The sequence below is a fragment of the Melanostigma gelatinosum genome (genome assembly GCF_949748355.1).
Source record: "Melanostigma gelatinosum genome assembly, chromosome: 2".
NCBI classification, from domain to species: domain Eukaryota; kingdom Metazoa; phylum Chordata; class Actinopteri; order Perciformes; family Zoarcidae; genus Melanostigma; species Melanostigma gelatinosum.
In genome coordinates, this window is record NC_136635.1 from 21,555,622 (window position 1) to 21,626,681 (window position 71,060).

Here is a 71,060-nt window from a genome sequence, read left to right on the forward strand (position 1 = left end):
TACATAGGGCAAAATACGTATAAATACAATGATTATTATCGTATCCACAATTATCAACGCTGGTTCGCTGGTTGTGGAACCTTTGCGGCTCATGGCTGCCAGTCAGCTAACAATGCTAACAGCAGCACCGAAGGACACAAATTGATTAACAGTTTACCGAGACATTAACTGATTATTCTGGCAGAGTAAAAACATGCTGCAAATACAGATCCAGAAGATATAGAGCGACAGAATTATTCTGGAGAATTATCCGTCTCTTTGGCTGCAAACGCTCCACTTTGTTCCACTTGTCACAATTTCATTAATTTTCAAAAAGAGAGAGATAACCCAGATTTGTTTTTATTGTGATTGAAATATTTGTTTTGTGTTCTGTAAATTAGATATTTTTTTTACAATCGTGGACTTGGATGACTATGCACTTTGTGACTCTTGAGTATAAGAAATACAAAATACTAGAAAATAGAATTATTGTATTTAAGTTTAGAAAACTTACATAAACTTATTTTTAAAATATTATGAATAAATAAAAAAGTGAATTTGTATTTTTGAACTTTACATGTACTTAAATATGTTACCATTAATGAACCATTTTAGCTAATCAGTTGCATCAAAGGAGTACTGTGAACTGATTTAGTTTGACATTGGGGCAGTAATTATATAACTTCAGAACTGAATGCATCATACGAAATATTTTCGAAGCACGACTAAAAATCTACAGATGAATCCTCTGGTTGATTACGGTTGCACTCTCATTAGCAGCACTCATGGCAGTGACATAATTGAGCATGAATACATGTATACATGTATGGATGCAGTGGTGGTCTAAAGGTTAGATTTAACACTGAGGTGAGGCCTCTCAGCCCGTTACTGGAGCATGGCGATTTCATGGCGATGAAAGTGAAGCAGCAACACAAGCAGCGGCTTGTGTACAATGTATTATAATGCACAATATTATGATATACAACATTTTATCCCTGAAAATATGGTGACAATGGATTTTATTTTTTCAAAATGTCCTCTGTAAAAACCTTTGACTCTAATGTGTTAACAAAATGACACAATTATTTTTGAACCTGCTTAATCCAATGTTTAGGTTTCTATTCTGAAAATGTATGCAGATTAGCACCTTTGTGATAAGATAATGCCTCATTTGCATATTTAATACATTCTTTTCAGAACACTTTTATATGTAATGTACTGCAAGTAATCAAGTGGGGAAGCCCTGTGGCAACATCTAGTAGTTATTATTATTTATTTTCACCTTACTCACCTGCAGTTTCTCCCCTTAAGTTTTAACTAAAAAACAGCACGACATCACTTTGGTGTATCTTGAATTAATATTGCTTTCTTGCTTCTGGCTGTTTTGAAGCCGGCTAAAATTAGCGTCCTTTTATGGTTCTGGCTAATTTACTGTTTAGCCATCAGCCATTTCCAGGAAAAGTCTTAACGAGTGTTTAATTAAAGACATTGATTCATTTGGTGGAGGAAAATCTGCTTCATGGATCAGACGAGATCGGACAAAGCGATGTCTCTCACCATATCTCAGTCCTCGTCTCAGTTACTCCCTTTTGGGTTTCACACGTTACACTCTACACTTATTTAATGTCTTTTATTGTGTCACACTGCTTACAGATGGTCCCACATGGAAAGTCAACATTGCTCCTCAGTGCTGTTTGGTTCAATTAGCGAACCAACTGGCTGCGGTCGGCTCCACAATACAAACCTAATTGCTCATTCCGCGTTTTGTGTCTCTTTGTTAGACTGCCAAAACACCAGAATGTGTAATCAGGGGTGGGCACTCAATGAGGCAAGGCAAATAAGTCAGCATTGCAGACCATCATTACCGTGTGGGTGATTGTCTGGGGGTTTATTTCCTCCTGTCTGGTCTCTGAAGATGGAGGAGAGTGCAACTTTGAGCTGAGGGAGATATCCATCTGATCACTCTATCTCTGCTCTCCGTTAATTTGATTGGTGTGTGAGTTCAGTCCATATTTGTTCTGAGCCGAGTTGAATCTAGTCAAATAATTCTTTCCAGCCCATTTTTGACAACCAAGCTACACCACCGCCGCCCATGAGTGTGAACCACAACCAGCTCGGGAAGATTAATTGAGTCCTCCTGACGAGGTGGTAAAAAGCATCGTCTTCACAGTGAAGTCATGTCCTTAAACCACAGTGAACTACAGGCGATCAAAAGTCACAAGGCTGCTCTGCACGAGCCATTTATTTTCCCTTCAGCGAATAAATGGTGAGAAAATTTCAATGCTTGTGAGATTTAACAATGTTTGTGAAGTACCTCGAGGTAGATCATGATATGACACGCGGCGTGAATGGTGGGGATGGACGGAGATGTGAGACGGGTGGGCACTGAACCCGTGACGTCTTGAGTAATGGACAGTCTTTTTGGATTACTTGACCAAGCTGCTGTCTCTGCTGCGATGCCTATCTACTAATAGAAGAGACAAACACAATAATAGCCTATTGAACTCCAGAGGGCTGTCTTAATTGCCGCAACAGCCAGTCCGTCCGAGCAACAGTTTGCCGGTTTGTTGGCAGTAAGGAAACATTTTTGTCACAGGGATGAGGCTAAGCAGTGACTCATCATTTGTAAGATGCTCTTAATCGAACCTAACGAGAAGGGGTCTCTGTCTGACATACCCAATAATGATGCATTCTGTACCCACTGTGCAGTGCATTGAGAGGAGTTCCCGATTAACTGTTACGCCGGCGAACGGCATGCTGGGTGCGGCTGGCTCTCTGTCACGGCCGTGCCCCTGCAGATGTAGTGTTTCTTGTGTTTCCGGCCCCTCCTGTCTGCTCTCGGTTCTACGCACACCTGCCATCTATCGACTCGTCGTCTCTTCCAGTCTGCTCACCTGCCGCTCATCAGTTCATCAGCCTTGCAGTATTTCAACCCCAGCTCTTCACACATCCAGATCATTGACTCACTGACTCGCTTCAGGCCTCTGTAGTTTTGTGTTTTCGGGGGTGCGTTTCCTCATGTCGTGACATGAACTGTTCTCTTCCCCCTGCGCCTAAGGATCATCCGCCTGCCTGCTTCCACCTCACCCTCTTCCAGCCTGGTCTGCCATTCGCCAGTGCCCCTCTGCCCTGGGCAGTCCTTGTGCTAAGCTAAGCTAACCATGTCCTGGCTCCAGCTTCAAATTGAACTGACAGACACAAGAGTCGTATTAATCTGCTGGCCGAACTCTTCAAATACAAATGAACGAGCATACTGTCCAGAATGTCAAACTTAGTCTTTAAGAATAAGAGATGTCCGCAGAGCTTGTTTGTTGTGTGTATGTGCGTGTAGACTGAAGATGCACAGCCTCCTGCAGTTTTCTCATCAAGCAAAACCTCTGTTGACTTAAGGAAACCAAACATGACGCACACAACCTGAGACAGGAAATACTCCAGAAATAGTAAACTAGCCCACCAGGTTGACGTGAATCCTCATGAGGAACGACCGCTTGACAAAAACCCATTTTATATATAGAGTTTAATCCTGCATTGTAATGCATGGCCAGAATAAAGTAACCCTAATCGTGGAGAAACAGAGCGCATCCTCCCGATAATGAGGGCCAGACAGATGCATCATAAGAAACTCTGCAACTCACGCTCCTCGTGGTTCTTTTGTCTCCAGCGCTGATTTTAGTTTGTGAGCAGAATTGACAGTAATACAGTCCTGCCACTGCCTGAAGAGAGGTTGGAGGACATCTGACTGTCACTCCCACAACATGGCGGAGGAGTGACAGCCAGACGTCCTACCATCCTCTCCTCTAAGGAACGCTGCAAATAAATACGACATTTTCTTCGTTTTTTTGTAAGGTCGTAACTGTATATGCAGTCTGAGTAGTATGAAGGTAGAAGGAATAATCAGCTTAAAGGCACTGCTGAAGGAAAATTAGGACTTAGTGACCTCTGCTCAATACAAAATTCAGAGTACATCTGATTGAAGGATCCACACCTCTCTCAACATGTCGACGGTGCTAACAGTGCAAACACTGGCAACAGTGCTGACGGAGCTAACAGTGTTAACCCGAGGGGGAACTGGAGGTTGAGCGCTACACTTCCGCGATGACCCTGTCAGCCAGGACGGCGTTATCAGCGGTAACCGCTGAGCGCAGTGCGGCGCAGGCGGCCGTGAGCCAACCGTGAGCCAGCCGGTGGGGCACGCTCACATGCACTAACGTGCACTTAAAGGCACACGCACTGCAAGGCTAAATAAGCACAAAGCACAGAAAAGCTTGGATTACAACACACAGTGGAAGAGCGACTTCATTCTCCGCTCAGGTTGACATCACTCCACGATATCCTCACATCGCAAAATAGTTGTTTGCTGCTATGTCAATGCCCTGGATGTCGACTTTAAGCCCCTTTAAGTTTAGGATTTCGGGGTGTAAACCAGACAGTTAAAGCTTGACTGTGACTCTTCAGAATCTCACACGAATATGTTAAATGTATGTAATGGCCGGTACAATGAGAGAATACATTTAAAAAAAGTCACTCTACATCTGTTTTTGCCCAGTTACGGAACAATGTTCAGATCAGATATAAATAAAGGTAAACTGTGATGATTCCTGTGGAGAATTTGACAAAATGAAAATATGAATGCAGTAAAATGCAATAGAATTTACTGAAACATTTGTGCCATTTCCCCTCATTGCTTATTGGTACTTTCGTTGGATGTTTGAGCTGCGCTGCTGCTCAGAATGATGTGTGAGCAGAGTACAACACTTAAATTGGACTTTTCAGTGAAGTAGGAGACATCTTGTGTCGAGCAGTTAAAATCTTGAAATGAAAAATATATTTTCTTCTTCATTTCTCAAGTGTCTTTAAGTTAAAAATGTAAATATCTTGCAGCAAAGCATCAACCCCCCCACCCACCATTAAAGGTTGACAGATAACTGGATGCCTTCCTTTTCTCCGTCGTCTTCCCTTCTCCTTTCTTCTCACATTTTCATTTTTCCACCTCGTCATCACCCTTCCGTTTCTCTCCCTCTTCCGTCTCCCTCTCTTTCAAGCCTTTTGTCCCCTTCTACTTTTTCTTTTCTTCTGCCATAATCTCTGTTGCCGCTCTCTTTTTCTCCTCCTTCCTCTCGCCACTTACTTTTCTTCCCATCCCAACTTCTATGTGTCTCTCCTCTTCTCTCTCCCTCTTCTTTCTCCTCCCTCCTCCACCCCTCTGTACATCATCCCTCCCTCCCTTTCTCTCTGCGATGAAAGAGGGAGTTTTTGAAAGAGAGCAAGTAGGAGGTTGAAGGGGAGGGGTGAGTCCCTATAAGAGCAGCTGCCTCCAGCCTCCACGTAGCCAGAAAAACCACGCTGAGACCGAGGGAAGGAAACGTATACGCTGACGAACCTCAACCTGCACCCGAGGGACCCCTACAAGCACCCACAACCTCACCCCAACACAGGTAAGGGGACACTGTGGAGAAGGGGGGAGATGGAGAGGGAAAAGAATTGGCTTGACCTCTGACCTTTGACACAGAACCTTTTGCGCTTTGCTTGTTTGTCGTAAAAGCTAAGACGTTTTGTTAAATTGGTGAACAGATTGACAGACAGGATTTTTTTTTTACTGTACAAACAGCCTTGTTGGAGAAAGTGAAGATCGATTTTTTCTTACTAGTTCCTTTTTATGTTATGTTACGTTAATATGGCAGATTTAGAGAGCCCAATAAGTGGCTACAATCCAAACGTGAATTCTTAATTAAATCTAAATTCAACTGAGACAATTTGACTCAAGGAAAGACAATTGACACGTTTTTTTTCATCCAGTCAGACTTTATTTTTCCCAATCAGTCACTTTGTCTATCATCAACGCCTGCTGTAGAGTCCCAGGGAAATTGTCGCAGCCATTGTCGCGCTGCTGTGACCCCCTGACCGTTCCTTGAGGCTGAGCGCTTGTAATGATGCTGATCAAAGTATTCAGGGTCTTCCTATTGTTGACGGACAATAACGACCCTCCCTGATGATAAATACTACGTGTTTGAGCGGGTTAAAAGCATAAAGCAGCAGGGATGCGCACACACAGCAGGGAGCACGAGGTGCAGGCGCTCCATCTGAGGACTGCACATGCAGTTGGTCTCGTCAAGAGGGAAAGGTCATAAATAGTACGTCGTCATTAGTCATTCATCGTTAAGGCCTGATTTACTGCCGTGCTCGGCGGGCTTTCATGAATGAAAGGGGAGTCATATCAGAAAGCTGCTGCATGTTTGTTTTTATGCTGTGGCTTGAGACACAGAATAATGGTATAGTGCACGTTGATTAGTCAGGGTCAGATCTTCCCGAGCTCAATTCATTAGAAGGTTATTTTTAGGACTTCAAAGGCATTAGCCTGACCTGAGTTAATAGTTTGATATGCTTTGCTTTTTTAAAGGCATGAAATATAACTTATGGTTTAATTTATGCCCCCAAAAAACTGAAATAATTGAGAGCAATGGGTATAGATATGATTCCTCTTTTATTTAAAATTTTGATGTCGCAATGTGAAAAGGAACCTACTTGTAAATCTAAAGTTCCACTGACAATAACTATGGAAATTCTCAGGACCCTCTGTACATGGAGGGCGGTTAAAAGTTAAAGACAGTAAGGTAAATGGATTTTGTATTAATCCCATATAAAACATCTGGTTCACATCAGGCCCACAGTGCCACTGCAGACGCCCGTGATCCTATATGAGTCCAAATCCATCTCAGAAAAATATCTTTAATCACATTATTATAAAACAGTATAAATTGCCTCTTTGTAATGAATTGGTATTAAGATTATGGAATGATTTTATGATAAAAACTCATCATTACTTCATCATCATTAGAATTATTATTATTAGCGGTAATGGCAGCATTTCTATTTCTGTAATGGTACTAATATTATTTCTCTCATGCCTTCCGGCATTTATGTGTAAAACTCATTATCATTAAGTGTTTCTTCTTCAAACTATCAAGAGTCGATTATGAAGTTAATCAACTTTAAGATTGTGTGTCACCTTTTTTTTTAAACGTTTGATTAGCCTTGGGCTGACTTTTTCATTTGACCTTGACGGAAACTACATAAAGAAGGCGCTGTTCAAATTCGGTTTCTTTAAGGAGGGCTATTAAAATTAAGATGCTGTTTCAACAACCACTGATGATAACGGATATGAAAGTAACTGGTTCTAATTATCCGAGTAAGACAAGCTTGCTGCGCATCAGAACGAGGCTGATCTACAGATACTGTGGCTCTCTGGCTGGAACAACGCTGTTCCGAACTGATTTGGGAAAAACTACAGGCTGCGCTCTCAAACCTTAGGGCAGGTAATCAAAGCTGTGAAATGTATTTATTTTCTGATTGGCTTGGTATTATGTTCTGGCCTTTCTGCATTGGCTGGTTGGAATAGATCTGAATGAATTGATAAAGACCTGGTAGTCAGAAAGTGAGACACACGGCATGAGCAGAGAGAAAAACCACTTGAAAGCAAAAATAAAGACAAATCCAGAGAGCAGGCAGCGTAAATTAACTTTAAGCTTACCCAAAAAACCCACTGACTGCACAAATCATTAAAACACTTTACTGAATTGCAGCCCCATTTCCACAGCCACGTGCCTCACCTCCTCGGTGAATAGGCGGGTTTCTTCCACACTTAAATAAACCTCAGGACGTCATTCTCACCGGAAGGCTAGATGGGGAAAATGGAGGCGGTATGAAGGGGGCAGGATCACAGGTATGTGATCAGGTGTGTACAGCTCTGGTGGCTGCACTGAACTGGCTGTGTGAATGGGGAGTGTGGAGTTAATCCAAGGATACAATGTTCCTAACACGGCAGGGTCCATCCTTTTGTGCCGGGAGGTCTTCATCCTCGCTGCCCTCAGCGTGCTCCTCTTTCTCCCTGGCTGTTTTCATATCAACGGAAAACTGACCCTTGTCAGACGCAGTTGCACTCCTTTGAATTGTGGCGGCAGAGATATACATTTTCTGTTGTTGTTGTTGTTGAGGACAAATATTTTTTAATCTTTGTATTTTTGGAGTTAAAGCATATATTTCAAGGCCACACTGAACGTTGAGGTAAGTGTCAGGTGGCTCAAATGCACATACTTCCTCTTCACATTCGACGCAAGGTTATATTAAAGGAACAGTGTGCCGCATTCAGTGGGATCTGTTGGAAGAAATGAAATGTAATGTTAATAAATATGTTTTTTTTCATGTCAGTCTTTAGCATTTAACCTTAAGCGTTTAGGGTGTTTTCGTTAGCTTACAATCAGCTGCTTCTGTCTACATAGGAAGTAGGTCCTCTTCACAGAGTCCGCCATGTTTCTGAAGCCCAGAATGAGCAAACCAAACACTGGCTCTAGACAGTTGCCAAGATAATCCCAGTTCTAATTCTGAATCAGAGGTATTTTGCAAAAACCACAAACGTAGCTGATTTGAGCTTTATTTAAATTATTTGCGTACAGGGCTAGAAGGTATCCATCTTGAAATAACAGAAGTCCTCCTGTTTTCCCCATTCTGCCAAATAAGGTGAATGCAGAGGACAAACTAATAAATGTCAAATTTGCGCAGGTGGGATGGAAAAGCAAAATTACAATCACAGGGCATCACCCCACCTCAAAACATAAACAAGAAAAGTCAATATGAAATGTGTTTGAATGGGATTGTTTGAGTGTGTGTGAGCACACCTCCCAACTATCAATCAACCTTAATAAGTCTATTGAGCATGTCTATAAGTAATAATGTTCAGCAGGAAAGTTAAGTTGTACTGTTACTGCCTCGGCCGATTTTTAGGCTTTCTTACAATACATCTGATGAATATACTGATAATCTTGATTCAAAAATAAGGGAGATGTTTGTATCCAGAAACAGGTTAAATAATTGGTGTTAAACAGCCCTCATGTTTGTAACATGAATAGTGGAGAATAGTCAAACCCCTCATGAACTGTTATGCCACTGGCATTAGTAGTTTTTGTCGCTTTTTTTTACGTGTAGGGAAAGACGTGCATGACGGAGTGAGGGGGAAAGAAAGAGCATGAGTGGGCGAGAACGAGACTTATAGAGGCAGAAAGCAAAAAGTTAGAGCAAGAGGGAGGTATTGACAGATGAACCACAGGTAGAGAGTGTATGTAGGCCGTGACGGAACGATTAATATATAGATTAGATGTGTTTAATCAACTTGATTTGCAATATAGATCTACCGTCCTGAAATGTGTCACATCAATGACCACCCTGCCATTTTTCCAGATAGCTATTAATAGTAAAACAAAGAGCACAATGTATCTCGAGTGGGCCTGAGACAGGCTGTCAATCAAAGTGACTTTTCTGACAGTTAAAGTAGACAGGCAGAAGACGAAGTGACATTTAATTACCTGTCAAACTGACTCATCAACCAACAAAGCCAAATTCACGAATACGCTTTAATTGTTATCTCCCCCAGGATGATCATGCGATCGGCTGCGTGTGCGATTGTGTGTGCGTCCGTGAGTGTACGCCTCTGGTTCTGTCCACTGCTAATCTCACATTCTGCTACAGCCAACGGCATTATATTTTGGATGGCCAGTTATGGCTGCATGTACAAAGACCTCTCGTGGTTGTGCAGACTCACACTTCCTCCAAACACCTTTTATTGCCTGTTTTACACTGCCATTGACTGCCTGCTGACTCCTCACTCACTAGAGTGCATCTCCGACCGCCAGCAGCTCTGCGGCCACAGTGTTTTTCGGTCAGTGTGTTTGGCTAACAGCTAACAGCTGAACTACCAGTTCACACACTGCTGAGTACCTCTCGGACGCTGCTCTGCGGCTCATTTCTATTGTTTTGAACCATGTGTTTGGCTAACCGCTAACCGCTAACAGCTAAAGGCACTACCAGTGCACACACACACACTGTACTGTGCTTGTATTATTGTTGATGTCCATCAGGGTTTTGTGTGTCTTGCAGTAACCTGGCTGCAAACTCATTTCCGAAGTGGGCAGACAGCTTTGTGAGTTTAATTTTGTTTCTGCAAGATTCTATGAAGTGTATTATGCAACGACTTCTAGCCGATTGCCTGCATACGACGCCGCTTGTTTTCAAGTTTAAATTAAGTGGGTTTTACAATGCCTTATAGGTCATTGGTCTAGGCGGGGGGTTAGCCAATTGTGGTTTGTATTAATTCAATCACATAATACAGCAGTGGTCTCTGCAGACACACCTGACGAAGATCTGCACTCGAGTGAGTGCACCTACTCGTTTGTTTTCATTATGCTGGTTCTCTCTCCTTTACGGGTTGGAAGTTTAATCAGTTTAATCTAAAGCTTTTCAATTTAAAGCTGCAGTTTATAAGGCCAGTATGTAGTTGTGTACAATAACTTTAGTGTCTACTTATCTTATCTTTAAATCCCTAATTATATAAGTTATTATTTCATCGCCCTTTTTCAGAGGCATTCCGGCTTTTTATACATGAAAGGTCAATAAAAGAAAACCTAATTTGCATATTAATATAGACTGGGTTTTAACAATGAACTTTTAAATTAGATTCAACTTGAGTCTTAACAAGATCACACCTTATAGTCTCATGCAAACGCCATAGCACAGAATACAAATTAGGCAGAAGTGCATTAATACAAAGCCAATGTCTGTTTTTTTTGCTGTTTATAACTACAGTGTGTCCACATGACCAGACCAACATTATATAGAAAGCACCTACAAAATGCTCAGAAAAGAGACAGCCAAAGTACACGGTGTACTGATGTGAATATTGCGGTTATTACATTTAAGTTAAGTAAAAATTAGCTGTCCAGCTTTTGAAAATAAAGAAGAGCTGCAAGACAGCTTCACACTGCTCCTCCGCTCAACCACGCGTGCATAATCCGGCTTTAAGTCGCTCTTCAGGCTGAGAGTCATTTATTTTGTACTTCCTGTTCTTGATGAGAAAATGGCAATGATGGAGAAAAATAATGGTGGATATGCTGATAACACAGGCGGTTGTGAGCTGTCGGACGACAAGACCATGAATCAGACTTAAACATACATTTGAATGTTTCTGTAATTTTTACAGTACTCATTCATGGTTGAGGACACTTTTTAATCAACAATGTGAAGAGGTCTCACTGTGAGTACTTTTCCATTTAACCAGGCAATGCTCATGGAACTCACACACAGCCACAGATATGGAAACATTCCAAGGTGACATACGTGTGCTGTCGTGTCATTTCATTTATCTTTGTCTAAATACTAGCTAAGTTCTACAAAATACCATAGCTGCTCCTTTGGTAGCCTTGAAATGCAACTTGTGCGACATTTTTTTTCAGGTAGTAAAACAGCTCAAATGGCACAACATCAGCAAGTGACAGGTTGAGCCTGGATGGGAGATTCTACTGAGAGATATTCTATGGACGAGGGTTCCTTTCATCTGAATATATATTATGTCACCTACCGACTGCAAACCTCCATCACCGGTGCCTCAGAGCAGCACCAGACAGTAATGACTTAATTAACTGTTTTATTTAGCGGTTAATCAGTTAATTAAAAGCAGAGTAATTGGGTTTTTATGGCTCCAGAGAGAGGACCTGGCAGACGTCAGTAGCAGGATGAGAGAGAGGAAGAACGCCGCAGAGGTGCTCACCACAAGTGTAAAGGAATCAAGTTGCATAATCGTAGTCATGATGCAAAAAAAGAATGTAATGATTTGCCACTTCTTCTGGGTATTGAGGGACAGGGGATAGGACACAGGTGTGCTCAATGGGAGGCTCAATCAAATTTACACATTGTGAGAGGAGCACATAGCTACCTGATTCATCAGACATTGAAAAGTCAGAAAAACAGTGTGATTGTACAGTCATCAAATAGCACAGAGTACTTTACATACAAGAGGACAGAAAAACGGACAAGGACAACATTCGGGAGTGCGTACCTGCCTGCGTGTGCATCTGTAATATGTGAGTGAGTGCAGCCAGGCTGTATGCATTCTGTGTTGGTGTGTAGTTGTTAGGAAATCTGGAATTATTTGTTTTCAGTGGGAATGAAATTGGGTTGAGAACTGCCAGTACTGAACTTAGCCACAATGGTTAATGTTCACTGCAGTTTCCCTCAAGTTGAATTTAGACTTCTCTATGAACCTCCAACGACAGCTATCAAATCATATTCTGTGATTAAAGTTCATTCATGTTTCACAAAGTGAAGATTATTGTGGAAAAAACCTTGATCACAGGGGAAGACAATTGTCTGGCCTTTGCATGAACCCTTACAGGGAGCATATACCGGTAGACGTATATGTTTCACTTAGCGTTCGCTTTAAATCATATTGCTTTTTGTCCACCACTTTGGTCCGGACTGAATCATCTCAGTATTGGATAGATTACCATGACAGTGTGCCCAAAGTTATGGTTCCCACATGAAGAATCCTAGTAACTTTGGTGATCCCTTCAAGGTCCCACATTTAAAAAAGTAACATTTTCATATCTTTTTTAAATTCTAAACCATGTAAAAGTATCGAAAGGCTCAATCCATGGAGTAATAAACACAGCCAGTATTCAGAAACTGTGCCTCTAAACGAGACGCGAGGATTTCTTTACGGGTGTGATGTCACAACCTGTGTAACGTGGTAACATGTAACATTGACGATGATCATGGTGAACCTGTTAAATATGTCCAAGTACAGCCTTGCAGAGCTGCTAGCATGGCCGTAGACTCTTGTTCTTGTTGGACTACATGTGACGTTATGGTTTGATAGTATGAAGGTAAGCATGTATTCCACTTTTCTTGTCCTCACTCATTACCGCATTAAAGATACAGCATCCGTGTGTGTGTGCATCCTCGGTCCACACCTCAGTAGATAACAGAGATGAGAAGATGGGAAGTCTCCTCCATGCTTTATCCTTGATGATGGCATCTGACTTTTGGAAGCAAAGTCATCAACGAAGTCAGTGACAGGAGGTTGGAGAATGAGATGCATTTTGGACAAATGAACACGCCCAAGCTGTTTGTCTAAATCCACTGCCATCTGCCAATCTTGTCCCACCCTTAGCTCTCCTCCAATATTCCCGCCTAAAATCACTGCCCTGCTCTTTTGTCCTTCACTGACAAACCCATCCTCTTTCCTATCGGACTTAAGACTCGACACACGCTTTTATTGTTTGCACACTGGAACGCTGATTCATTTTGATTCATTTTGCAGAGCTGCCGTTTTATGGGTATAGCCAGAGATTGGAATGAACATAGTGGAAGTACGCTTTTATCAGTTTTTAATTGCTCTGAATAAATTCCAAATTTCTACAACATTATGAAGTAGCGATTGATTGAAGACAAATTAGTTTTAATGTCAGCCACCTTCAGTTTAATAGATAATGACAACCTAGTGTAGTGTGTGTGTGTGTGTGTGTGTGTCGGGGGGGGGGGGGCTACCAATGTACTGTATAGTGGGCATACACACATTAGGCACACACATCACTGTGAGAATTCATCACTGTGAGAATTCATGTGTTTGTGTGCTGCGTATGTTTGTGTGTCTTTATGTTTTGTGCAAGTAAGTTTGAGTGTCCATGTTTGTCAGCAAGAAACAATGACTCAGTTCATTGCCAGCAGCATTAATTGAGTCATCAATTAAAGGAGTTAATGAGTTTGTTTAATGAGATGAAAACTCTGGTTGTGTTTCTGACGTCAGACTCACCAGACGGGGCTGTTCCAACCAGAATAAAGTCAAACTATATTGCTTTTGCTCTTTTTCTTCTATTCTCCAAGTCTGCTGTGTTCTCTTTCTGTCCCTTAGTCTCACTTCCTTAGTGTTGAAAACCTCTAAATAGCAGTGCTCAGTGAAAGCTGAAACAACGCAGTCAGCGACACAAAGGAAACCGTACGAGCAGACTGTATGAAATTGTTGCCGTGCTGAACATATGCATTTGCTCTGTCCTGTGTTGTGCAGCAGACGGTGGGACCATGAAGACTGCGGTGGCTCTGCTGCTGCTCTGTCTGTGTGATCCTGGACAGAGTGACTGCCAGGCGGACTGCGTGTCCTGCAGCAACATGCTGCCTAAACAGCTCAGTTTCAACACCGTGGTGAGGAGTCTACACACACACACACACACACACACACAGCAGAATGCAAGACTGGAGCTGGCATCCCAAAACACAGGGGGGAAAGTCCATTGTGTCCGCTGGCATTATAAACTGAAATGAAGTGGAAAACAAACCACTGAACGATGAGTTATAGCAAACCCTCCATCCAGACAAAACTAGATTACACTCTCACAGTCAAAAACTCACTCAACTAAAATCCCTCCACTGGGCTCTTTTAAGGATCTTATGTCTTACAAAGCAATACATGTCCAATTCAAAAGGATCACTTGAGGTTATTTCAATATGACTGGGATCTAAGTGCCTAACAATGTGAACTCTAACAGTTCAAAGCTTTACGATCCAAGCCATGTGCCCTTTAATGTCTTCTCCCTGCCAAAACGTCTGAGACGCAGACATGTCGTTATCCAGAAAGAAACAACCACCAGGCAGAAGCGCTGAAGGGAGAAACACACATCTATCCCCAGGAATCAATTAGCGACAGCAAATTAAAAGTGAAATGGCAAAAGGGCAATGCGTTGAATCAGGACGGGAGGAATGTAGGAAGGTGGGGCGAGCGTGGGGAGTTTTCACTCATTTTATCACCAAATTAAAGAAAGACGTAACTTGCTACATGTCATCAAGTGACTTACTGCTCCCTTTTCAGAATCCCTGTCTTCTTCAGCTTCTTCTAATTTCTACTCTCCTTTATCTCCATCCCTCCCTCCTGGCTGAAAGGCAGGTAAATCAATAAGCGACCAGGGACCAGACCTCCATGATTAGTCGGCTTCATGGAAACAGTAGATGATGCTCAAAGCAATGTTATTTTCAAAGCAAAGGTATTTCATGCAGCATCAACCTTAATCTTAGTGGGACAGACACACACACACACACACACACACACACACACACACACACACACACACACACACACACACACACACACAAGCCTATTGAACCATTGAAGTGGAAGATAAAGATGATAAACGAGCTAGAAATCCAATCAATTTCCTTCTGCCATATTGAATTTTGCATTCTACTCAAACAACCCCAGTGAATCAGAAGCTTTAGGTAATAATACTGTAGCGTGTTTATTTGTATACTGTTTCATACATAACATTAAATCAAGTAAGTCCAACAGTCTATCCACGCTAACGACTGAGCTAAATGTCAACATCGGCACGCTAACGTGCTCACAATGAGATTGTTAACATGCTAATGTTCCCTATCCTAATAAGGCTTGTGAGCATGCTAACATTTGTTAATTAACATTAAATGCAAAGCCCGCCTGAGGCTGATTAAAACGGTCATGGGTTTTGCTGGTAGCTGGCCCTAAACCAAAGTATTGTTGGCGCTAAAGGAAAAGTTAAGGGATCATCAAAGTCATTGTTCATTCTGAGGGGAACATGAATGTGTATACAAAATGTCACAGCAATGTGATAGTACTGCGACCAATGCAGAGGACCGACCAGCTAGTCGCCCTACAGACCGACACTACCATCCCCAGAAAGGCTAAATGCTGTCCACCGTGAGGTCTGTCGAATTCATGATACGAATGAGCTGACCTCATACAGACAAATGAAGACCATCTCTTGTCTTTGTCTCTGCCAGGTGTGTCTCACTGAGTGCGAAGCCGACATCTCCCCGGCCTTCTCCTGGGACTTCTGTCGTAAAGTGATGTCATCTCCAATTTCGTCCCTCACTGGTACCATGCGCAAAAGATCTCAGGAGGAGGTGGAGGTCCTGTTTCCTGAGGACGAGCCGGTGGAGGGGGGTCTGTTGCTGCCCTTTGCACTGCAGGGGTACGATCACATGACCCAGGCCCTCGGGGTGGACGAGAGGGATCTGGGCGGCAGGGGCGGCCAGCCGAACACTGCCTACAATGCCCAGAACGCCCTGTCTCCTGAGGATGAGTATGAGGAGGAGGCGGGGCAGGAAGACGGGGCGGCTGACACGGCAGCAAGAGGACAGGGCGATGCAGGGCTGAGCGTTTTCAAGAGGTTCGGCGGCTTCGTCAAAGGGAGGCACGGCTACAGGAAGCTGATGTCTCCGGGGAGATCCTACCAGAAGAGGTACGGCGGCTTCATCGGCATTCGGAAGTCCGCCCGCAAGTGGAACAACCAAAAACGTTTCAGCAAGTTGCTGAAGCAGTATCTGGGGATGAACACCAAGGCCACTGAGTTCAACAGCGTGTCAGAGGACCTCACCCAACAGAATGAAGTTTAACACCTTTACGGCACTAACATGAAACAATTTGCTGATGTATTTCACCAACATGTCAAACTTTAACTGGCGTCACCAAAGTTGACCTATTCAAGTAAATTACCAAAAAGTGAAAACTAAGCCCGTAATCTAAGACTCCCATTGCAAGCCTCTTTGTCTCAAGACATAAGAATTGCCGCTTCTGTTTTCCATCCCTTTTAATTATGATGCAAACAAATGATCAGACCTTGTTTCATACATTCTCAAGTGGCTGAACGCTCCAGTAGTACAAACAGCTCCTTCTGAGCAGTGACACTCCTGTCCAGCTCTTGGCCCCCTGATTCATTCGGGCCTCCCATTTAGTGCCCCTTGTGGGATGTACCATGGTTGATCTGAGTACCTGCCCAAGCCTTGATCCTCAGAAGCTTTGAAGGAAGCTCTCACTTTGGGAGTTCTTGGTTGTCCTGCAGTGATATCCGATAAAATACAGGCTTTAATTGACTGTTTAATGTGAGCTGCTAGGTTATAACGTTGGCATAATTATTGCTTTTCCGATTCCCATTACATAGTTTACTTTCCCAATGAATTACTGTGCTGGGTCATGTGTTAAAGGTGTTTCATCTTCTTACAGCAAGGTCTCTAGCTTTTTTTTGGGGGGGGGGGGGGGGGGTCATCACTGTTGACAGCATGTCATAGGTAGGACCGCTCCCTTTATCATACTACCATCTTGTGGCAAAATGCATAACGCAGTCTTTTAAAGGACACCAGTGTTTTTTTCCACGCTTTGCCATAACGGTTGGGGTCATGTTAGCAGTAATGTGAAGTATATTGTATGTGATTTGTGGTAAATAAATGAATACATGCAAAAACACTGCTAAAAGTCATTGATTGATTGTGCCAAAACACCGCTGAGACAGGGCTACTGAGGCAGCTTTAAAAAAGATTTCTCCTTAAATGTGGTGCGATGGTGAAGTGAAAGACAACACAGCACTCAATATTCACACATATATGCTACGTATCTGTCTGCCAAACTGATTTGATGTACAAGTGATCATCATCTCAGATTTGCTTTTGTGTCCAGATGCCAGATGTCGATATGTACAAACGATATTTGGTCTTTTTTTCCCCCTTCAAACTGTAATGGTGTAAAATGTTGCCCACAATGAGAACTTGTAAATAGCTGAATTTAATGGTCAATAAAATAGTTTACTATTTCCGTCATATCTTGCAGCAACTGATTCTGTGTCTTGAGGTGTTTTGTTCTCAGCATTTGACATTTACAGTGTGACAAGTAATGGGGGGTGAGTTATCTTAATCTCCCTTATTTTATGTATATATATATCTATATATATCTATATATATCTATATCTATATATATATATCTATATATATATATATATATATATATTTCTAATTAAGAAACTCACTGTAAAATAATCCGGTGCCTCCTCGTGGTCAGTCCTGAATGTGCACAGCTGCAAATTCTACTACTTATGCATGGTAGAAAAATGCTATTTTGAAATGTTTACCACCTGTGAATTTTTCTTTGATAGTATTCTTCAGCAGTGGAAGAAGCAGACTACTCCGATCTGTTTAGTAAAAAATAGGAAAGTCACACTGCAGCAAAACAATTACTTTAAACGATTAAGTAAGTAAGCGTCTGTCTCGGTGTGTCAGCCTTGTGATTAGCTGGCGACCTGTAGGCTAATATGTCTGACAATTGGTGTCGGCTCCAGGGGATGGATGGATGGATGGTTAATCATTGATAGACTAATGTACGTATAGGCTGCCACTTTAATGCAGCAGGTGAAGTGGGACAAATTGCAATTGGTGGCTTAATATCTACTAATATATAATATTGTATTCGTTGATAATATTTTGTAAAATGTAGAATCTGCAAAGTATAGCAACTAGATTTGTTAAATAACTGCAGCCAAAAAAGTGGCCAACAATATTTCTCTTAAAGTAGTGGAGTAGTTAGTAGTGTCAAGGAAATAACAAATACTCAATTAACGTTACCTCAAATGTACAGCAGCATTACTTGAATAGCGTTACATATAGTTACATTTCACCACTGTACATAATACATTTTCAGCTTCCCCAATGACCTTAACTTATCGAAGGTAATCAGGTTAGTCAACGAAGGAGGCCCACTAATGTATTTTTACGAGTAAATTGATTATACGTCGAATACTGCATCCCGATTAAACAGGCGGAATGATTTTATTTTGAAGGTTTGGACCGGAAGTGCCAGTCGTGATTGAAGCTAGTTTGATATTGTTTGACTTCTGAACCCAAACAAGACTTTCTGTCATATCACTCAGTCTCTGGTATTCATATCTGTCCTCAGAACATCATAACGTGTGGACTTGGCTGACTCGGTGAGTTATAAACATTGAAGGAAGCGCACGGTTGACGTTTAGCTAACCTAGCTGACGTTACGGGGGCGAACAACCAACATCAGCTCTTCGATAATAGACTAAGCTATGTAACGTTACGCTAGCTACCAGTACCACTAAAGCTAACTTTAACCATCTCTTAAAACACTAAATGTCAAGAAACTTCTACGAAACTTTACGAATGTACAGGTCAGCTAAACCTATTTAACGTGACCGCTAAAATAAAGTTCAAAGATAATTCACAGAGATACTAACGTGCTGTAGCTAAAGCTAGCTATGCTGCTAGATGGATAACTAAGGTTAACGTTATTACGAACGTTAACGTTAATACTGACATTAGTCTGCAATATAATTGTGACAGCTGAAGGACTATTGTAAGGTAACCTTGCTGGCTTCCCGGGGTCACGTCGTCGTTGCGAAGTGTTGAATGTTACGTTACTGTAACGTTGCTAAATGTCAACCTGCGTTAGTTGAGCTAACGTTGAGTACAACAACTTGATAAATGGCATTCGCGAGGTCTCCTAAAACTACAACTGAATTAAAAACAGCACCGACGTACATTGTCATGTAAACATTTGCAGTGTCGTCACTACTTTATAACGTTACAGTAGTAACCTTAAACTCTTGAATACATGAGCCGTATGTGAGAGTGCGTTTTGTTTGTGACTGCAGAAAGCACAGCTATGTGCAGCTGTGTGCGGAGCTCCAGGGCTCTGTCCCCTGTTCTGCTCCCCAGGCTGCTGCTTCCTCCGACGGGGTACAGATTGGCCGGCAGGGGCCTCTCGACCTCTCCGCACTGCATGGCTGTCAGCGGAGACTCCCAGCCGCTCCCGCTGCCCCGCCAGGCCCGCGTGGTGATCTGTGGAGGAGGCATTGTGGGGTCATCAGTAGCCTTCCACCTCGCCAAGATGGGCTGGACCGATATAGTAATGCTGGAGCAGGGCAGGTGAGATAAATGTCTGTAATTTCATTAGTAGGTTTTAGTGGTTGGGGTTAACATTTTGATGTCAAGCTCAGGGAGGGATATAGACAGTTTTCTACACTAGTAGGCAATAGAGGATCAGTGGAAAGAGTTGTTGATTGGATATTGTTATGCTAATGCTGCATTGCCTGTCCCTGATGTCCTGTTGGCAGGCTTGGTGCAGGAACAACCAGGCTGTGTGCGGGTATTGTGAGCGTGGCCAAGCCTATTTCCATCGAGTGTCAAATGGCAAACTACTCCAATAGTCTTTATCAGCAGTTGGAGGAGGAGACCGGAGTCAAAACAGGTCAGCCACTTTGATATGTTTTGCTTTCAGTCATATTTAATTCATCCTGATGCTATTCGTGAAAACAGAGGTTTGCTGTAGGACTGATATTGATATCCTTACTGCTTCCCATAAATACTTTCCAGATGCATGTACCTACCTGTTCTTTATCTTCTTCAGCTATTTTGTTAATATTAAGAGCATTTGTAATTTTATCTCTCCAGGGGATATAGAGGTGTGTAGTGCATCTGGCTTTTTAGACAATGAAGCAAGTATTCGCTGCATACTCATAGCATTGTATGTATTTGCACTCATTCTTACAGTAATGCAGCTAAAACATTTGCATGAGGCATGCACTATTCTACATTTATTATGGAAGCCCGAGATCGTTTGTTGTGCCTTTCCATAACATTTATTCTATGTTTTGGCCTTTTTCTAAAGCTAGAATGATATACCCTTCAGTTTTGAGGTGTATTATCCTATTGGCTGTACTTTTTTTGTTTTTTTTTGTTGAGTAGAGCGTTTGAGTGAAGACCATGGGTAGCTTGATACCTGTCACATAATATGTGGTTTTGTGTGTTTCAGGTTACGTGAAGACAGGCTCTCTTTGTCTGGCCCAAAATCAAGATCGCTTCCTCTCTCTGAAGCGTCTTGCATCCCGACTAAAGTAAGACCCTAAAACCTCCGGTCAACGTTTAGTGGAGAACCCTTTGGCAACTTTAGTGTGGGGCAATTTTGAAATTGAAAACAATGTACAGGCCCCAAACGCTATTTCTTACAATATTTCATATGCTGATGATACACTGCCTATATCTCCGATTTGATGAGATATTTCAAATGATTCAGAGGTCTGGAACCAGGTTAGATATGCAGTGCCCTTTTAAATATAGATATTTGTGAGTATCAGTCCTTCATCTTTATCTCCTTCACTTTATTTGTAGGGTAATGGGGATCAGCTGTAACATCATTAAGCCTAAAGAGGTGGCCAAACTCCACCCGCTTGTTAACATTCATGACCTGGTGGGGGCGCTCCACCTCCCTGCAGACGCTGTGGTGTCCTCACCCGATGTTAACCACGCCCTGGCTGTGGGTGCTGCTGGACATGGTGAGAGACTCGAACTTTCAACTTGCCATTGATAGAGCATTAATGGACAATTATAACGCATATCTTACAAGCATTACTACCCTATACTGTTTCTCCGTCTGATTCTCCTCTTCATCTCCTTCCCTCCGTCCTCCACGCTCATGTCCTGTTTGCTTCCTCCTACATCTCCTTGTCTCCCTCATCCTATCCAGGGGTTCAAATCCTGGACAGAACCGCGGTTCAGCAGGTGCTGGTAGAGAAGGGTCAAGTGATGGCGGTGGAGACTGATCGTGGCTCCATCGAGTGTGAATATTTTGTCAACTGTGCTGGACAGGTAAACCTCGGAGTGGGATAGAAATGTAGGCGCATCAACAAGTCCCAATGCCAAATTAGATCAAGGAGTTAATGAGGGGAAATCTTTGTAACCGTTTAGGATATTATTCTCAATTTCAGCCTTAATTCTGCGTACATCTTGATCTGATTCTCGCCTACATTATGCTCATAGATAGGAACAGTATGACTCGACAGATTGCAGTGTCTCCAGTATTTGTCCTGTCTGTCTCTGCTCTAGTGGGCTTACGAGCTGGGCCAGGCAAGTGAGACGAAGGTGTCGATTCCTCTTCATGGCTGTGAACACTTTTACCTCCTCACCAAACCTCTCCAGGAGCCACTCTCACCCAGCACGCCAGGTCTCATACAAGAAAAATTCACTTTTTCTTTCAGCAGGCACAGTCGCTAATGGATTATTTATTATTGAATATATTATTATTCCTCAAAGATCTCGTTCAGAGTTAACACCCAATGACACGAGGGGAGTTCTGCTCTATGATCGTACGCCATTATACTTGGAAAAATAGTTTTACAGCCAACACCTCAATTTAACTACCGGTAGTCGTTTCAGAAGGAAAACGTGTTGAAATACACTTCAGAACGTAACTTCCCTTGATTTTTGTAACTGCAGGTTGAATAAGTGTGTTTGTGCGAGAGAGAGGATACAAGGCGTGCCTAATTTATTGGTCAATTTGATGAATTCGATGTCTTTCTTTACAGTGACATCATTTAGCCACTTGGCCCCTTGTTTTGATTGATAATTTACACGGTTACAGAGGATCTGATCTCACCGAGCGTGTGTCTCGTCTCCAGTTGTGATGGATATGGACGGCAGGATATATGCACGGCCATGGCAGGGCGGCGTTCTGTCGGGGGGCTTTGAGAAGAACCCCAAACCCATCTTCACCGAGGGCCGCAACCAGCTGGAGATCCAGAACATGCAGGAGGACTGGGACCACTTCGGTAATGAAGGGAGCAATGGGAGGGAGGAACAAGAGACATTGTTAAGTTTTGCGACGCGATGGGGCGTCTCATTTGTACTTTACTGATCTGAGTAAAGTCATTTATTTAAACATTTGCATTTGTATCCCAATAAGATCAAATAACGTTGTAGGTGAGGAGTACTTTTTAAATCTTTGAAGTATCAAATGCTGGTTTTACAGACTCAGCATCTCTATTTCGGGAAACATGTTTTTCGGCCCCGTGTGGCCCCACATCATTCCTGTACTGATGAACCCAGATTTCCTTTCAATGCATTTTGGACATTTTTCGGTGAGGTTAAAGTCATGGTGTTCAGTTTATTGTTATTTAATGTCTCCTTCATTGATTGAAAAACAATTGTCCGAGTCAGTTCAGTTTTTGAAATTTAACTGAAAGCAATGTCAGTTCCAAGTACACTTCACACACACGCACACGCACTTGTCTTTTGGCCTTATGCTAGTAATCTGAGATTCCTCATGCAGCTTGACGGGTTGTCGTAAAGACGGCCGTATATCACCAGTCAGCCCTGAAGTGGAGCAAGGCAGAGGGTCAAACCAATCCGTCTCAGGGGGTTCTTACATTGCCGAACATTTGCATTTTGTACTTTAAATAAATATACATTACGTGGATTGAACACCAGCTTGCCTCCTATCAACAATTGTTGTTATGAATGGAAGCTTACGTAATGACTGGAAAAAACAAGAAATCAACATTAAGATCTTATGTGTTGCATTGTCGTATCAAATGATTACAACAAGAGTGCGTCACATCATTTAGTTTCTACTGGCAATGCATTTTTTACATTGTGCTGCCACATGTGACCCGCCGGGTCAGCTTTCATGGATTGTTTACAGCCCAACGTGAGGAGAAGGTTGCAGTCTTTGCAATAGTGGATGGTTTGGGTGGGGTGGTGGTTGGGCAAAGGCAACTTAGAGCCAACTCGTATGTTTTGTCTGTTTTTGTTATTTGTAATTTGAAAAGCCTCACAGAGGGCCAGGTAGACAAGTAGCAGCTTCACTTTCGGGGCAGGAAGCAGTTTGATTTTGGGAAAATGTGTCTTTAAATGCTGAGAAATACTGAGACTGACAGTACAGCTGGCGTAGCTTTAGGCCAACCGTTTTCGTGATCATGATGTAGTTTGTGTAAGTGTAATATGTTTATTAATAATGCAATGTATTGATTTCCTTTTTAGAGATTGTATAGAAACCGTATTGTCTTCTGCTTCCAGAGCCGATGCTCAGTGCCTTGCTGAGGAGAATGCCGGGTCTTGAATCAGCTGAGATCCATCAGCTGGTCAACTGTCCGGAGTCCTTCACCCCTGATATGCGCTGCCTCATGGGGGAGATGCCCAGTGTCTCTGGCTACTACGTGCTGGCAGGGATGAACTCCTCTGGCCTGGCCTTTGCTGGAGGAGCTGGCAAGTAAGCATGGGCTTAAGTGTATTTGCTAGGGGACAGCCTACAGTGTCCTTTTAAGTCTAACATTACCAAGTGAAGACATTACTGCTCTTTATTCTACACCCGAAGACATTATTTAAGAGGCTGATAGAAATATCTTTTACTCAGAAAAGAATTCTGCCTCGGTTTTATCAGTTTCAGTGATGAGCTTTGCGATCTGGTCACAAACGGCATTGTTTGTGTGTTTTGGTATCCAGGTACCTGGCCGAGTGGATGACCTACGGCTACCCCACCGCCAATGTCTGGCCACTGGACATCAAACGCTTCGGCAACCTGCAGAGCAGCCGAACCTTCCTGCGACACAGAGTAATGGAGGTCATGCGTGAGTAGCGAACTCTTGTTGCCGTGTCGATGTTTGGCGAGTCTCAAAACAACCGTTGCGTGGTAACGAAGAGATCCATTCCGAGCAAGATGAAGTGATGAAAGACAAGATCCAAGGAACGATCACATCAACCGATAGCTATTTTAATGTCCATGTAGTCTGAGATTAAAGAGATCTTTTAACCAAAGAAACCACAGAAAACTACTGCCTACGTTTCTATTGCGACTGGTTAACAGCAGCATACGTTGAGGGTGATACAAATAAAGTACCACATTGTATGACGTCTCCCAACGTGTGCGTGTTTTGTTTCCAGCCCTGCTCTACGAACTAAAGGTTCCGCGCTGGGACTTTCAGACCGGGCGTCAGCTGCGGACCAGCCCTCTGTATGACCGCCTGGACACCCAGGGAGCTCGCTGGTTGGAGAAACATGGTTTTGAAAGGCCCAAATACTTTGTTCCTCATGGAAAAGGTACAGAATACTCACCCGCAACACACTACGTTCTCTTTACCCTGACGTCCTCAGTAAAAAAACAACCTGTGTGTGTAGATTTGCTGTCTCTGGACCAGAGTAAGACTTTCTACAAGCCCGACTGGTTTGACATTGTCGGAGCAGAAGTGAAATGCTGCAAAGAGGCCGTCTGTGTCATCGACATGTCTTCCTTCACCAAGTTTGAGCTGACTGTAAGTCACGTTGCGCTGGTATGGACCACTCGTCGTGGTCCACCAGCAGGGACAGAAAAATTGCTGCTGCACTTTCCATCTTCGTGGGTTCAGACTTCTAACCGTACATGTTTTTTTTTTTAAATGGCAGATTATTCCATTCTATTCTATATCGATGAGTAATGCAGCCGCTTTTGTGCAGTACTTTAAGTAGAACCTTGTGGTCTGTCCTGATGTCCTAGTCACAGAACAGCGAGGCCTTGGACCTGCTGCAACATCTGTGTGCCAACGACCTGGATGTCCCCGTTGGACATATCGTCCACACCGGCATGCTGAATGAGAGGGGGGGCTATGAGAACGACTGCAGCGTTGTCCGCATCAGCAAGAACAAGTTTGTAACACCTCGGCAATAGTACCTCAGACATGCGGTTGGATATGAACCATTTAAAACGACTTGCAAATCATTTTTGTCCCATCTGCAGCTTCTTCATCATCTCTCCGACAGACCAGCAGGTCCACTGTTGGTCCTGGATAAAGAAACACATGCCCACTGACCCACACCTCCACTTAGAGGATGTCAGCTGGAAGTACACTGGTAAGCGCACGCGACATTGTTGATTTCCTTGCAGTGACGTCGCCATCTAGTGTCCACACAATATTAAAGGGTGGAAGCAATGCGCTAGTATCGCACTGGGCCTACATTCTTCTTTTTTTATTGGCAAGATGAAGACACAAATTGAAGCTCTATCCCAAATCTTACCCGTGGCCTTGTACAGTATGTCCCCACACTAACGATCCAAATATTCATTGATGATGATGATGATGATATTAATTTCCTACAAAGTTACAGAATTAGCTCAGATTCTGTAAAAAGAATGAAAGAACACGCATGACACACTATCTTCTCTGTATTTTCAGACTCCTAAACAATTCTTTGCCATTTTCAAAGAGGGATAGCTTATACAAATAATAATAATAATAATAATAATAATAATAATAATAATAATAATTGTTGTTTGTATTATTACTAAGAGTTATTGAGGCAGTACTCGGGCTGAACTTTGTAGGACAGGAAGTCTAAAGTGCTTATTACTCTAATTCTTTGCCCACAGCTTTGAATCTGATTGGCCCTCGTGCAATGGATGTTCTGGCTGAGCTGTCATATGTTGCCATGACACCTGACCATTTCCCCTCCATGTTCTGTAAGGTAGGACACAAAAATCTAGTTTCAATAACCTCAATAGAGTAATTATCATCCTAGTGGTGAGAGCAGTAGGAATAGTTGCAGCTGCAGCACTTTAGACTGCACCTGTAGTGCTATGAGTGTTGCCAACAGTCCGATTGTTTATACTCCGTTATTAGCCCCACATTGAACAGTATTTAACCGTGTTTGCATGCGTGTTCACAGGAGATGAGCGTTGGCTATGCCAATGGGATCAGAGTGATGAGTATGACTCACACGGGAGAGCCGGGGTTCATGCTCTACATACCTATAGAGGTGCGTTACTCACTCACTCACTCACTCAGACAGAAAAAAATATGAATCCGGTCACCATTCCACAGCGTCAGGTTTAAGGAAGTGCTTCGTGCCGTACGGTACATCATAATTGCCTCTGCTCTCCACAGTATGCTCTGCACGTGTACAACGAGGTGATGTCGGTGGGTCAGAAGTACGGGATCCGCAATGCGGGCTACTACGCGCTGCGCAGCCTGCGCATCGAGAAGTTCTTTGCCTTCTGGGGTCAGGACCTCGACGCCTTCACCACCCCGCTGCAGTGTGGACGAGAGTTCAGGGTTAAATTTGACAAGGTCTGTTGCCAGCTCAGCGAACTGTATGTCATCTGCCGGTGTGGACTCTGTCTTCTGCTTTCCCGTTTTGGGGTTACAAGAAACCTTTTATTGAGCATTATGGCGTTTCGGTCAACAGCAACTCCTCGCTCTGCATATCACACTATTACACTATGACTTTGCCAACCACATTTACCATTGAAGCTTGAATTTTACACTACTTTTCATGCGTCTGTGCAGGATGAACTGATTTGATTTCGGTAGTGAAAGGTCCCGTCCCGTCCTGTCCCATGGGTTACCTCAGGACCGCCTGGAAGGGATTTCTTCAAATTTGGCTCAAATTAACTGTTTAGATTTTGGTGGTCAAAGGTCCCTGTGACATCAAAACATTATTTTGGCCTCAAGAATCCATATGCTAATTATGACAATTTCACACACAACAGGATTTGGACAGCCGTGGTTATAAACTGCAGCCGGTTGGCAGAGGCACACAACAGCTAGGCTGTAATTTAAGTGTTGACTTCAAAGCGGTTGGGAAAATGAGAGAATGATTGCAGAATAACAAAAGGCACTGTGGCATCTGCTTTGCTTAAACATCTGTTCAAATTGTCACCCAGCTGCACCTGCAGGCACAGCAGGTGGCACATTTTGGAAGCAGTGGAACATCAGGTGTGCTGCTGTCTGCTGCACGCAGCAATAATTGCAGAACAGTATTAATGGCCGGACCTCGCCGTGTAAAATTGCTTTCACAGATTGCTTTCACAGATGTGTAGTCGTCAGTAGTATTGATGTCTTTAAAGTGTATTTTAAAAATGTATAAAATATAAAAAGTAGTTTTATGTAGCTCCCAACAGGACTGTGCAGTGTTTGTATACTGTTGGTGTCCCAGAAGACTTCATTATCTTCATTCTCGCCTGTTCTCTCTCTCCGCCTCACACCAGGACACGGATTTCCTCGGTCGCGAGGCCTTGCTGCAGCAGCGTCAGGACGGCGTGTCCCGGCGATTCGTCATGCTGGTTCTGGAGGACCACGACACCGAGCTGGACCTGTGGCCGTGGTGGGGCGAGCCCATCTACCGCAACGGCCTGCTGGCCGGCACGACCACCAGCAGCGCCTACAGCTACACCCTGGAGCGCCACGTCTGCCTCGGCTTCGTGTCTCCGCAGCCGGGCCCGGAGGGGCTCCCCACGCCCATAACCCCGGACTTCATCAACCGCGGGGACTACGAGGTGGACATCGCCGGCCAGCGCTACGCAGCCAAAGCCAAACTCTACCCCTTCAGCTCGCTCTTCACCCAACAAAAACGCCGCAAGGAGGACATGGAGTTCAGCAACCTCCAGGGGAAGTGATGGCGGCCTCGCTTTATCGTCAGCAGTCCTTCAATCCACTCCCACACATAGCTGGCAGTGCCAACTGATTTCTTCATGTCTCGTAATCCGAGGGCTGTATGCACAAGCACTCCTTCTCTCTCTAGTATCTAACTTCCACACTGCATCTCCCGTCTTTTCTTTTTTTTTTTCAAAAGTGCAATATTTACCAAATATATACCAAATGCTCAAGCTGTTGGAACTACAGCAATGCAACAGCACTCGTGTGTCGTCAAATTGTTGTTTTTTCCAGCCCTTGCCCTGCCTCACACTCAAAAACACGGTCCACGGTTTACCGGGGCGGTCTGCGCCGGTCTAGTGGCTTTTGTCAAGGCAGCATCAACACTTTGTTCACCTAAAACCCATCGAGCTGGAGTTTAGACAGACAAACGTATCCGGCGGTGTTCCAGTCACTGTAACGCTTCGACAGTCTGGAAGAGTCTGAAAGAAATGTCGCTCGATGTCGATGCAGTTGTTGACTCTTTTGTCAGTTTACAAATTGTAAATCTGCTGCTGTAAAGAATACGAGTGATTTGATGTAGAGTGCGATGGGGCCCAGTTCAGATGCTTAATACTGTCCACCACCACCACTACATTGTCCAAGAATCAGGCAGCCTGATAAAACCATTAGCTCACCAATATTTACTCCTCTTGAACACTCCTAGAAGCCCCAAAGCAAAGTGAGCCCCCCCCCCCCTTTGTCAACTTCCAGCTGTTCTGCTGTGTGTCGAGCTTGTGGAAACGGTATTCACGGTAATATAATCCGCAGTTATTTATGTTTTGTGGTCGCGTCGATGCACATTCGCTCTTTTGATGCTCAAGTGTTGTCTTGTTGTTTTGCTGAATGTGTGGCTGACGTTAGTTGACCCACAGATGAGGGGAAGCTGCGACTGGAGCTGTTGGTTTGAGTCCACAACATCTTACATTAGATATTGATGTTTGGTTTTGCTTGATCCAGAGTTACGATGTTTGTATAAAGGAAGGACTTCAGGGCGATTTGACAGTTTAAAAAAAAAATGTATTTTTGTATAGCTAGTATGTATAAAATCTCTATTTTCAGTACCGCATCGTTTAATTGTTTTCCCCCCTTCAAGATGAGCTTTAAGTCACATCAGCAGTGTGAATCATCAGGACCACGTCGTTGTTTCGTTCTTGGCGTTGAGTTTTGTTTCAAATGCTTTCCAGAATGATCCTGTACTTAGAAACATCATTCGTCAGCCACAGCTACAGATCAGCTCTCCTGCAGCTGCGAGGTATTTCATCCAGCCAATAGTCGACACTTGAGTCTTTGATCAGTGTGTGAGGACTGCAGGTTTCTTTTGTCAAAAAGGAAAGTTTCCCTCGCTGGGACTCTGAGAGCTAGCCTGACTGGCGATAGTGGTTGAAAATGAAGTCTCTTTTAGTGTGAATATTGCTGAAGATAAGGTGCTGAGTTGACAAAAACATTACAATGGAAATGCCTCACCAAACGGTCATACTTTGTTTTAGTACTTTGCTAACTCAGGGTTTTCACTACAAACGGCGTACTACACAAGCTCCACTGATGTATAATATAAGTTTCTGGTATATAACGTATGAACTCCGAATGCGGGGAGTCAGATATCACATTTGTAAAGGGCTAATTTCTCTTTATGTCTGTTATGTTTGTAAAGAAGGCGTTACTATTAAATGAAGCGTCTTACATGCGAGAGTGCAGAGAACCACATCAGTCTTTGTGTCGGTAGTCTGGATTCACGTCGGGCGCTTCAGTAGCAACATTTCTCTACATCAGTAGAACTCTGCTTTGGCTTCATGTGACAAACTTTTGGGTCTTACTTGATTTTACTTTTCTCAACAGTTTTCTCATCTCAGTGTCTAAATAAGACCCCAAGCGTTCATATCAATCCCAGTTTAACTGCAGCAGCTTGTGCTTTAATGGAGTTTCCTTTTAGTGTAAGAGCTCAGCAGGTCGCCGGTTTCTATCGTCACTGACGGCTTCATGTTGAGTCCAGCAGCTGTGAGGAGTTCTGCATTCAGGGTGAAGGTGTCTGAAACGCATTACTGCAAAAATCACTTAAGATATCAGTTTTTTTTTTTTTTTTTACTCTCCTGAATGTATGATTGAAGGGAAAAGGCCCCAAGCATTGCACTAAACGAGAGCAGGGTGCTGTACGTCGTCACAGGATCTCTATGGTATTCTAAGTGTCCTGAGTTTTCTTGTATTTCAAAGGTAAATTTAAAAAAAACTAACTACACTATAGCTGAATATAAAGTATGCCATCCAAAAAGTTTAGGGGGAAAAAAGTTATAAATTGAATGTCAGTGGAGGTCTGGAAAAGTGTGTTTAAAAAGTCTGTTGTAATGATCGCTGTGAAGTGGTTGTGTTGAAACACTCCACTTTATGAGTTTGGTGCATGTTTGTCTCGCTCAGTGTTTCCATTTCTACTTGTACTGGACTGATCTGCCAGCGTTTTCTTCAGAGCTTTACGATATTGTATTTATATCATGTGTCTGGCTGTACTTTGAGTGAAACATAAAGAGAACTTTTGTTTGAATTTGCTTCGTGTGTTCACTTCAGATGCGTGTGGTCTGGTAACGGCTTGAACGCGGCCGGGTTCAAGGGTCCGGTTCGAAAGGTTCACTCGCGTGTCCACAGTCGCAGCAGAGGACTGAGACACCTGCGCTCTGCTCATTAATAACACCATCTGCAATCATCTCCGCTGATGAAATTATGTGAAGGTTCAAGTTCGGAGCCAGCCAGGTTACACAACAAAAAAAACAACCTTTATTAGCATTTTACGACACAACCGCGTCCTCCCGGTGCAGTGCATTCTGGTTGATGGAGATCACGTCCTCCTGGCTTTGCGCGGGCGACATCCGTTGTGCGGCACGGGGGTGTTGTCGGTGATCGATATCACCTCCAGGCCTCCCATCGTCAGGCCTTTGATCGCGGACTGAGCAACGGAGGAAAAATACATTCATTCATTAACGTAGCTAATGGGGACAAATCGAGATGTCTGTGGCTCCTGAAACAGCCTTAAAATGACCTCATGACACCGACTGAAATGAATGAGGTCTTCTTTCTTCATGCAGCGATTGGTTTATTTGAGTTGCACTGCCACTGTTAGACCAACACACATGATCTTATTGTGCCTCTTTATACTTTCATGTATCCTGTAACTTTGAAATATGAGGCCAGCTTTGCTGATGAAATAAGCATCCATGAAGCAATTAACTGAGGATTTACTGCTTTAATAAACTTTTGGGGACTTTTGTCAAGACAGATGTGCCCTTCGAGCACTTTTTTCTGATAATTGATAGACTAACTTAAATAATCAAGTATTATGTAACAACATTCAAGATTTCTAATGGTTGAATGAGACGTTTTGGGGGCCAAAAGATGCACAATAGAAACGAGTATCTACTCACCAGACGTCCAGGACCGAGACCTTTGACCACAACTCGGACAAACGTCACTCCCTTCGCTGTGGCTTTCTGTTGGGAGGAGACACAGAGGATCGATGTCATCCATCACCCTGACTCGGCTATTCACAAATCCTAGAAAATTAACTTGACTCCATTGTCTTAATGCTAAGAAAACATCTTTAAACATGACAAAAATAAATAAATACCATCAACATTTTGTCACGGTACATGGTTGATTAGAGCTGAAACGATCGGGCCATTAATGCCAAACAAACAAAAACGCGTTCTGATTCTTCATTGGCATTTTATCAATATTTTCTGACTGGTCAACCTTTAATCTCGTTGGAGATTTTGGTAATTTCCCATCTGGGCTTTCAGTCACCAACAAAAACAAGAGATAAAGCTCCTATTAAAATGTAGTCACCATTTTTCCATTTTCTGCTCGAGAACATCTTAAAAACAGCAGCTCAGAATAATCTGCCCATGCGGTAAAAGCTACGGTAGCATCACGATAATACGCTGCGTTTACTGCGAACCAGTGTGACCGTAACCCTGTCAGCCAGCAGCCTTCATAAATCAGCTTAATAGAAAGTCTAAATGAGTGCTTAACACACCCCTCAGTGAGGCCAGCATACCTGCAACAAACGTTTAATTTTCATCATAAATCAGTGATAATGATGCTCTAAACCAGGGGTATTCAACTAAAATTCCAAAAGGTCCAGATCGAGAAAATCTCCTCGGAAAAAAACATTACAATAATATCTAGCTCGCGCTATTTACTGCCATATATATATATCAATATATTCAAGAAGCCTAGTAGTAGTAACAACGTCTCTGTGTAGTCAACAACTGTCAAATCAAATAAAGTACACCAATTATATTTTAACAAATTATTATTCTCAGTTTTCTAACGAGATGGATTATAAATAATACATAAATAACTGTTCTTCTCATTTAAAGTGAAATAAGGTCTGGATTAAAGGATATGAATGTGTTTGACTCTAAGTGTGTGTCGATGTGTGAATGAATGGCTTCATGCATAGATGCATGCATGTACAGCACTGCAAACTTCAACGTCAATAATAAACAGAATCATAATAATAAATAATAAACACATAGTTGAATCAACACCTCTGTGAAAGTTTTTTACAAAAACTAAACTGAGCTGTTGTAGTGGATTGTATTAGATTATATATTACCTAACAAAGTGACCAAGGAGTTTAAACGAACAGTAAAATGACTGAGTTGCTTATTTTACTGGTGGACATCTGGAATACATGTAAAACATAATGTGCACCATTCAGTGAAATGGCTTCTGTCAAAAGCAAAATGACACTGTTTACAGTGTGGATTATATGCAAAACATAGCACCATTTTTAATGTTTTTGCCACTTTGGTGAAACACCACTGTCAGATTGATGTAGGCTATAGGCTGTAGGTAAAATGCAAAAAGAAAACTAAGTTACAGCAATAAATACTGCATAACTTTATGCTTGTATGACAGGGGTCTTAAACTACAATTCTAAAAGGTCCAGATTGAGAAAATCTCCTCGGGCAAAGGTCCGAAACATTACAATAATATTTAACCCGCGCTATTTAGTGCCATATATATATATTTTAACAAATTATTCTTCTCAGTTTTAAAATTTAACTGGATGGATTATAAATAATACAAAAATAAAAGTTCTTCTCATTTCAAGTAAAATAATGGCTGGATTAAAGAATAACTGACAAAACAGAAAGCTTTTGAAGAATGTGCATCTTAAAATGAAGTAATTCATTTTAGAAAAATGTATTTCACTGAGTTGTCCTGCAGCTTTAAATTCAGTTCATTCATGTGTGAAGTGATGTCAATCAAAAAGCCACAATATTATATTTTTGTCATCTAAAAACATAAATCAGTGAGCATGATATTTATCTGTGGTTATTAACACTTGTTTCAGCTCTATCCTCTCTGTAACATCATTGTTGGTCAGTGAACTCATGCGTTAGGATTCTGATCATTTTGGGCTCTTAGGTTTATTTTCTGTGTCTTCATTTAGATGTGAGTGGGTACGTTTGTTCAAAGGAGTTGTGCTTTGCCTCGTAGTGCGCTTCAATAGTTATCAATAGTTATCAACAGTTACGGTTTCTGAACATATGACACACTGCCTGTGGGAAGAATTAACATAGAAGAGTCTGTTCATTCATGCTTATGAATTATATTCTCTCTGAACACGTTTCTCTTTTTGGAGAACGTCATGTGAGATAACTTCTCTGATTAGCACAATTTTCCTGCTCTTGTTTCTATTTCCTCATTTCTATTTTCCTCATTTCTTCATTTACTTGCATAGTGAGTTTGATATTTTCACTTCATATTTTATCTTAATTCATGGAATAATTATTTTTCCTTAACTAAAAATGAAAATAATTAGCTCAAGATCCACCCTCAGGCTCCACCAGCATGGAGCCATTTTGCATCAATTGTGTTTCATTTAGTACACGTTTGTGTGCATTGTGATCATATAGGCTTGTTGTCAAACTCGGCTAAAGCTACTCCTGTTAGCTGTATATGAGCTTTGGGGTGTTGATGTTTATAATCACATTTGCTTACCCGTCGTTCTTTGAACTCTTTAAAAAGTTGGGGGTGTCTGTCTGAAAGGTGCTTTGCCGTGTTAGACGTGTTGCCTCACTTTGTCTGTGTGGCTTTGAAACACGTTTCGCAGACGGGTCTCTGTAGGTCAGTGGGCTTTCCTTCACTGTCTGCAATATAGCCAAAGTACTTCCAGATGATACTTCTGGCATCTTGTTTTCCAACAACCCGAGGACAGTCTGTAAAAGCTCGTGCATTTCTCCCCTGTGATCACTCTGTGAGTGCGCGCGCTGCCTGTTGCTGTGAGCGCGCTGGGCAGCCCCGCCCCCTTGCATGTCTGTAGGCATCATGACAGGGAGCGGAGCAGCCAGTGCGCTCTGATCGCGCGCTATTTTAATAAAGTATATCGATACAAAACAATTTGCAAAATCGTATCGTTTTTAACGTACAGGTACCGCGGTACCTTTTTAGTATCGATACACCGTGCAACCCTACCGGTTAAAGTACAAACTCGCTGCCTAATATATGTGTGATTCCGAAATATCGATTTTAGGTCCTGGGTCCGGATGCAACTGCGTCTGGGTCCGGATCCGGACCGCGGTCCCCCAGTTAGAGACCCCTGCTCTAAACGCCACAACTCACTTTATTGTAAAGCATCTTGAAAAACCCCTTCAGCTTGTGTGCTGTAGATAGACGAATGATTGTGGAGTTTAGCTCAGTCGTTAAAACTCCCTCAGATCCTGTTGAAACTAGCTCAAACAGGTGGAGGAGGTGAACCCCTACAGTATACGATCAGATGGTGTCGTGCGTTTCTCATAGGAAGACAACAGCAGGTGAAAGATAACTCGAGCTCCTATAGGCTGCGGAAGCTCTCCCCTTCTTTTCACATTATATAGCAATGATTGTAGAGACCAAAATATATTGTGTGTGTGTGTGTGTGCCATTTATGCTAAGGGAGACAAGAAAGGATAATCCAATCTAAATGATTATGTTACACAAAATAACATTTTGAAGAGCAAAAATTTGGTCTTAACTAATATTACAGTCATTTTAAACGAATAGGAGTCCCGCTTCCATAATGGGGGGGTGGGCTAACAAATCCTCACATGTTGTTGAGAAACACACTGAACCCGATCCCTCACGGCGAGTTCCGGGGCGTCATAGTACCACATGGGAAACGTACCGCAGCAGCAGAGATGCCCGCAGACTGAGCAGCGATGGGCGTCGACTTCTTGATATTCTTGAAGCCCTCTGTTCCGCAGGACGTCCGGACCATCGACTGGCCCGTGCTCTCCGTCAACTGGATGTGTGTGCTGGTGCAGGATAGGACAGGACAGTTTACTTCGCTGGCATTTGACTCGATTTATATTCGCATTTAAAAAAATTAATAAACCATACATTGTCTAATTAGGGCGAAGGACCTTTTCTGTGGCATGAAGCTACAAATGTGTTAACTCAGTCCACCAGGAAGAACTAATAAAGCTGAACTTCTGGTTTGCAGAAATTTGAAGATGGTAAAATAAAAGGCTAGTTTAGAGATTAACATTTAGAGATTGTTTCTTTAAGAAAAGGTGGAACTAATAACGCCAATGATTCAGCACATCTGCTGTAAAAAGGATCTACCCAGTTTTATGTTCATATTTCTTCCCACTAGTACAATTCGGGATCCAGCAACCTTAGCTATCCTAACTGATTTGAGGATGAAAATGATCTCAGTGAATCACTGTTTTGTTGTCACTTTTGCAGATTCCACTTACTTGTTGTATGTGGCTTTAATGTGAGCGATTGGTAACTCCTCAAACTTCTTTCCTCCCCATCTCAGTGAACTCTCCTGGCCAATCATTGGAGGAAAATGGCTGGAGGATTCAAATTGAGGTCAATATCACATCAACATGCAGTAAACAAACACATACATTAATAGGGGAAAATACAATAATTAATCCAGAATTATTCTCCCAGTAGCGTTGTCTGACCTGAACTCTCTGGAGGTTTTCCCAGAGTCTGTGATGGGTGCTGCGGTCTCCTGAAGTCTGACTGCACTGGTACACAGTGCTCGCTGCAAGCCAATGCTTCCACAACTGTAAACACAACATCGCATGAGCGCCATCGTCCTAAACCAGTGTGGCTTGTCAATCAGCTCAAAACTATTGACTGCTACGATCAAAACAAGTGCCACCCGGACATTAAGTACAATGTTGTACAAAAACCCATTGCTACATAACATTCAGCATGCAGCAGACTGACTTCATCAGAACTAACTGTTAGCCGTTAGCTAACAAGGATGCTAGTAAAACATACCCATGGAACACTTTCAGAGACCTTCCACTTGCATTTAGGGAGGCAGACAGCTGTTGGCACACGTTACTTAAATAACTAACTAATGTACAATTTAATTTATACATGTTTAATACTTTAAGATACAATTACGCTTTCAGAAACTGAGCTACTTCACACACAACAAATGTGACATTGAATGCCTGACCAGACCTGGGCTATCAATGTTTTTTGAGGGGGGGCAAGGTCATTATTACACTATATACGTTATTATTACACGATAAATACATGTACCATTTGTAAAGTTAATTGTAAAACATGTTTCTTATAAATATTAAAATATATCTCCGTAATACATAGAATGAGATGTTTGTTTTTAAAAAGTATATCAATATCAGTCTCCCCCCCTCGCTTTTATCGGAATAGACCGTTCGTCTTGCTGCATGGAATTGTGGGTAGACGTAGAAATATGGTGCCTTCACTGCCTCATAAACCGTCGTAAATATAAAATTACTCTTGTGAACACCTACTTGATCCCTTCAAGTTACAATCATTCTGACTTAAGCTTTAGAGAACCGAAAGGAGAATACTTACAATTGGGAATTGGTGGTAATGTTTACCACCGCAGGTAACAACGTGGTTGAAAATCCCTCCTTCCGACATCTATAACCCCAGGCTTGTTTTCCTAAACAGTACCCAGGATTAGGATTATTTTAGATCGACCTTAAAGTAGCTAAAAAAAGATGGCTGCGCCCTGTAGAAGGATGGCCAGTCGGTCTCTCTTACAGTTTCTGTCTTGCTTTAGCAGGACAGCGGTCGGGAACGTGGGCTTTCGTCAGTTTTCCAGCACTTCTGTTTGTCGGGCGACTTTAATGACCCAAAGTGTGACGGAAAGAGCTCGTTCTCCGTGGACTTTGATGGCAGCCGTGTGTCTGCAAAGGTTTCCGGTCATTTCAGCGGACTGCACCCCGATAGAGCAGCAGTTCAGACAGATGATGCGCCAGGTGCGTTTGTTCAGCACGAGACACAAGTGTAGACCGTGAAATGATGATGAGTTATCTATGCCGTACAGCACGTGACCAAATGCTTAAATTCAGGCTTAGAATCTTTCTTTCTTTATTTAATTCCGTTTATTAGGATCATACCCTGAAAAAAAACATTGTAATATTTCTGTTGCCTGAATGAATCAAATTGGGATCTGAAGCAAATTAATGGTTGATTTAAAAAACACTATTTAGGATTATTGTGATTAACTTATTGTGACATCAGCAGTAGAGTAACGTTTAGCTGCAGAAGGAAATGAGGTAGATGACGGTCCCATTGCTTGATCCCTTCATCAGATGACACCCAGCAAAGATTTCCTAATCGGCCCAGTAAAATAGAGGCATGCGAAGGGTCCTTGAATTTGAGATGGAGACCTGCTCCGACTTGATTTTCAGATGGAGCTGGAGAAAAGCTTGCTGTCGGACCACGAGCTGCGGCTGCTGGAGGACGCTGAGAGGATGAGTCGCAAGCAGGCGGACGACTACGACTCGGATCAGGACGGCGACCTCGGGGACCAGGAGATCGTGTTGGCTCAGGACCTGGAAGACTCCTGGGAGCAGAAGCTGAAGAGCTTCCAGCCAACGCCGAGGGTCACAGGTCAGCATGGGGAAAAATGGGACGAACTGTTTGTCTAGTGGGGTGAACAAGTATACGGGAATGTACGTGGTATGAAAATCTACTTAAAGGGACAGTGTGCAAGATTTGGGGGCATCTAGTGGAGTGGTTGTAGATTGCAACCAACTGAATACCAAGCGTTTAAGAGAACTACGGTGAGCCAGTGTTTGGTTTGTCCCTTCTGGGCTACTGTAGAAACATGGCGGACTTCGTGGAAGAGGACCTGCTCCTTACGTAGATATAAATGGCTTTTTCTAAGCGAACAAAAACGCAACAATTAGTAGTTTCAGGTGATTATTCACGAATGAAAACATAGATACGAGTATGATATTCCATCTCTGCTCATACATCTCCAGAAATGCAACGCACTGGCACTTAAAGTATTACAAATGGTGAAGTATCTGATAGTATTCAGTCTTTTGCCTCGCTCCAATCATTAATCAAGTGAAACAGAATGGAAAAGAAATTGAAATAATCTGAAGGTGTCGCACACATGTGGGTTTTAAGGAAATTACCAGGGAGGAAAGAGACTTGTTTTACTTTCAGTGCAATATTCAACTTTTTTTTTTTTTTTTTTTGACATTCAGGAAATCTATTCGCTCCAGCACTCCCAATTTGCATTCTATTCCCAGTTGACATTTCCAAAGTTTGTGTCAAAGTTTGCCGTACAGTAGCAAGAGAGTCGATGCCGTTGAGTGGCGGCTGACGTTCCCGTCTCTTGTTTAGCTGATGCAGATGAGGACTTGACCTCGTTGGAGCGCTGCCTGGCCGACTCGCTGTTCCTCCTGGCCGAGCAGCAGGTCGGCGGCGGGAAGCTGTGGCTGCTGCCTCAGACCCGGTGGCAGGACGGAGAAACGCTGCGGCAGACGGCAGAGAGAGCCCTGCCAGGTAACGTGGCTTTTTAAGGACGCTGATGCAACCGCTGTTTGAAAGAAGCTGCTGATATTCAGTCTGCTGTTTTTAAACCATGAAAATGAGTATTTAGCAAAGTATTCAAGTCTTTTTTCAGATTAAAATTTGCTGAATCATGGGCCACTGAAACCACTTTTCTTTCAGTTCCATTATTATACAGCTCATGGAGACTGACCAGTAACTAATGAAATATATTAAATTTGTTTTAAAATGACTATATAAAATAATAGACAACAATGGTTTGAATCATAAATGTAAAGTTCCATGTGCAGATATGTGCATAGATCTGTTCTCCCTAGAAATATAATTATTTTCATATTGTCAATTAATGACCACAGCGGTCCATGTAAACTGTAACTTTATGAATGCTATTCACTTTATTTATATACATTCATGTCAAGCCGTATCAATGCCCTAACGCTACTTAAAATCACTGTTGCACCCATTGCACTGCTAGAAACCTGATACTTTATTCTCTGTACTTTATTATTTTACTTTTATTCTCATCTTAAACCACAAATGCGCTGAGCTTTACTGCCTTACCTTTTAATTTACGGTCAATATAGCATATTTTTTAGGAAAATATTAACTGTCAATAAAAGGATTCTGCAGTGTGAGAAGGAGGTGTGGAAATTGGTCACAATGTATTTCGATTAGCCTCAAAGTCGTCGCTTGCGGCTGCATATAAGGTTCCATCCATATCCTAAACATCAGCTTTTATAGGTTGTTTTATTGTCAACACGCTCCATTTGCTGCGTTATCACCGTATCTACATCCAAATCTCTTTAAGCTGTCGTGACCCATTTTCATCCTCCGGATCATTAAAGTTTGATGCGATCTTATCCAGAATAGCAGCATGTTGTCACGTCCGCACTTAGACCTCCACAGATGAGGCTGCAGCTCACGGATCAGCGGCAGTCAGCAGACGGCAGGACGGACGTTTGGGGTCACAGCTGGCCAACACGTGGACCAGCAATGATCTATCCCACCAGATGTTGAACATTCGTCTTCTTTTGTCTCGCTCTCTCTCTCGCTCTCTCTCCTGACGGAAACCGAGCCTTTTAAGCTCCTAAGCATTTAAACAAAACGCCAGTGACAGAGCATGTTAAACTGTTCCACAACACCACTCATGAAGGATTAATGTGCCAACTCCATCAATCACTCCCCATTCCGACTTTCCACTTGACATTAACGCGTGCCATTTGGCGGAGGGTTTTTATTTAAAGTGCCTCGCTGTGGCAGGGGTCGATCCATTTTTAATACAGCCAGACGGATCTCTTAACTCGGCCGCGTCGGCGCCTTCCTCCACACGTTTAGGCCAGCTGGGAGCACGTGATTCAGAGGACGTGAGGTTTGATTCAAACTTCATTGAGAAAAGTCACAGCGGAGGATGGGAAACAACAGTATCGGGGTAACACCGCACTTAATACGGCAAAAACGTAACGGGTGCAGCTTCTGCGTTAAACTTGGGAACATCTGCACTTCAGCTCACCTTTAGTCTCCAGCCGAACGAGCTCACACCCTGTCTTGTCTTCCCGCAGCAGCTGGTCTCAAGGCGACGTTCCTCGGCAACGCCCCCTGCGGAGTGTACAAGTACAAACTGCCCAAAGCCGCTCGGACGGAGAGCACGGTCGGAACAAAGGTGTTCTTCTTCAAAGCCGTCCTGTCGGACAGCGGGCCCCCCGCGGCCCCAGACGCTCCACTTCTGTGGGCGAAGAAAAGCGAGCTGCAGCGCTACCTGAAACCAGCGTACATGATGACGGTCGACCGCTTCATCCTCAGCCTGTGACACCCAAACACAGAGCGTTACCCTTGCAGTTTATCTGTCGTCTTGTATCATAAAGTGTTCTTTCATCCGATAAATGTGTTGTATTACATAAATAAAGTGTTTTGATTCTAAGGTTGGCAAAACCCTCAGATTTCACCTCTGCCTCACACGACCAAGTAATATCTAGGCTGTCATGGATACAACTTTTAAGAAATTATCTTGAAAATGAGTCCTGAATGTCGACTTATGAATAAAAAAGATCAGTAACAGTAGGCCTTTTTCAACAGAAGCCCAATGTTGTGTCAAGCCCAACTACCCACAGTCCATCAAATACCCACAAGGCCCTCCCTCAAGCACCCAAACGCCCAATAGCGAGCCTCAGAAGATGAGAAGCAGCGTCACGATTAAGACTCATCCATTGTGTCGCATACTTCAATGTGCTGCAACATGCGAGAGGGAAGCTCTCATTCGATATTTCCCCTGCAGTTGTGTCAACTCGTGCTGTTTGAAAATATCGCTCGTAAAAGTCGTAATGAGTCAAAGAAGGATATAGTAAGATTTAGTGTGAGAACCATCTGTGGAGGTCAATCAAATTTGTTTCTGATAACTTCAAACTTTTCCATAAATTCTTTTTTTTTTTTTCTGATTTCTAGGTTTTGCTGAACTCAGTACAGATAATACTTCTGTGACTGCCATACTAACCTGGAGTATAGCAGTTGTCTTAACGGAAGTGTTTTGTTTTTTTACACCTGCAGCAGTTAATGAGCACACCGAAAGCCCAAATGTTGCCAAATGTTGTTGCTGCCGTTTGGAGTGCACGCTTACTCATGAGCTGCGTCGGCCCGGCAGGCCTGCTGGAGGAGATCTGTTGGGCTCCGGCAGATTCCCGTTGTCCGACAGTAGATGGCAGTGTTGGCACACCGGCGCCGGGAGGAGCTCTGTGAGGAACCGTGTAATTACGCCTGTGTGGCGGTGACCCCAGAGGGAGGACTGCAGAGAGAGCTTTTCTGATCAACTTGGCTTCCTCTTACTCATTCTGAAAATATCCATCGTAGCAGGCAAATGTTCCTCTGGAATGGCTACGATAATTCGTCTTAGGTAAGAGCATTCTGATGTTCCCGACCCAGCCTCTCGGATCAGCCTGTTCTTTCTATTTGTGTCTGCCGGGACAAGGAGTTATTAATGTTGTAGACATTGGCATTAGATTTTCCTATTTTTCAGGGCTCGTTGAAAGCCCGCGTGCGAGATTGGCTGAGTGCAACGCAGCCCCGCTCCGTCTGTGGAGATGTGAAGGTCAGGGCGAGGTAGTAAAGGCCATTTCTAACTGCTAAGACACTTTGATCTGCACACAGAACCGGAGCTTCCTCTTCTGCCGGCTGACAGAGGCCTCCTCCGTCCGGGTTATGGTCCCTGATGTCAAATCGAGGTGTAACCGCAGGTATGAAAAATGAGCACAAACAGTCGCTGCTTTCATCTCCAGGGGGAGTCTGATGAAAGCGTCTTTTCCCAGGTTGTAATGAAAGGGACTAAGAAGTTGGAGAAATTGGCTTGGGATCAGAAGGTTGTCAGTCTGAATCCTCAAACCATCAGGGAGTTGAAAGGGACCGAATGTTTCTATACCTCCCCTTTGGAAAACCAGTAAAGGTGCCCATGAGCAAGGCACTTAGCCCACAGTTACTCTTGGTGAATTGCTCGGAAGAGAGAACTTGTTGGGGCGGCTCGTGGTGTAAAATAACTCAAAAAATGCTAAAGTAGCATTCTACCAATATCTACATGTCAAAGTCAAATTAATAGTCAAGTAACATCCTCCATGTCTCTGGAGCAGCTTCGTCAGGTCTCAGAAGATGATCCCGATAACAGTCAGGGTCTAACTAAATATGCTATCGAGATGCATTATGGGAAGTGTTGACCAAAATGTTGACCATTTTCTTTTAAGATTTGTCTCTGGTGAGTCCCCCCAACTTTATTGAACTATAAAGGACTATAAAGTGACGCATTAAAAAAAGTGGTCAAAAACGTAGCGGTGGAGGCCGAGATTTCTAGTCCCGACTGTGTTTCAAGCTCCAATATCAGGATCCTACATTCCCCATAATGCAACTCGGTAGCATCTTGCGTTAGACTTCCCCTGTCTGGTAAATGCGCACATCTTTTGATGTTCATGGCCCAGTTTGTATTGCAGGCTTTTTGTCATAAACTTTTAGTCTCCACGCCCAAGCTGAGATAACCCTGATGACATCACTTTGACATCACCAGGGTTACTTTAAAAAGATCCTGGACGTTATGCAACTGTTTTCACAGGCTCAGTAGTATTTCTTCATGGGAGTCGACTGACATTTGTGTCACACCGGTGGAGTTTTTCCTCATTTTCTAGAACAATTGATTAATTTCCCACCGTCTCCAAGCAGAAATGAGCAAACCAAATATGTACAATATCTACTGTTCTCTAAGCCATTTCATAATAGAATGCCTAAAATCTGTACATCATTTGGGAAAAACCTGACAGTTGCCAAGGGGAAAGAAATCCTCCTGTCGAGCCCCCTGAGTCTGCCTCTTCATACAATTAGAAAGCACATGATAGCACCGGGATGACAAATGTCAAAAGAAAAGGTCTTGCTGTTTTTCGCCACTGGAAAAGCGTAAAACAGAGACGGTAAATGCAGAGAATGAGGCGCAGGCGGCTGGCGGCTGCTGTTCAAGCCCCCCACCCCCGCTGCTTGTAAGGGTTGCACACGTATGTGAGGATGTCACATGTCACATTCACACTGGCCTCGTTCTCTCTGGGGATTTCAGACAGATTTTGAAGCAGCCCAGTGACATATTTTGAACCTTATTCTTGATGATCCTTTGAAGTTCAATGCAATGAGTGAGGCCCTGCCAGGCTGAGCGGCTCAGCTTCATGAGGATGTCCTGCGCTAATAATAGCACACTCACTCTTATGGCACTGTCGGGCCCAGTCGTGGGTACAAGGACAACACCAAATGGCAAACGATATCTCCTCTTCAGTGTTCATATGTTGCACAACAATTCTTATATAAAAGCGATGAAAATCCAATCCAAACCGTTTTTACACACTGCAATTGTAAGCAGATGTAAGCAGGCCGGTCGTCCACGGCAGCTTACTAAACAATTTGATAAAGAAGCTTATCAAGACTCTTTATGTAACACGTAGAAACATGCAGGTAGAGAGGAGTGCGGCTCAGTGCAAGGCTTCTGGATCCTGACCGAGCCAGACCACCTTAAGCTCCTTAACCACCGCCCTCCTTAGTTCCACTCTCCTAGCAGCACTGCGCTATATTTCTTACCCTTAATCATTCAGTGACAGTCAGCTTAGCATGCACACGTTTCAAGCCCCGTCCTGCTTCGCCTTTACCCGCAGTGAAGAGTTTTGCCTTTTTTAATTTTTTTGTTAGTCAGCATTCAATGTTTAGTCACTGGCATTCCTACTACCTAACCATAGATTCGATCCAACTGCATTGCGCATAGTAAGTACCGCTACAAACATCTTACCAGGGAGTGGTAGTAACGGAGTAGTAGGTGATTTTAAGGGGGGGGGGGGGGAGAGAGGACTCCATACCAGGGCCAGAGGTTGTTTAATTCATGTCTTGACTGACTCCTTTATCTGACTGAGGTTTGTGCAAGTTAGAATCTATGGCTCCGACCATGGCTGAGAAACATCAGTAGCTTAACTGTGCTGTGGATTGATAAATCCATGGTGCTGTCCGTAGTGCTGAAGAAGTAGAGAGATTTGTAATTGCGACTTTCTTTCTCTGAGTGCCGCTCCTCAGTCAGGTTTTGTGTTGGTTCTGTAATTTTCTTTAAACTCTGCACTATACTGTATATCAAGATATATGTAAATATAAACTGTAATACTACCCCAGCGCAGCCAGCCAGCAACCACACTGCCCACAATTCCTTTCTACCAACAAGCACAACATTCTGCTATCTGCAACAATATGCCAGTATCAAACAAAACCATCGACCAGGGTGGAAAGAAAAAAACAATGTCTTGACAAGACAGCCCTTAAAAATATATATATATATTTTTAGGCTTCAACTTATTTACCGAAATAAATAAGCAACAACTCTGAGAAAGCAACCCCAAACTAAATTATTAAGAGTTTAAAGCTAGGGTTGGTAATCTTATTTGGCCTTGGAGGAAGGCCTGAAGAGACGGGCTGTCGGTGTTGCTGACTTGGCGACTTTTTCGCTAGACTTAGCGACTTTTGGAGTTAGTGCTGCTAGCTACTTTTATCGATGCCAAGACTGGGCTGGGTTTTTTGGTTGGATAATTCTTTAAATCTACCGTACTCTTGTAAGTCTTTCAAGGTTACCAACCCTAGCTTCACCGGGACTGTAGGTGTGGTTTGATCAGATTTGATTGAAGGTTGCCTGGCAAAAAAAGCAGACAACCCCTCAACTGACCTCTACTGGAAAGGAGCTTTACCAGGAAGATATTGTAACTTCCTTGAATTACCGTATTTTCAGTGCAATTAAAACAAAACCCCCAGAACTGTCTACCTCTAGCCCAGTAGCCATTTTACAACCTCAGAACACAGTTTTACTACCACAAGAGCAGACTCTTTAACGGTGGCAGTGTTAAGAGACAACAACAAACACACTACCAGCTGCGTTGCTGAGGACTTTGTAACAGCTCGGGAGGCAGACTGCAGGAGGAGGACCTGTATTTCGCAGCGACACGTTGCCCTCGCTAATGTCTGTCCCATCGCAGAGATGTGATTTCTGTCTCTCCCCCGGCTGGATAGACATCTTCACCTCCAATCATAAGCAGACGGTCAGAGTAGAGTACATTTTCCTGAATGTAAACGCTGTGGTGTCATTTGGGGGCTAATATCAGTGATGAATGGTGCCTTTTAACTGTTACACTGCCAAACGGTATGGAGAAGCAAAGTCCCGCCCCTTTCCGGTTGACCACCATTGGACCTTATTTCGGGAAAAAATACGTATATACGATAGTCAACGGCGAGAGATAAAAAATGTTTTGATCCCGTTTGAATTGTGCCATGAAATAACCTACACATACGATGTTTGTCAATTCAAAAGAGGATTTTGCCTGCCAATAAAGGGGCAGTTTGTCGTAAAACTGTTGAAATATAACAATGTGAAAATGCATAATTAGAACGAGTAGATACCGAAAAGTCGCGTAAGTGACGTCTCTCGCTGAAGCTACGATGCCTGTATGTTTCCTACCAGGATGTACTCGCACGAACAACAGATCGTCCTCGTTCTTTCGCTCCCCGGCTGAGTAAAACAGTCGCTGGTCAAAACACATCAGACAAGATAACGCGACATTTGTGCGTCGACCATAGCTAAGTTACCTTTGCTAGCTAGCTAACGGTCGTGCTGGTGACACACATTGCGTGAGACAAGATATGTATTTCACTGAGCGGTTTCACACAAAACGAAATGATACTACGACAAACTGCGACTTGCCATATCTTCAGTTGAAGCCATCCATTAAATCATTTGTACAAATCATTTGTACAAATTAGTGTATCCTTGCCATAGTGATACAATGGATAGTTGAGTATGTGTAAGACACAATTTTCTGTTTTTGTTCCCTTCCCTTTATTTCTTGCTTCTCTTATTCCTTCTCACCCCCTCCAACACACACACACACACACACACACACACACACACACACACACACACACACACACACACACACACACACACAGAGATCCGTTCATACTGTGTCTGGCAGGCAGACCTCCGGCCTGCAGGGTGAGTCCTCCTTCCCTCCTCTGACTGTCTGGATCTGCCACCTCCTTCCTATCCTTCCCCCTCATTTTCCCAGGGAGCTGTCAATCCAAAACAGACTGTTGAGTGGGTAGCGTTAGAGGGGGTGTGGGGAGGGGAAGGATGGACGGATGACAAATGTGGTGTTAGGGTTGAAAGTGGGGTGAGGAAAAAGGGAGTGTGAATGGACAGCAGGGGGGTTAAGGTCACATCCTACTGTGCGGTAAGATGGCATCGCGTCAGGACATACGACCCCTCCGCTGCCCTCCACTTCCTCCATAACTGTCACCCCCTCATAGCACCCCTCCTCCTCCTCCTCCTCCTCTCCTTCTAGCCATAAAGGCCATTCGATTGGCTGGTTAGCGGTTCACTGAGCATCGTCACACCTCCAGGTCACTGGTAGCATATGGAAGGAAGGCTGGAACAAGTTCACTGGTTCAACACTGTGAATTAATGTGGAAAGAGAGGAGGCAGAGGTGTTTGATTTTGAATGCGGTCAAAGAGCTGCAAATGAAGGACAACTGCCAACACAAAGTCAAATGAAGCTGAATCAGATGAGTGGCCTTTAGATACTTCTAAACATTTAAAAAAAAAGGGGAACCTTCACACGCAGCGGTTCATTGATTGGTGTGGGTCATTTGTTGGCAGCAGCCTGTGAAGGGGCGAGTTCCAAAGACCTTTCTGATGACGATCAATGGTCCCTGAGGGACTCCTGAATGGCCTCGGCTTTGGCATCCGCTCCCGTCCGACAACCCCCGGGAATTCAGGGGGGGTGGGGGGGCAACAGCTGCTGCAGCAGCCAAACATCTGGCAGACAAGGTAGGAAAGTCAAAGTCTCGTCTGGAAGGTTGTCGGTGGAGACGCTGGCACCGAGGATCGTGTAAGACGGCGGCGTCATCGCTAACTGAGACCGCAAACAGCGCGGCACACATCTCCCCAGAGAGAGGAGTCGTCTGGATCTTCAAAGTGCTGCTGAACATTCCCGCAATGATGAAAGACACAGAGGTTTTGATAGGAAGTCCTGATGGACTCTTAGCCTGCGTTGCATACTGCATGCATGGTGGCAGTTGGTGTAAAGACCCTTTTTTTTACTGCCTGCCTGCCTACTGCTGCACTCCAACTTCTTCCTTGTAAGGAATCATTCAAGAACACTTCATTTCCATTTGTGTGTTTTAGTCTCTGTGGGTTGTTTACACCTTCAGGGTCACATCTGAGTCAATAAGGTCAAGTGAGGTGTGATTTATTGTGAATCGAACCTGTGATGGCATGAAATAGGACGCACCTGCTAGTGGAGAGAATATAATAACAGTAAATCCATCCATTGATGATTTTGTAATCGCATATTCGACCTGTCCTTGCCACATTTGCTTGGATCTTGCCATTTTTTTCCAAAATCTTTGGAGCAATTGTTCCGTGAAAAAACATTGGCAAACATATGGTGACTGAGAGAGCAGAATGCAATATTTGTGTGTTTTTTAATACAAGCAAATGAAGAAAAGATCTTCACCAATAAAAACACGTGCTCAGCATAAACACCCTAACCACATTTGAAAAATACAGAGAATACGAGCGATACGCTGCAAGAGGTACACAACGTCAGAATGAAGTAAAAACACAATAGAAATCCCTATTTTCATGTGGAGCAATGTGATGTCATGCAATGTCTCGTTTTGTCCGGCCAACACTCCAAAACCAAAAAGTATTGAATTTAATATTGCGTTAAACTGGGTAAAAGTGTTTTTCATTTTTTGCAACATTCAAAAATAATGAATTTGCAGACGTGTCGCCGCAGTGGTGAAGATGCTTTCTCCCTTTGCTCACGTTCTGCTCGACTTCTGTCTCTCGAGTTGCACTGTGTCGAGCTCTCTCAGCTTCTGTGCCAGTGAAGACGAATGCGTGCCAATTTGACCAATCACTGCGGTTCGATGCATGAAAAGAATCCAAAACAAAAGCACTTTCAAATGCCAGAGTCAAAGGCGCATGCGCACTCTGTCTTAAGCGCCTTTTCGTTTCACTTTTCTAGGGTCCGTGCACGTTTAACTGCTGGACATAATACTTCTGTTACAAACAAATGTTATTGCTTGAATTGAGCTAAACGCCTTGATCTCAGTCTGTTCACTCGAGTTACATCCTCAACACGTGCGAAGACAGCCCGTCTACAAAAAAAAAGATATATACTCTCGGCGTTTACTCCGCCTTTGATAATCATTTCAAACACCGTTTCTGGCGATGTCAGTAGCTTTCATCCCATCATGCACTATGCATTATCATAGCTAGTCAATGTTCTTCCATCCATTTTTATTTCATTTGCCCTTGTCAGTACTTACCCCCACTTCAGTCTGATGGAGAAGTTTCCACAGGAGGTTGCTGAGCATACATTCTTAACAGAATCCCTTTTCAAATTAAATTGAAATGACCCCCTCAGCTCATAAGCAGAGGCTCTCCTGACAACTTAATTCATAATTCAGTGCTGAGCCAGGGCCTTGAGGGCCATAATGACGGCCTAAATGGAGGAGAGACGCTACTAAATGGGCTGTTTGTTTGCACCTAAACCTCTTTACAGGCCACAAGTCCACAGCTCAGCACTGTGGTGGAGCGGTGGCGGCCCGAGACCGTTTGCTGACCGTGTTGCTTTCGCTGTCTCGGGTGCCGCTTGACTGCAGTGAGATTTAGGCAGATTTTGTGTTTTAAAGAGCACCTCCGCGCGTAGGTTACGCTTGAGTTAATGGCCGCCGTTTGTTGGTGTGTGTTCGTTGAGGAGACAGAAGCGCACTCGTGAGATATTTATGTCAAGGAGTGGACTGTGTGAATGGAGTAGCAGCAAAGCCACTAAACTGAGGCCGACACTGACAGGAATCAACTAATGGGAGGGAACATCGCAGTCTGTCATGCAGCCTCCAATCTGTGATAGGGATGGTGGGGGGTGAAAAGTAGAACACTGTAGAAGAGGAGAGCGTGGTGTAAAAAGATGTGGAGGAGAATGCTAAAAGAGAGATAATAGAGGTGGAAAAAAACTCCAGGAGGGAGAGAGAATATTGGGTACCACTTCTGCTGTTTGTTTGTGAAATTGAAGCTGCAAAAAAAGAACATTTGGTATGACCACGGAAAATACTCCTTTCTGATTGCCCGTCAGCTATTCAAATTGTTTTGATCCATGCCTATATTAAACTACTGTTAACCATGGTAACAACACTTGCTTGATGCTGCGTTGTAATACGTCTACTGAATCGGACCAAACCTTCAATTGAAAGGTCTGTGAATAAACTTCCATAAATTGACAGTGGGCTTCTGCGGACTAAACTGTGTCTAAATAAAGAAATGAATGATCGCAAACAGACCGACAAAAACAGCAACCCACAATTATCATTACTCCAAAAATATAGCAAACACCTCAAAAGTGAAAAGAAGAGAAAGGGGATTAGCATCCCATTTGAAATCGTAATTTCGTGTGACTGTTTTGTTTGCCTGTTAGTGTGCCGTAATTGATAAATGTTCCTTGGGGCGGGTAAAGTGTGCTGCAGAAACGAGTCCTAAAACCCGGAAATGAGTTACAATCTTGGAACTTCCAGTTCCCTCGTGTTAACACACGCTTATGAGATGTGAAGTATATTTATACGATATAAAATACATCAGTCAAAAAAAAAAACCTCTTCCCCACCATCGCTCATCTGTGGTCAACCATACATGAGCCTCACCATCCACGACTCGTTGGAATGAAAGGGCACTTTACAACTCGACCCCACTGCAGCGCTACGGACAGGCTAACCGTGGTAATGGTAATGCAACTTGAAAGAATACATGAGTGCACAATGTGTTTACATTTCATAGAAAGGCCCACGTCAAGAGATGATGCTGAAGCAACACAAGTCAACACGCGGTCATTTCACTTTTGACAAGAAGACCCCGCACTTGATGTGCTAGAGATGAGGGATGCCTTGAAAGCACTGCTTGAGTTCACTGAATCACTCTCTGGTGACTCGTAGCTAAATGTGTCCTACCTCGAGCCATCTCCATCTCTTTACGTCACAGATTTAAAAAAAAAAAAAACCTCAAAAACAACACAAAATAAGTCCGAAAAAAAAGAAGCCGACCCGACAAAGGACGACCCTGTTGGTGTTGCAACATTGAGTGATCTACAATTTAACAATTTACTGAATCAGCCCGGACAAGACTGAGGCCACCAAAATAAGAGCGGCCCCTGAAAGTAGAGAGACATTTTCACCTCACAGTGTTCAATCAGAGAGGAGGAGTCAGCAGAACATCGAGCTGCTGCAGCTTTACCGACGTAGACGAAGAAGATGAAGTCACTTTAAAGCGTGCCTCAGGACTTGATTACACACAGACAACAGCTTGAGAAGTAGTCACAGACATTGAAACTCTCCAACTAGAAGTGTTTTATGTTTTCGTTTTTTTGGCTCTGTTTGCTCTGTCTGTTTAACAATTGACAACGAAAAATAAGTGCAAAAAGGCAGCTGATGTGTGCTGACAAAATTTGAGATTTAACTTTCTGGTATATTTTAATTGATACATTGTATGCTGTAGGGCAAATATCAGATATGTTAACTTTCTTTTTTCATAAATTTGTTTTGCTTGAAGGCTGCAATTGTACAGACAGAGTAAATCACATTTACTGTTGTTATCGTAACAATGTCATTTTTTGTACTTTTTTGAGTATTTTTAAAAATCTGTTACTTTACTTTTCCTTAAGTACTGTTTTCCTTTACTATTCAGTTTTACACTCTACACGCTACATATACAGGGGTGGGGATATGTCTCGAACCCCAACCACATGAGTCAGGGCACCACAGGGCAGTCTTTGACAACCACCACACCTTTAAAGGAAGCCTGTAAGAAAAAGTAGTGGTGAGCATCACACCACCTTCTCGTTTGCTATCGCTGCAGGAAATTGAGCGGCAAGTGAAACAACGCTGGGGTTTTAGTGGTCAGTGTCCCAGTATGGATGTGTGGATGTTGTGGCGTAGCCTATGGGGTGTAATGAGACAGGTGTTTACTTGAGTAAATAAAGGTCAAAACTGTGATCATTTTAAATTCATATTTCTCCACATTAAGCTAAGTGTAAATACACATGTGTGCACTGTGCAGGAATAGCCAATCAGAATGATCTGCAAGATCATTGTATATATTTACATATATATATATATATATATATATATATATATATATTCTTTAAAACTGTTGTACTCTTAGCCTAACTCAGTCAATTCAATTAGGGCGTCCCAAAGGCCCCTATAACAGAAACCAGGATTTGTCAGTATTAGTCCTCAGGCAGGTTGTTCTAAAGTGGAGTCCAGCTGAGTTAGGACCCAGTAAAATGGGAGCCCAACACACATCTACAGAGAGGCTGCTGTTTCCTAAGAGGGCTGTTGCTTTTATGGAAGCCAGACCACCCATGTCCTGCTGTGCCAATACCTACTTTAACGGCGGCGATTCGTCGGCGACTCTCACTGGCACTCTGTGATGTAGGTTTGGAAGTGAGCTCCATTAAAAAGTCATTAAAGCTGAGAGAAAGCACGGTGGGTTCAAGCCTCTTGGCGAAAGGCGCCTCTGGAAATTACTCCATCCATCATAATTACACCAACCGGACACTGCCTCACGGAGGCCAAGGGACGCAGATCCCTTCATGACCTCACTGAACTAGACGTATAGAGAGGAGGGGAGGGAAGGAAGGAAGGAAGGGAGGGAGGATGTGGAGAAAGTGAACTAGAAGGAAAGAAAGAGGGGAGCAGACCTGGAGTGAAGCATTAGGAGGATACAGGAAGTGAAAGGAGCAGGAAAGGTTTCAGGGAGTGATGAAATAAAAAAGGAAGGAAGGAGGAAAGTAAGAACACATAACCCTGTTTGAGCGCAGCTTAACGGCGAAGAAAAGCCGCTGTCATGAAACAGATGATTAAAAAAAGGAACAAATGTCCTCAGTATTTCATTGTGGGCTCTGTTTCTGCAAATCAGTGGCACAGGATGTGAGTGCACAGGGTGCGGCAACTGAGTTTTTGGTAATTTCGAGGCTGGAGGCAAACCGCGAAGCTGGAAATTAGGTTGGATTTAGAGAAATGCATTATCCGTGTGTCTGGCTTCAGTCATGACCAATCAGATAAGCACTCTCCTTCCTTTTAAAGTTAGAAAAGGCTGTGATGTAATAGTCCAGAGCATCGCAAGAGCTTCTCTTGAAAGGAAACTAATGTCATAGTGTGAGAGGTGCAGAATTGCCACAAGTGAATATATAGCTTAAATAAACTACTTAGGGCTGTTGCTTGTGTCTGTTGCCGTGGCCGTAGGGGAACAGTTGCCCTGCGCAGGAAATTATATTCGCCAAAGAGACAATCAAAGGTTGGCAGCAAGTCGCAGTGTTAGCCCACACTATTGACTCCAGACTGTCCCAGTGCACATTGTTGAGAGAAAATAGAAACAACCTCGATGACCCGTCAGTCCATTATAGGGCCAACGCAGATAAACACACATACATATTCATATCCAGGGGAGAATTACCGGTGCGCTCCGGAGTTGGAGGTTGATTTTATCGGATCCGAATCCTACATCCCACATCCAATCCCTTGTTGAGTCCAATTAATTCACAATTTCCAAAGTTTAAATAACTAAAACTAATTCATCTGTAATCAGCTTTTGTTGGCTGAGATTTGCAGGAGGTGTTAACTTTAATAAGAGACAGCTGATATATCTATTTTTCACACAAGATGTCACCTTTTCTGAAACAAAGAGACCATTCTCAGTATAAAGGGGCTTTCTCACCGCTGTTCATTAACTCGCCCCCTCCAGTCAATTCGGACTTCTGGCGATAACTGCCAGGCTTTGGCCAATCGAAGGAATCCAATGAAGGAAGCGAGCATCGCCAAAATAGAAGGAGGCGGGAGAAGAAAGAAAAGCAATGTAGGAGTGATTGTACAATACGGCGCTAGCTGCTACCAATCAAAAGCCTATTTTCTTGGGGGATTATTTACACACGTCGCCAAACTACCTTGCTCTTTTGCCAAAAGGCCTTTATGAGGTTCACTGCAGCACCTGAAAGCCCTGGACCAGCCCGTTCTCACTCCCAACGGGTCAAATACAGCAGCTTTGTTAAACTATGGTGCTCCCATGGCTGGATGGATGCGTCCAAAAACACATGACTTTCACGCAGGAGACTTGTGTTCATGTCCCATGTGAAACCAAATGTTGACGATGACTTGTTTTAAGTCACTTACCGTTACCAAGTCGCTTTCATAACATAGCATACTAGACTACGTAATAAACGTACTTATTTTAACCCGAACCACAATTTTCTCTGAAACCCAACAGAATTGTTTCCTGTGCAAATGGAAGTTTATTTTGAAGAGACAGTATTTGTATTCAACGAGCAGAACATTTTACAGGTACGTAGTTTGACACATCGGGCGACTGACCAATCTGCTGTATTTGTGTGAGAATTTGGAATATTTGGAGTAAAAACGTTTTTTCCAGGAATCATGACCCAATTAACCAAGACTGCTGGAGAATGTGTATATATACCGGTATATATATATACATGTATATATATTGTGCAATATAACTTCTAAATAAACCAATGAATCTGGTTTATTCGTAGCAGACTATTTTAACTCACATAATGAATTCAACAACCTTTTATATGACAACAATATATTTCATTGTTACATCCTTAGACACAGTCTCTAATTCATTGTGTACTTTCTGTGAGACCATTAGTATTCTGGGAGCTCACTTTGCTATTTGCGTTGCTGTGTGCAGATTGCTGTCTGGATTTTGGTACCTGTGTGTCTGGCCCGATCTAACTCCCCCATCTCTCTCCGTGCACCGGAGGCTCTGAGCCTGGCAGTGCTGCCAACGGGCTGGAGGAAACATCAGGAACAGGAACACGCAGCGAGAGGCACCGGGGTTATTAATGGTGACCGCTGGAGCCCGGTAGAATGACAAAACAGGGGAAACAAATAGCGTGTGAAATGCACACCTGTCTGCTGAGTCTCGGAGGAGGCAGTGAAGGAGAAGGTGAGTTCTATGAAGATGGACGAGGAGGTGCGGGGCACTGTAGAGGAGGAGGACAATGAGGTGGGGGTGCAGGCGAGGAGAGAAGGGTGTTGTAGAGGCCAAAGGAGGTGCAGGACAATAAGGAGGTGTAGAAAACAAAACACTTCGAGGAGCTGGAGGGAGGATGTGGTGTAGAACAGCACAGAGAAAGAGGAGGTGTATAATGGTGTTGCAGAAAAGGAGTAGGTGGAGGAAGCGAAAGCCGCAGTGGACGGTTCAGCTGTTTTTGAGTCAGGAATAGAGTCATGTCTGCCAGGGTCTGACATAAAAAGTAAGGAGAGGGAGAGAGACGGATAGAAAGGAAAGAGAGACAGAGATGTTAACCCATATTTCTATTACTATGTGGTGTCAGTGGTCAGTGTGTGAGGTTTCCTGTTGCTTAGTTACTGTATCGCAACGGCAGCGTCAGTGTCTATTTGTATGTGTCATCCTCCCAGCGGTGGGTGTCTGCACGACTCCCTCACTGTTGCCGCCATGTCTGCTGCCTTGAAACTATACCGCTGTTGCCAAGAATCTCCCCTTTGACAGAGAACTCCCCGCCTCCCCGTTTCGGTTCTTATAGGCGCCTCCACCGCCTTGCTGCATCTTCTGCTCCACACTGTCGGTACCGTAGAGGGAATAGCACTGGCCCAGCTGGCGTTGAGGAGCCTATACGTGCTCCCTGGATGAGCTGGGTGCGTTGGCCCAGGTGCCCTGTCGTAACCCCGCCCATCAATCACCATTGTCTGACAGGCCCTGCCACGGCTCCCGCCCTAAGGAAACGTGAATCTACCCCCCCCCCCCCCCTTCAGGATGATGAATGAGGATGGAGCGCTGGGCCCGAAGGGCTGGGGCTCTATGGTGTGTGAAGCTGCATGGAGGTAGAGGGTAGTCGGGGTGAGAAGAAGAAGCAACCCAGAGAGAAGCTGCTCAACTATAACTCGAATCCTATTGTAAGTGTTGAAAATCATATTTAAATATTTAAATAAGTGGAAAATGAGACCTAAGAGTGTGATGATTCCACTTCCCTCCGGGGCCACATGAACCCATTTTGATAATTTTCTTCAATAAAGGGACACTGAAGTCACACACAATAGTATATTGAGCCCAGTTCTCTTGATGCGCAAGAGCAACCGAGCTAGAAAGCAGAAAAATGTTCATTGTATTTCACTTGTTTGAGAAGAAAAAAAAAAAAAATCCAATGAGAGGCAACGATGTGAGATGAAATGACTTCTTCAGTTGGACAGTTTTTGCATCGTGGAGGAGACGAGAGAGGAGAAAGGTCTCCTCTCAAAGCGACGTATGTGATGAAACGTGTCTCTGACACTGCGGTGATAACAGTACAATAGTAGCCAACGTGGTCCACCATCATGTACTGCTTCCTGCATTGTAAATGTTTCAAAGCTGAGCCAAACTGTGACACAACACACTCGGATGTCTTTTGATTTTACCGACCCATTCCTTGTTTGACAGACACAATCACCTTGCATAACAATTTTCTTGAAAGATATTTCAAGAAATCTGATAAATTGCCTCTCAACTGTGAAGGGAAAAGTACATGTATAAAAAACACAAGGTGGTTACTTCCTGAAAACCATTGCAGGGTCTAACCTCTGGTGTAATGTATTCACTGTTTGCATAATCTCACATAGCCTTGATTAGAACCAGTAGGAGGCAGTAAGGATGCCAACTGCTGGAAAAACCACAAAGAAGAAGAAGATGTCACACAGGCACCGGTGGTCAGGTGATCTGTTTCCTCAAGGATCACAGGTGTAAGGGGGGCGTGACCAGAAGAACGAGGGGAAGAGAATTGTTACCATTTCCCAATTCCGTGTCCGGTGAGTTTCATTCATTTTGAGGGTTTTTAGCAATGCATAGCTTTTCCTGATTTGTACTTTTTGCATTTTGTTTTTTTTGGACTTTTTGGTTGGATTGTGCAGCCTTGTTAAGGTGGACTTATTTTTATTTATATCACAAACCTTTTGGGCTTTCAAGTGGACATTACATTTGGACTATTTGGGGATGAAGATGCTTTCTTCATTATTAATGTTTCCTTTTAGTACATTTCTTTGTTTTTGTCAGCTTTAAAGGGAACCAAATTATTTGAATGTTCTACTTTTAACCAGGTCTGCGCAGCACAGTAGCTCTCATATTATATTTGGAACTTAAAACTTCAGCTGGTTATTATAATGTCGTCTCTGCTTCAGGCTACTATCATAGCACACCTAAACCTCCGACCAAACTGTCGGCAGTCGAGTTGCATTGTGGGTAATGCAGGCGCCAAGTTTTGACAAGCAATAACAAGGACATCTCTGGTTCTGTTTCATTGATTTCTTTGTGTAGGCTGTCTGTCTTGAGTCTGACAGTTTTATTGGAGTGCAATGCTACATCAGTGGAGTACCAATATTGGCTCCAACAGCCAGAATTTCCTTCTCAGTAGGATTCTGGTGTTGCTCTGTGTCTGTTGGATGTGCAAGTAGGCAGTTGTTGTTTTAGGCCTGGGTACACCAACTGTGTTTCAGGACTGGCCATCATTTTATGTTGTGACAGCTGTTTTTGTTTTTGTTAATGTATTACCTGCCATTTCCAAATACCCATGTATGACACGAATGAACAAATGCAAGCTGCTTTACAGTACTCTACTACATCTTGGAGGCAAATGCACTTTTCACTTTTATCTGACACAGCTTTAGTACTGACTTTAAAATTATTTGTATGAACAAAATCAATTAAATGATGATGTTATGTGATGAATGTTACGGGCTAATGTACCCAGCAGTATGAGTAGATACAATTAGCCCCACCTTTAGCAGCCGCAACATTAAAGTAATGCTTACTCGTAAATTAATCTATGGTAATCCAGTAAAATGTTTTGCTTTGGATATTTCAAAGCTACCGCGAGGAACTTTAATTTTCGCGATCCCTGTAGAAAGCCTCTCATTTTACTGCAGCAGGGTCTGACAGACTTCCCTGCTCTGTCCTGCTTTTCCTGTGCCTCCTTATATATTTTACAAATGCTACCAACTTTTACATATTTACCTATACATACACTGTGCTATTGCTTCCTTTGCACAAGTAAAAGATTTTCTCCTACCTCTGAATATTAAACTGCATATTTCTGCCGGCTCTTTGCTGTTTTCAGTGACAAATGTACAAATATAACATGCAGTCTTGTGGTCACCAACATCCCTCTCTTTTTAGCCCCTGTGCACTTTGCATCAATAAGTGTCCCATATCTGGAAGATGTTGTTTTATGCCTTTATGACGTTAGGACACCTCTGTAAATACACCTCTGTGAAGCACTCCTGAGGGCCTTGTCTCACCTTATCTAAAAGGTTGCTTCCACGGCATGTCTTTGGTTTTTTTCATGGCCACTGGTTTTAACACACTCATAAAACAACATATGATATCTCTCCCAGGAGACAAGCTCTCTAAATGAACACTGGCAGCCGAGAGACTCGCGCCGAGAGAGAGAGTCGTGCTAATAAATGTAAAAGGGCTGAAGAGTTGATTTTCGCTGCTCCTCTTTCAGCAGAGAAACGATAAGAGTGAAATTAAGCCCGTATGATTTGATGTTGTTGCGGGCCAGCTGCAGCACACTGCTCAGATTATGCAAATGTGTTTCATGCCTTATCCTCCGAATAAACAGTTGCCGCCAATACATTTTTTTTTCTTCCCAAACTCGTGTTGAGATGTGCTCAGAGCCGCGGTGCCACTTTTTATTCCACAGACTGCAGCTAACTGCAGTGAAGAGGATTTTCCCTGTAGAGTGTTGAAAAATGAGAAACATTGTCTTGGATAGCATAATGGCCACAAACACATGGCCTACAACTGGAGTTCTGCTGAACACATTAACTGCTTCATAAATGAGCAGACTTTATTTGGACCCTAGAAGCGTCAGCCGCATGATTTAGATGGAGGGAAACTCTTAGTGGCAAAATTAGATCCTCATACAATGGCCTGCTTTGCATCTCCTCTGTCCCGGACAATGTAAAATATGGAGGCCCTCGTCACAGAATGGAAGCTAATTGCTGTCGAGTCATATGTCATATTTTAAGCTTTTATGGATGACATTTTCAGGCTCAGTATTATTTTGCTTAAGAGGGTAAAAAATGTCAAATGGAAAAGGTTTTAGAGAGTTTAAACATTCAATGAGTTGTGAACAAAATGACTAAAACTGTTGGGCAGGGAGAAAGTGGAACATTATTGTGTTTCTTTTTCAGTGGGGATAACATGATGTCAAATGTTCTGTTGCACAAACGATGAACTGTACATTAGTGCCTTACTAATGCTCACAAAACAAAGATTGATAGGAGATAAGATAATACATCTGTGTGTGTGTGCTTCCAAGCTAGCAGTGAAAGAAAGCCTTAACCTTAGCTCGTTGTTTAATAGCTACTCCTCCTTTTGTCTCTTAAAGGTGCGTATCCTATCACGCTAACCAACATATCATTTTGTAGTTTATTGAATGAGTGTTGATTCATTTCCCATGTGATTTTAATTTGGGAATAAACTTTTTGAACAAGTTCCCAGTCCTGGACTCTCCTGGCTACCGTCTGTAAAGCTCAGTGCCAGCATTTTTAAGACTCCTTTATTTGATTCAGATGGAGAAACATGCTCTCCTTCACACGCTCCTGCTCTCTACGGAGAGAGAGAGAGAGAGAAAGTACGGACTAATTAGGCCTTGACAACAACCTCCGAGACAGAGAGCATGTTGGATAGGATTTTATAGTGCGTTGCCGTCTGTGCCAGTCCCACAGATTCGCGGGTTAACAGCATCGGTGTGACGTGTACCGTGGAGAGGATTCTTTGTTTTGATTTTAGGGACGGCCGTGTTAATTATATATCAACTTACGTAAATTATTGAGGCTTTAAGGGGGACGACTTGCACTGTTTTGCAACGGTGCTCTTTTTAGACTTGCTATTTGTACTACTGAGCGGCATGACTGTTGAAAACACATCTAAAGCAGGGGGTACAATGCGAAAACAGTCTGCCATGTCGAAGAACAGGAAGTGAATCAGCAAGAGAGGCAATGAACTGCTCTTCTTCTCCCACATAGTGATTGTCCTCAACTGCAGGAGAATAAGGTCCCAAATATATGTTATAAATGAAGCATTTAACCTAACATTTCAAATTGAAAGGTTAACTTATGAGGTCGTGGTTGTAGGGATGTTTAGATGGATGGCAACAGTTACTGCATTAGCTGCATTTCACAGGCGGAGCAGGTTAAATGGCAGACGATTGGGGCCATGCGAGGAGGCCATGTTTCCTCGTGAAATGGGTTGTGGTGAAAGCTTGGTGACGTAATAGATACCCAAAGGGGAAGCCGTTGTACTACTGTAGCTGCCGATGGTAACGACTAACATGCTATCCAGCTGATAACATGTTAGCACCAGCCAGTAACAACACTGAAGCCCTAGCTAGTGTAACCCTGAGTCAGAGCTAGCTAGCTTGTTCACCTGAAACCAGAACTGTTTTGTGACTGAAAAGGGTTAAACAAAAGTGGATGATGCAACACTGCTAATATTAGCTATGACACAAAAAATGATGAGCATGCGAACAAAAGCAATTCCACAAATTGTAAATTATACAGCTTCTCAAAGACGGGTCAAAGGGAATTTAGATGCGTTCAAGTTTTTCAGACTTTTGGACCATGAACATTTTCTTTACTTAACCTAATTGTCTTATCACTTGACAAATGTGTGAGATTAAAACTGATGACGGTGATGCCAGTGTTTGGCAGTAGATAGATTTTTCCATTTTAATAAAAGCCTTGCTTCTTCTAATTTGAACCAGAGAATGGTCACCTAGCCACTTAGCCAAATCAGGTCTGGTTTTACATAAGAAAATGAAAAGCACTGAATAGTACAGAGAAAATGCAGCTAACCTACTTTTTCTCCACTTTGGAATGCTGATGTTTTTAATATTGTTTCAGATTTCATATGCAAACATGATCTTTATTATTGACCCATGCCGCCATCATGTTCACTATTAAAATTATAATATTCTGGAAAGTACAGTTGCAGCTACATGGTTCACTTTCTTCACCCCTGACTTGTTTTAAGCCTATTGAAAGAAAAAATACATTTCTGTTCATCCCTTTTTATGAATCTACAATAAATAATAATAATATAGCAGCATTAGTCTTTTAAAAAAAAGCTTTGTTCATGACCGCATGCTCTACAACTCTCCATCCTACATCTGATTGCCTTGTCTGTTGATGCAGGGATCTGTTTGTAGCTTTTGGGTTACACTGACAGAAGTGATTGATTGATTTTATTCAACAATAAAAATATCAAATGAATACATCATATGGGCACCATGTACAATTTTTTGAAATTGTCAAACAACACAATTAAGTTAGTAGGCCTATCCATATTACCATTGTGGCTCTTGATAGACTGCATTACAAGGATAGCTTATTATATTGAACCTGCCCACTCCATCAATTTCCTGCATGCAAGTAAAATAGCAGTCTCTATATAGAGAGCTGCATGTTGTTGTTTTTTCATAGGCATTCATAGGTTTGCACCTACTTTGGCTGTTTTGAGTGATATGGAATGGATTCCTGGATCAATAAAAACGAAAATGAGATACGAAAAGACTAAATGTGTCAGTTTACAGGGTCAACAAGCAGGTTTATCTTTGGAGTAAATCGCACAAATCTCCATGGGCTACAGAACTTCATGCTGTCTTTTAGGAAGCTGAATTAAAATATATGTACAGCAACAATCAATCATGCAGCATGATCACAGTTAGAAGAAAGGTACTTGCTGAATTTGTAAAAAAATGTCTGAAAGACATTTAATTGAAACCTGAATCCTTCCTAACTGCTGATAGCTGCTGATATTCAGTCTGCTGTTTTTAAACCATGAAAATGAGTATTTAGCAAAGTATTCAAGTCTTTTTTCAGATTAAAATTTGCTGAATCATGGGCCACTGAAACCACTTTTCTTTCAGTTCCATTATTATACAGCTCATGGAGACTGACCAGTAACTAATGAAATATATTAAATTTGTTTTAAAATGACTATATAAAATAATAGACAACAATGGTTTGAATCATAAATGTAAAGTTCCATGTGCAGATATGTGCATAGATCTGTTCTCCCTAGAAATATAATTATTTTCATATTGTCAATTAATGACCACAGCGGTCCATGTAAACTGTAACTTTATGAATGCTATTCACTTTATTTATATACATTCATGTCAAGCCGTATCAATGCCCTAACGCTACTTAAAATCACTGTTGCACCCATTGCACTGCTAGAAACCTGATACTTTATTCTCTGTACTTTATTATTTTACTTTTATTCTCATCTTAAACCACAAATGCGCTGAGCTTTACTGCCTTACCTTTTAATTTACGGTCAATATAGCATATTTTTTAGGAAAATATTAACTGTCAATAAAAGGATTCTGCAGTGTGAGAAGGAGGTGTGGAAATTGGTCACAATGTATTTCGATTAGCCTCAAAGTCGTCGCTTGCGGCTGCATATAAGGTTCCATCCATATCCTAAACATCAGCTTTTATAGGTTGTTTTATTGTCAACACGCTCCATTTGCTGCGTTATCACCGTATCTACATCCAAATCTCTTTAAGCTGTCGTGACCCATTTTCATCCTCCGGATCATTAAAGTTTGATGCGATCTTATCCAGAATAGCAGCATGTTGTCACGTCCGCACTTAGACCTCCACAGATGAGGCTGCAGCTCACGGATCAGCGGCAGTCAGCAGACGGCAGGACGGACGTTTGGGGTCACAGCTGGCCAACACGTGGACCAGCAATGATCTATCCCACCAGATGTTGAACATTCGTCTTCTTTTGTCTCGCTCTCTCTCTCGCTCTCTCTCCTGACGGAAACCGAGCCTTTTAAGCTCCTAAGCATTTAAACAAAACGCCAGTGACAGAGCATGTTAAACTGTTCCACAACACCACTCATGAAGGATTAATGTGCCAACTCCATCAATCACTCCCCATTCCGACTTTCCACTTGACATTAACGCGTGCCATTTGGCGGAGGGTTTTTATTTAAAGTGCCTCGCTGTGGCAGGGGTCGATCCATTTTTAATACAGCCAGACGGATCTCTTAACTCGGCCGCGTCGGCGCCTTCCTCCACACGTTTAGGCCAGCTGGGAGCACGTGATTCAGAGGACGTGAGGTTTGATTCAAACTTCATTGAGAAAAGTCACAGCGGAGGATGGGAAACAACAGTATCGGGGTAACACCGCACTTAATACGGCAAAAACGTAACGGGTGCAGCTTCTGCGTTAAACTTGGGAACATCTGCACTTCAGCTCACCTTTAGTCTCCAGCCGAACGAGCTCACACCCTGTCTTGTCTTCCCGCAGCAGCTGGTCTCAAGGCGACGTTCCTCGGCAACGCCCCCTGCGGAGTGTACAAGTACAAACTGCCCAAAGCCGCTCGGACGGAGAGCACGGTCGGAACAAAGGTGTTCTTCTTCAAAGCCGTCCTGTCGGACAGCGGGCCCCCCGCGGCCCCAGACGCTCCACTTCTGTGGGCGAAGAAAAGCGAGCTGCAGCGCTACCTGAAACCAGCGTACATGATGACGGTCGACCGCTTCATCCTCAGCCTGTGACACCCAAACACAGAGCGTTACCCTTGCAGTTTATCTGTCGTCTTGTATCATAAAGTGTTCTTTCATCCGATAAATGTGTTGTATTACATAAATAAAGTGTTTTGATTCTAAGGTTGGCAAAACCCTCAGATTTCACCTCTGCCTCACACGACCAAGTAATATCTAGGCTGTCATGGATACAACTTTTAAGAAATTATCTTGAAAATGAGTCCTGAATGTCGACTTATGAATAAAAAAGATCAGTAACAGTAGGCCTTTTTCAACAGAAGCCCAATGTTGTGTCAAGCCCAACTACCCACAGTCCATCAAATACCCACAAGGCCCTCCCTCAAGCACCCAAACGCCCAATAGCGAGCCTCAGAAGATGAGAAGCAGCGTCACGATTAAGACTCATCCATTGTGTCGCATACTTCAATGTGCTGCAACATGCGAGAGGGAAGCTCTCATTCGATATTTCCCCTGCAGTTGTGTCAACTCGTGCTGTTTGAAAATATCGCTCGTAAAAGTCGTAATGAGTCAAAGAAGGATATAGTAAGATTTAGTGTGAGAACCATCTGTGGAGGTCAATCAAATTTGTTTCTGATAACTTCAAACTTTTCCATAAATTCTTTTTTTTTTTTTCTGATTTCTAGGTTTTGCTGAACTCAGTACAGATAATACTTCTGTGACTGCCATACTAACCTGGAGTATAGCAGTTGTCTTAACGGAAGTGTTTTGTTTTTTTACACCTGCAGCAGTTAATGAGCACACCGAAAGCCCAAATGTTGCCAAATGTTGTTGCTGCCGTTTGGAGTGCACGCTTACTCATGAGCTGCGTCGGCCCGGCAGGCCTGCTGGAGGAGATCTGTTGGGCTCCGGCAGATTCCCGTTGTCCGACAGTAGATGGCAGTGTTGGCACACCGGCGCCGGGAGGAGCTCTGTGAGGAACCGTGTAATTACGCCTGTGTGGCGGTGACCCCAGAGGGAGGACTGCAGAGAGAGCTTTTCTGATCAACTTGGCTTCCTCTTACTCATTCTGAAAATATCCATCGTAGCAGGCAAATGTTCCTCTGGAATGGCTACGATAATTCGTCTTAGGTAAGAGCATTCTGATGTTCCCGACCCAGCCTCTCGGATCAGCCTGTTCTTTCTATTTGTGTCTGCCGGGACAAGGAGTTATTAATGTTGTAGACATTGGCATTAGATTTTCCTATTTTTCAGGGCTCGTTGAAAGCCCGCGTGCGAGATTGGCTGAGTGCAACGCAGCCCCGCTCCGTCTGTGGAGATGTGAAGGTCAGGGCGAGGTAGTAAAGGCCATTTCTAACTGCTAAGACACTTTGATCTGCACACAGAACCGGAGCTTCCTCTTCTGCCGGCTGACAGAGGCCTCCTCCGTCCGGGTTATGGTCCCTGATGTCAAATCGAGGTGTAACCGCAGGTATGAAAAATGAGCACAAACAGTCGCTGCTTTCATCTCCAGGGGGAGTCTGATGAAAGCGTCTTTTCCCAGGTTGTAATGAAAGGGACTAAGAAGTTGGAGAAATTGGCTTGGGATCAGAAGGTTGTCAGTCTGAATCCTCAAACCATCAGGGAGTTGAAAGGGACCGAATGTTTCTATACCTCCCCTTTGGAAAACCAGTAAAGGTGCCCATGAGCAAGGCACTTAGCCCACAGTTACTCTTGGTGAATTGCTCGGAAGAGAGAACTTGTTGGGGCGGCTCGTGGTGTAAAATAACTCAAAAAATGCTAAAGTAGCATTCTACCAATATCTACATGTCAAAGTCAAATTAATAGTCAAGTAACATCCTCCATGTCTCTGGAGCAGCTTCGTCAGGTCTCAGAAGATGATCCCGATAACAGTCAGGGTCTAACTAAATATGCTATCGAGATGCATTATGGGAAGTGTTGACCAAAATGTTGACCATTTTCTTTTAAGATTTGTCTCTGGTGAGTCCCCCCAACTTTATTGAACTATAAAGGACTATAAAGTGACGCATTAAAAAAAGTGGTCAAAAACGTAGCGGTGGAGGCCGAGATTTCTAGTCCCGACTGTGTTTCAAGCTCCAATATCAGGATCCTACATTCCCCATAATGCAACTCGGTAGCATCTTGCGTTAGACTTCCCCTGTCTGGTAAATGCGCACATCTTTTGATGTTCATGGCCCAGTTTGTATTGCAGGCTTTTTGTCATAAACTTTTAGTCTCCACGCCCAAGCTGAGATAACCCTGATGACATCACTTTGACATCACCAGGGTTACTTTAAAAAGATCCTGGACGTTATGCAACTGTTTTCACAGGCTCAGTAGTATTTCTTCATGGGAGTCGACTGACATTTGTGTCACACCGGTGGAGTTTTTCCTCATTTTCTAGAACAATTGATTAATTTCCCACCGTCTCCAAGCAGAAATGAGCAAACCAAATATGTACAATATCTACTGTTCTCTAAGCCATTTCATAATAGAATGCCTAAAATCTGTACATCATTTGGGAAAAACCTGACAGTTGCCAAGGGGAAAGAAATCCTCCTGTCGAGCCCCCTGAGTCTGCCTCTTCATACAATTAGAAAGCACATGATAGCACCGGGATGACAAATGTCAAAAGAAAAGGTCTTGCTGTTTTTCGCCACTGGAAAAGCGTAAAACAGAGACGGTAAATGCAGAGAATGAGGCGCAGGCGGCTGGCGGCTGCTGTTCAAGCCCCCCACCCCCGCTGCTTGTAAGGGTTGCACACGTATGTGAGGATGTCACATGTCACATTCACACTGGCCTCGTTCTCTCTGGGGATTTCAGACAGATTTTGAAGCAGCCCAGTGACATATTTTGAACCTTATTCTTGATGATCCTTTGAAGTTCAATGCAATGAGTGAGGCCCTGCCAGGCTGAGCGGCTCAGCTTCATGAGGATGTCCTGCGCTAATAATAGCACACTCACTCTTATGGCACTGTCGGGCCCAGTCGTGGGTACAAGGACAACACCAAATGGCAAACGATATCTCCTCTTCAGTGTTCATATGTTGCACAACAATTCTTATATAAAAGCGATGAAAATCCAATCCAAACCGTTTTTACACACTGCAATTGTAAGCAGATGTAAGCAGGCCGGTCGTCCACGGCAGCTTACTAAACAATTTGATAAAGAAGCTTATCAAGACTCTTTATGTAACACGTAGAAACATGCAGGTAGAGAGGAGTGCGGCTCAGTGCAAGGCTTCTGGATCCTGACCGAGCCAGACCACCTTAAGCTCCTTAACCACCGCCCTCCTTAGTTCCACTCTCCTAGCAGCACTGCGCTATATTTCTTACCCTTAATCATTCAGTGACAGTCAGCTTAGCATGCACACGTTTCAAGCCCCGTCCTGCTTCGCCTTTACCCGCAGTGAAGAGTTTTGCCTTTTTTAATTTTTTTGTTAGTCAGCATTCAATGTTTAGTCACTGGCATTCCTACTACCTAACCATAGATTCGATCCAACTGCATTGCGCATAGTAAGTACCGCTACAAACATCTTACCAGGGAGTGGTAGTAACGGAGTAGTAGGTGATTTTAAGGGGGGGGGGGGGGAGAGAGGACTCCATACCAGGGCCAGAGGTTGTTTAATTCATGTCTTGACTGACTCCTTTATCTGACTGAGGTTTGTGCAAGTTAGAATCTATGGCTCCGACCATGGCTGAGAAACATCAGTAGCTTAACTGTGCTGTGGATTGATAAATCCATGGTGCTGTCCGTAGTGCTGAAGAAGTAGAGAGATTTGTAATTGCGACTTTCTTTCTCTGAGTGCCGCTCCTCAGTCAGGTTTTGTGTTGGTTCTGTAATTTTCTTTAAACTCTGCACTATACTGTATATCAAGATATATGTAAATATAAACTGTAATACTACCCCAGCGCAGCCAGCCAGCAACCACACTGCCCACAATTCCTTTCTACCAACAAGCACAACATTCTGCTATCTGCAACAATATGCCAGTATCAAACAAAACCATCGACCAGGGTGGAAAGAAAAAAACAATGTCTTGACAAGACAGCCCTTAAAAATATATATATATATTTTTAGGCTTCAACTTATTTACCGAAATAAATAAGCAACAACTCTGAGAAAGCAACCCCAAACTAAATTATTAAGAGTTTAAAGCTAGGGTTGGTAATCTTATTTGGCCTTGGAGGAAGGCCTGAAGAGACGGGCTGTCGGTGTTGCTGACTTGGCGACTTTTTCGCTAGACTTAGCGACTTTTGGAGTTAGTGCTGCTAGCTACTTTTATCGATGCCAAGACTGGGCTGGGTTTTTTGGTTGGATAATTCTTTAAATCTACCGTACTCTTGTAAGTCTTTCAAGGTTACCAACCCTAGCTTCACCGGGACTGTAGGTGTGGTTTGATCAGATTTGATTGAAGGTTGCCTGGCAAAAAAAGCAGACAACCCCTCAACTGACCTCTACTGGAAAGGAGCTTTACCAGGAAGATATTGTAACTTCCTTGAATTACCGTATTTTCAGTGCAATTAAAACAAAACCCCCAGAACTGTCTACCTCTAGCCCAGTAGCCATTTTACAACCTCAGAACACAGTTTTACTACCACAAGAGCAGACTCTTTAACGGTGGCAGTGTTAAGAGACAACAACAAACACACTACCAGCTGCGTTGCTGAGGACTTTGTAACAGCTCGGGAGGCAGACTGCAGGAGGAGGACCTGTATTTCGCAGCGACACGTTGCCCTCGCTAATGTCTGTCCCATCGCAGAGATGTGATTTCTGTCTCTCCCCCGGCTGGATAGACATCTTCACCTCCAATCATAAGCAGACGGTCAGAGTAGAGTACATTTTCCTGAATGTAAACGCTGTGGTGTCATTTGGGGGCTAATATCAGTGATGAATGGTGCCTTTTAACTGTTACACTGCCAAACGGTATGGAGAAGCAAAGTCCCGCCCCTTTCCGGTTGACCACCATTGGACCTTATTTCGGGAAAAAATACGTATATACGATAGTCAACGGCGAGAGATAAAAAATGTTTTGATCCCGTTTGAATTGTGCCATGAAATAACCTACACATACGATGTTTGTCAATTCAAAAGAGGATTTTGCCTGCCAATAAAGGGGCAGTTTGTCGTAAAACTGTTGAAATATAACAATGTGAAAATGCATAATTAGAACGAGTAGATACCGAAAAGTCGCGTAAGTGACGTCTCTCGCTGAAGCTACGATGCCTGTATGTTTCCTACCAGGATGTACTCGCACGAACAACAGATCGTCCTCGTTCTTTCGCTCCCCGGCTGAGTAAAACAGTCGCTGGTCAAAACACATCAGACAAGATAACGCGACATTTGTGCGTCGACCATAGCTAAGTTACCTTTGCTAGCTAGCTAACGGTCGTGCTGGTGACACACATTGCGTGAGACAAGATATGTATTTCACTGAGCGGTTTCACACAAAACGAAATGATACTACGACAAACTGCGACTTGCCATATCTTCAGTTGAAGCCATCCATTAAATCATTTGTACAAATCATTTGTACAAATTAGTGTATCCTTGCCATAGTGATACAATGGATAGTTGAGTATGTGTAAGACACAATTTTCTGTTTTTGTTCCCTTCCCTTTATTTCTTGCTTCTCTTATTCCTTCTCACCCCCTCCAACACACACACACACACACACACACACACACACACACACACACACACACACACACACACACACACACACACAGAGATCCGTTCATACTGTGTCTGGCAGGCAGACCTCCGGCCTGCAGGGTGAGTCCTCCTTCCCTCCTCTGACTGTCTGGATCTGCCACCTCCTTCCTATCCTTCCCCCTCATTTTCCCAGGGAGCTGTCAATCCAAAACAGACTGTTGAGTGGGTAGCGTTAGAGGGGGTGTGGGGAGGGGAAGGATGGACGGATGACAAATGTGGTGTTAGGGTTGAAAGTGGGGTGAGGAAAAAGGGAGTGTGAATGGACAGCAGGGGGGTTAAGGTCACATCCTACTGTGCGGTAAGATGGCATCGCGTCAGGACATACGACCCCTCCGCTGCCCTCCACTTCCTCCATAACTGTCACCCCCTCATAGCACCCCTCCTCCTCCTCCTCCTCCTCTCCTTCTAGCCATAAAGGCCATTCGATTGGCTGGTTAGCGGTTCACTGAGCATCGTCACACCTCCAGGTCACTGGTAGCATATGGAAGGAAGGCTGGAACAAGTTCACTGGTTCAACACTGTGAATTAATGTGGAAAGAGAGGAGGCAGAGGTGTTTGATTTTGAATGCGGTCAAAGAGCTGCAAATGAAGGACAACTGCCAACACAAAGTCAAATGAAGCTGAATCAGATGAGTGGCCTTTAGATACTTCTAAACATTTAAAAAAAAAGGGGAACCTTCACACGCAGCGGTTCATTGATTGGTGTGGGTCATTTGTTGGCAGCAGCCTGTGAAGGGGCGAGTTCCAAAGACCTTTCTGATGACGATCAATGGTCCCTGAGGGACTCCTGAATGGCCTCGGCTTTGGCATCCGCTCCCGTCCGACAACCCCCGGGAATTCAGGGGGGGTGGGGGGGCAACAGCTGCTGCAGCAGCCAAACATCTGGCAGACAAGGTAGGAAAGTCAAAGTCTCGTCTGGAAGGTTGTCGGTGGAGACGCTGGCACCGAGGATCGTGTAAGACGGCGGCGTCATCGCTAACTGAGACCGCAAACAGCGCGGCACACATCTCCCCAGAGAGAGGAGTCGTCTGGATCTTCAAAGTGCTGCTGAACATTCCCGCAATGATGAAAGACACAGAGGTTTTGATAGGAAGTCCTGATGGACTCTTAGCCTGCGTTGCATACTGCATGCATGGTGGCAGTTGGTGTAAAGACCCTTTTTTTTACTGCCTGCCTGCCTACTGCTGCACTCCAACTTCTTCCTTGTAAGGAATCATTCAAGAACACTTCATTTCCATTTGTGTGTTTTAGTCTCTGTGGGTTGTTTACACCTTCAGGGTCACATCTGAGTCAATAAGGTCAAGTGAGGTGTGATTTATTGTGAATCGAACCTGTGATGGCATGAAATAGGACGCACCTGCTAGTGGAGAGAATATAATAACAGTAAATCCATCCATTGATGATTTTGTAATCGCATATTCGACCTGTCCTTGCCACATTTGCTTGGATCTTGCCATTTTTTTCCAAAATCTTTGGAGCAATTGTTCCGTGAAAAAACATTGGCAAACATATGGTGACTGAGAGAGCAGAATGCAATATTTGTGTGTTTTTTAATACAAGCAAATGAAGAAAAGATCTTCACCAATAAAAACACGTGCTCAGCATAAACACCCTAACCACATTTGAAAAATACAGAGAATACGAGCGATACGCTGCAAGAGGTACACAACGTCAGAATGAAGTAAAAACACAATAGAAATCCCTATTTTCATGTGGAGCAATGTGATGTCATGCAATGTCTCGTTTTGTCCGGCCAACACTCCAAAACCAAAAAGTATTGAATTTAATATTGCGTTAAACTGGGTAAAAGTGTTTTTCATTTTTTGCAACATTCAAAAATAATGAATTTGCAGACGTGTCGCCGCAGTGGTGAAGATGCTTTCTCCCTTTGCTCACGTTCTGCTCGACTTCTGTCTCTCGAGTTGCACTGTGTCGAGCTCTCTCAGCTTCTGTGCCAGTGAAGACGAATGCGTGCCAATTTGACCAATCACTGCGGTTCGATGCATGAAAAGAATCCAAAACAAAAGCACTTTCAAATGCCAGAGTCAAAGGCGCATGCGCACTCTGTCTTAAGCGCCTTTTCGTTTCACTTTTCTAGGGTCCGTGCACGTTTAACTGCTGGACATAATACTTCTGTTACAAACAAATGTTATTGCTTGAATTGAGCTAAACGCCTTGATCTCAGTCTGTTCACTCGAGTTACATCCTCAACACGTGCGAAGACAGCCCGTCTACAAAAAAAAAGATATATACTCTCGGCGTTTACTCCGCCTTTGATAATCATTTCAAACACCGTTTCTGGCGATGTCAGTAGCTTTCATCCCATCATGCACTATGCATTATCATAGCTAGTCAATGTTCTTCCATCCATTTTTATTTCATTTGCCCTTGTCAGTACTTACCCCCACTTCAGTCTGATGGAGAAGTTTCCACAGGAGGTTGCTGAGCATACATTCTTAACAGAATCCCTTTTCAAATTAAATTGAAATGACCCCCTCAGCTCATAAGCAGAGGCTCTCCTGACAACTTAATTCATAATTCAGTGCTGAGCCAGGGCCTTGAGGGCCATAATGACGG

General features: G+C 43.3%; 4 protein-coding genes across 5 annotated transcripts; 3 read left to right on the forward strand and 1 right to left on the reverse strand.

Annotated features, from left to right (window-relative positions):
• Positions 1 to 5,303: 5,303 nt before the first annotated feature.
• On the forward strand, positions 5,304 to 16,728 carry pnoca (prepronociceptin a). Its single transcript, XM_079286623.1, has 3 exons — positions 5,304 to 5,414; positions 13,868 to 14,001; positions 15,610 to 16,728. The coding sequence occupies exons 2-3, from the start codon at positions 13,882 to 13,884 to the stop codon at positions 16,222 to 16,224; spliced, it is 735 nt and encodes a 244-aa protein (XP_079142749.1). The 5' UTR covers positions 5,304 to 5,414; positions 13,868 to 13,881; the 3' UTR covers positions 16,225 to 16,728.
• Positions 16,729 to 18,461: 1,733 nt separating this feature from the next.
• Positions 18,462 to 30,369, forward strand: pdpr (pyruvate dehydrogenase phosphatase regulatory subunit). The gene is made up of 18 exons (XM_079288355.1): positions 18,462 to 18,581; positions 19,272 to 19,545; positions 19,734 to 19,867; positions 20,432 to 20,513; positions 20,788 to 20,951; positions 21,143 to 21,264; positions 21,502 to 21,619; positions 22,074 to 22,223; positions 23,470 to 23,662; positions 23,896 to 24,020; positions 24,334 to 24,489; positions 24,568 to 24,701; positions 24,923 to 25,071; positions 25,163 to 25,275; positions 25,793 to 25,887; positions 26,089 to 26,178; positions 26,307 to 26,489; positions 27,410 to 30,369. Exons 2-18 carry the CDS (start codon positions 19,283 to 19,285, stop codon positions 27,815 to 27,817), a joined length of 2,679 nt encoding a protein of 892 aa, XP_079144481.1. The 5' UTR covers positions 18,462 to 18,581; positions 19,272 to 19,282; the 3' UTR covers positions 27,818 to 30,369.
• A 207-nt stretch (positions 30,370 to 30,576) lies between these two features.
• On the reverse strand, positions 30,577 to 36,286 carry mrps11 (mitochondrial ribosomal protein S11). The gene is made up of 6 exons (XM_079284251.1): positions 36,111 to 36,286; positions 35,786 to 35,890; positions 35,570 to 35,668; positions 34,996 to 35,125; positions 31,244 to 31,309; positions 30,577 to 30,768 (listed from the first exon to the last, which is right to left on the reverse strand). Exons 1-6 carry the CDS (start codon positions 36,212 to 36,214, stop codon positions 30,661 to 30,663), a joined length of 612 nt encoding a protein of 203 aa, XP_079140377.1. The 5' UTR covers positions 36,215 to 36,286; the 3' UTR covers positions 30,577 to 30,660.
• A 542-nt stretch (positions 36,287 to 36,828) lies between these two features.
• mrpl46 (mitochondrial ribosomal protein L46) lies at positions 36,829 to 40,557 on the forward strand. 2 transcript variants are annotated; one of them, XM_079285230.1, is made up of 4 exons: positions 36,829 to 37,090; positions 37,526 to 37,727; positions 38,472 to 38,633; positions 40,199 to 40,557. In XM_079285230.1, exons 1-4 carry the CDS (start codon positions 36,830 to 36,832, stop codon positions 40,444 to 40,446), a joined length of 873 nt encoding a protein of 290 aa, XP_079141356.1. In that variant the 5' UTR covers position 36,829; the 3' UTR covers positions 40,447 to 40,557. The 2 variants fall into 2 exon arrangements, with proteins under 2 accessions (XP_079141356.1, XP_079141357.1); XM_079285231.1 differs by having other exon boundaries at positions 40,202 to 40,557.
• Positions 40,558 to 71,060: the final 30,503 nt, after the last annotated feature.

Excerpts from the sequence above, each read along its gene's own strand:
- pdpr (XM_079288355.1), top strand. The coding sequence starts at position 19,283 with ATGTGCAGCTGTGTGCGGAGCTCCAGGGCTCTGTCCCCTGTTCTGCTC. Across the intron at positions 19,546-19,733 it reads GTAATGCTGGAGCAGGGCAG|GCTTGGTGCAGGAACAACCA; the intron begins GTGAGATAAATG and ends TCCTGTTGGCAG. Across the intron at positions 25,072-25,162 it reads GTCCGCATCAGCAAGAACAA|CTTCTTCATCATCTCTCCGA; the intron begins GTTTGTAACACC and ends TCCCATCTGCAG.
- mrpl46 (XM_079285230.1), top strand. The coding sequence starts at position 36,830 with ATGGCTGCGCCCTGTAGAAGGATGGCCAGTCGGTCTCTCTTACAGTTT. Across the intron at positions 37,091-37,525 it reads TCAGACAGATGATGCGCCAG|ATGGAGCTGGAGAAAAGCTT; the intron begins GTGCGTTTGTTC and ends CTTGATTTTCAG. Across the intron at positions 38,634-40,198 it reads GGCAGAGAGAGCCCTGCCAG|CAGCTGGTCTCAAGGCGACG; the intron begins GTAACGTGGCTT and ends GTCTTCCCGCAG.
- mrps11 (XM_079284251.1), bottom strand. The coding sequence starts at position 36,214 with ATGTATAAATTAAATTGTACATTAGTTAGTTATTTAAGTAACGTGTGC. Across the intron at positions 35,669-35,785 it reads AAAACCTCCAGAGAGTTCAG|CCATTTTCCTCCAATGATTG; the intron begins GTCAGACAACGC and ends TGAATCCTCCAG. Across the intron at positions 31,310-34,995 it reads CGGGCATCTCTGCTGCTGCG|AAAGCCACAGCGAAGGGAGT; the intron begins GTACGTTTCCCA and ends TCCTCCCAACAG.
- pnoca (XM_079286623.1), top strand. The coding sequence starts at position 13,882 with ATGAAGACTGCGGTGGCTCTGCTGCTGCTCTGTCTGTGTGATCCTGGA. Across the intron at positions 14,002-15,609 it reads AGCTCAGTTTCAACACCGTG|GTGTGTCTCACTGAGTGCGA; the intron begins GTGAGGAGTCTA and ends TGTCTCTGCCAG.